Source organism: Canis aureus, chromosome 12 (genome assembly GCF_053574225.1).
Source record: "Canis aureus isolate CA01 chromosome 12, VMU_Caureus_v.1.0, whole genome shotgun sequence".
Taxonomy (NCBI): Eukaryota; Metazoa; Chordata; class Mammalia; order Carnivora; family Canidae; genus Canis; species Canis aureus.
Window position 1 is genome coordinate 61,124,398 of NC_135622.1, and position 72,089 is coordinate 61,196,486.

A 72,089-nucleotide genomic window follows, 5' to 3' on the forward strand; every position below is an offset into this window, starting at 1 on the left:
GAGCCAGAGGGGGTGAACACAGCAGGAATCACCGTCATGTGAGACCTTTCTCCACCTACATCAGAGACAGCAGCACGGTCTCCGAACAGGACTGTCTGTTCACGCCAGGTTGATCTTAAAAGAGGAAGATTCTTTTCTAGTAGAGATTTAGGTTTCATTGCTTTGGGAAATGTTGTTGAAATTAAATTTAAAAAAAAAAAAAAAAAGGAAGAAGACTGTTTGGAGTGGCATTTAATGTGCAAACATAAGGCCAGATCCACTCGTTGCTACTGGACCCCAGAAGGATAGGTTTCTCTCCGCTCTGCAGCTCGTTCTGCAGGGAAGGAGGCAACAGGATGTTAACTGGCACCTCTCGCTGCAGGGCCTGCCACACGCTCCTGAACAAAATCCCCAGACAGCAGAAATGTCCCACCACTGTCCATTTGCACTGATGTCATTTCCTGTGTCTCACATCTCCTGGACTTCCCTGCTAGATCTCAGGTGTCCAACCCCGATGTCCCTACCACAATCCTTCCACTCAGAGCCAAGTATGACTGCACAGATTCCCATGGGGCTTTAAGTATGCCTGAGTATTAAGACTCTCCACAACCACACAACACCTGACATGTCAAACCACGGCGTTCAGACACGCACCTCTGCTTCATCCCTGATGACTGCCCTCCTCTTCTATGGGATAGCAGAGGCTGACTGGGATCCAAACATTAAAAGAGATGTGTGTCTGTATGTATTTCTGATTCGTTTGTTTGCATTGCAGACACATAATGGAGAATTAAATCCCCAAAGTAGAGTACTGGCTTGGGTGCACTTGAATCTAATCACCTGTGCAGGTAAATATAAGAAAAGATCATATAAATTAAGAACTTCTTGAGAAGAGGTTTGCACTTGAGGTGCAGTCTCTATAGAGGACTCAACTCTTTGGTTCCCAGATCAATTCTAGTCTCTCTGGGGACATTGACAAGCGATACCTGCACACTTTCATCCTGAGTTTACAAATTTGAAGGTACAAAGAGCTTTGAGTGCTGGCTACACTTTGTTGCTGTTGACCATAAGTCTTGGTCTTCTGGGTAAAGTCAACACAGATCTATGAATAGAAGTCATCGGCATCTTTGTAATTATTAATTTTAATTTTACCATAAATACATCATGCATAAAAGAGTAAATATATAAAAATATCTACATATACTATTAAATTATATGTGTATACATATATGAATGGCTTCAAAAATAACAACAAAACCAAGTATCTGCATCCAAAACTTAAATTTAGAGTATTTAGAACACTATATTTTCCTCTGAAGCCTCCAGTGTGCTCTTTTCCAGTTATATCTTACTTTTTTCCCAACAGAAGCAACTAAAAACCTGTTATTTCATTGTTTATTTTGTATTTCCATATTGTATGTACATGTATGTCTCACTGTTTTGAATGTATCTACATGGGACAATCCCTGCTTTGATTTCCTGTAAATAAAATCAGACTGTATGTGATCTCCCATGACCTTCATTTTTCTCTCAATGTCATTGTGTTGAGAATCACTAATGTTTATGTGTATAGCTGTCATTGATTCTTTCCTTACTCATTTTTATAGTGCAATTGTGTACATATACCCCAGCATGTTAATCTAATTAATATTTGATGACCTGGGATGGCCCCTAGTTCTTTAACAGGATGTGAGAGTCCCTATGCACACGTGCCCAGAAGCATACAGACAAACGTACCCCCAGGTCTCTGTTAAGGACTGTGAGCTCTTCCACATACTTGAGAACACTTTGATTTCAATGAACTTAAAAATGTTTACCAGTAGGATGGTATAACATAGCATATGGTGGTGTTTTGTTTTTTTTCAAAGAATATTTATTTATTTATTTGTGAGAGAAGAGAGAGAGAGAGAGAGAGAGAGCATGAGCAGGCCCCTGGAGGGGCAGAGAAAGAAGCAGGCTCCCCCACTGAGCAGGGAGCCTGACAAGGGGCCCAATCCCAGGACCCTGGGATCATGACCTGAACAGGAGGGAGATGCTCAACCGACTGAGCTACCCGGGTACCCCTTTCAGATAATTTTTAATGTCTATATATAAGGTATAGATTAGACAATAGGGAAAAGCATTTTCCATAACATTAAGATGAATCATAGTCACACCATCCAGAGAGTCACACTACTAATATTTTGGTGCCTGTACTTCCAGAACTTTTTAAACTAAATGTGATTGTAACCTTTGTGCTGTTTTGTAAGCTGTTTTTCTAAAATAAGCATCTTGAAATTTTGATTTCAGTGTATTTACCCCCTTTTCCAAGCCCTAAAACTTTTGCAGATTCTCAAATAGGCTTATACATACTCTACAGTTGGCCTGTTGGAACTGTTTCCAATCTGAGACTATGCAATATACCCAGTGTTTACATTCATAACTTTTATTCTTGTGCAGTCTCTGTTTTAGAACATTAACTTACATAAGACATCTGCAAGATATCGTTCTTTGTAGATTTATACAGTTGCTTCCTCACGGTGCTATGTTGTCTGTTCATCTAGTCTCTGTAAATTAAAGTCCCTTGAAAGCTTAATGGGTCAAGTGTAGCAGTCTCTTGGCTGGCATACCCTACAGGTGTATTTCCTATTACAGGAGGTCAGAGAGCAAGATTTGTGCTTGAGCCACAATTAGCGTTGTTGCAACTGATCATTGTGTTGAGATGAAAATAGATTTTTTGAATGTATAGATATGGATTTTTTTCTTTGCACCAGAAAATAATTGGGGTGGTATTATTTTAGCATCGATGACTCAACTAACAATGTGAATCTCTATTTATCCTCTTTGTCTGAATTCATCTCACTGTGCCTTTAATTGCCAGATGCATATCCCTGCCTACAAAAGAGGCTGAACAACTCTTCATGTAGTCATTGGCTACTTGGTCTTCTTTTCCTTTGAAATATCTATTCACTGGCATCTTAGTCATTCTACTGGGCTATTTGTGTTTATTAATTGATCTGTAAGTGTTTTTTATATATTTTAGACACTAATCACTTGTTATTTATATGTGCCACAAATACTTTTTTAAGTTTTACTTTCTAAACTTTAGGTCATTTGGGGATTAAAATTTATATTTTTAGTGTAATCAGTTTAGGACAGTTTTATTTATACATTGTTCTTTTATATGTTTTACAGGAATCTGTCTCTCCAAGGTTACAAAGATATTTTTCTAACTTTTATTCCAATTTTGTTCTTTAAGTTTGCCCTTCACATTTAAGACTTTAAGCCATGTGGACTTTAGTTCCGTATGTTGGAGGAGAGGCGTTCCATTTAATTTTTATTTTGGCCATCAATTTTCTCAGTAGCATTTCCTGAATAACCTACTCATTCTTAGCACCTCTCAATATTAGTTTTATTTTGCAGCAAATGTCCTTAATTTCCCAAATTTGATTCTGGGCTCTTTGTTCTTCTCCTATTCCATACTATCTATACTTTTCCTTTGTTATCTGTACTGTTTTCATTATTAGAGTTATTTAGTAAGTTACCCTTCAGTGTGACAATTTTCTCCATCTAGATTTTCTTCCTCAGAGCCTTTGTGATTCTTACCGTTTTTTCTTTATACATTTTAGAATATAGGGTTTAAAAAAATATTTTATTTGTTTATTCATGAGAGGCAGAGACATAGGCAGAGAGAGAAGTAGGCTCCCTGTGGGGTTGATGCATGACTCCATCCCAGGACCCCGGGACCATGACCTGAGCCAAAGGCTGATGTTCAACCACTGAGCCACTCAGACGTCCCATAGAATATCATTTTTAAGTTCTAGGAAAAATCTTGTTTAATTTCTGTTCTCCATAGTCTTAAATTCTTCTGTTCAGCTACCAATTCAACAGACAACGCAACATTTGACTCAAAAAAACCTGGAACCATATTTTTCTGATTGACACTAGAATTGAAAGTCAGACCTCTACAGGGGAAAAAAAAAACTCATTTTTAAGGAGATTCAAAACAGTAGTGAAGATCCAGACATTTTTTAATGATTGATGGATTCTTCTGTAGCTTTGCTGGGGATGGCTAAAAAGGTGGCATAATGAATTAAAAAGAAAAAAAAAATCCTTAGCTTCCTAGAACTATTCTATAATTGTGGTAAATGAATAACTACCAGACCTGCTTTTAAACTGGTCTTAATAACTGATAAGCATTCCATAACACCATAACGAGCAATATCAGAATAGCTTTTAAGTCTATGTAACTATTCGATGGCAACATGCTTTACTGAAGATATCTCTGAAAGCCAACCAGCTTGTGGCACCCCGATAGTCAGCTAACAGATGGCTGACTCAGCCCAGTAATGTCAACCTACTCTTGCATCTGTAACCAACACAAAATATCATGCTAAGGCTGGAGTCAACCTATTCTTGATTCTTTTACTAAAATCATCTTTTTTTAAACTGATATCAACATGCTGTTGCCTCTGTAACTAACATAACTCGAACAAAACCTTTCCCAAAACCCTATATAAGAAAAACTATGCCTGTCCAGTATATTTCCACTTTCCTTAAGAAGCAATACATTCACCTTTGTTTTTGTTTCAAATTTTGAAAAAGGAGTCTCATTGTTTGACAATGGTAACTTTAAAAAAAAAAAGTTACATCTTTAACTCTTTGTTGATAAGAGTGAAATTGATTTTCTACACCAAATATATAACATTTATATGTGTGCATATGTGTATATACACAAAGATTACACTATGAAGCATAATGCTTTAAAGTATTGGATGTTCAAAGATGATCTATCTATTCTTTCAAAAATATTTTGAGCATCTACAATCTGCCCAGACAGAACTCTCAGTAGAGTGAGTATGATATGAATAAAACAAATAAGGCTCCTGGTGATACAGAGCTTAAATATAGATGCAGAAGACAAACAGTAAGCACAATTATTTCACAACGTGAAGATGGAGAAACAGGGCAATATGAGGGAATGCCCGGGACATTAGTGGTGAAGGTTATCCACTTTAGATGATGGGGTCAGAGACCGCATTAGTAGCTCAGTGAGTGACTTAGATTAAGACCTGAATCAGAAGAAGCAGCCAGCTAGACACAATATGGGGAAGAACTAGCCAGATGGAGGGCTATATACTATACTATATTGATGACCTCATGCTAACTTGACTACAACTATTCTACATGAGATGGATATTATTGGATCTGCTAGACAGATAGAACATGAGTCCATCATAGCATAGAAGTGGAATAACCAGGAGTGGGCCTGAGCAATTCCAGTAGCCATGAGTAGGTTGTATAGACAGGATGCCTAACTGTGTCCCTTGTACTTCTCATGTGACCTTCTCTGAACAGACGTCTCTCCCTCAACTAACTGCAGAGGAAGAAAAATTGGGTTCAGCTTGCAGATGAATCATCTGAAAATGAGAGACTGCCACAAAATAGTTCCATGCATACTGGACTTGAAAGTCGTAATAAAAGGACATCTTCCCTGTGAGCAGAACTTCCAATAGCATATTGCTGAATTACTTTATGTACAGGAAGAAAGGCATCAGGTCCAGATGCATATGGATTCCTTGCCAATGAAGAGTGGTTTGAGTGATTGATCAAAAGACAGAAAGACCAGAGGCGACTGACTGGCTCAGTTGGTGGAGTGTGTGACTCTTGATTTCAGGGTTATGAGTTCCAGCTCCATGTTAGATATAAAGATAACTTAAAAATAAAATCTTAAAAATAAAAAAAAAAAAGATCAAAAAAGACCAGAGAATTGAATGAAATGGATGCATCTATGGGCAAACCACTTGTTGGGAGACTTCATTCATCCTATAAAGGAAGTGGTTCATCCTTACCAAAGAGGACACATGTCAACTACAATAATGAGAACAGAGTCTGTGGCATTCTATATTAGTCCCCTCATATTGTATTTTGTAGATCTACCTGGCACCACTCTTAGCCTTTCTATCAGACTGGATTTAATGCAGGGGAGGAACAAGGGAGGAGAGCATATAATATATTGTTGGTGAACCTCCCCGCCTCGTGTCTCCCCACTTCGGCTCCATTTTGTCTCCATTTTTCATGTAGTCTCTGCTGCCATGACCAGCTCTGCACAGGTGTCACAGGATGGCACTTGGTCTCAACTCCACCACTATCTTCTGCTGTCTGAGCTTTCAGAGGGAAGATGCCTATAGCTAGGAGTGCACAGCCTGGAAGTGGAGGGAGTTAATAGCACATGGAGCAACAATGACCAATGGGAGAAGGGACCATCAAGAAATGCTTTCCCTCTCCCCACGTCTTCATTCCTTTTCCCTGAAATCACTCCTCACAAGTAACCATCTGGATCCAAGCCGTCTCTCAGTTCTGCTTTCCAAGAAAGCCCAAGCAAGACAACATCTATTATTACCCCACATGCAGATGAGGAATGTGAGAGTTTAACAGGTTAACAACTTTCCCAAGGCCTCAAAAGCAACATAGTACAGCCAGGATATGAACCCATATCAATGTGACACAAAAAAACCTCAAGTGTTTGGTACCATGTTTATGATTATTGCCAAAAAGTTGCTTTGGAAAAAATTTCTGTGTTATTTTTAAATATATACCTAAATTTCTACTACTCCTTCTATAAGAAATAATTTAAGGAAATGAAATCCTGAAATTGGAATCTAATTACACTAACAAAAAACTCTCAATGTGATAAAGACCTGTTAAAAACATAAGAAGTGACAAAACAAGAGAATGTATATTAATCAAGAAAATTGAGTTTGTATCTCAGTGTTTCAACTGGATTTTGAATAACCTTTCTGAAACATTTCTTTAGTAGAAAAGTGAGCATAATAATTTTACCAGAAGACTTTACAAAGATAAATTAATCTTAAAATACATACAGCATTTATCTCATTACCTCAAATACAAAAAGTGGCCAACAGATACTCATTTTCTTTCTCCTTTTATATAATCTACAACAGTTTATATGTTATGAGAAATTAAGGATATACTATACTTCTAGCATTATATGGTGCTAGAAGGAGGTAACTGGAATCAGAAAGAAGAGAGAAGTCAGTGGTGTACCTAAGAAATTTGTCAGTTGTGTGTATAATGTGATAACACATATGTGGAGGCTTGGTCCTGAGAACTAAGGTGAGGTTTGTCTAGACTAAAACTTTCTCTGGCCTAAAGACCCTGAAGATGGTGTTTCATTCTAGTTTGTATTGAACTTATTGGGGGGGAAGAGCCTTCGAGTATAATGAAACCCCAACTTCTTAGGTAGGAACCAGATCTGATAAAAGAGCCAAAGAAGATGTTTGAAGAGAAAGAAAAAGAAAGAAAGAAAGAAAGAAAGAAAGAAAGAAAGAAAGAAAGAAAGAAAGAAAAGAAAGAAGAAAGAAAGAAAGAAAGAAAGAAAGAAAGAGAGAGAGAGAAAGAAAGAAAGAAAGAAAGAAAGAAAGAAAGAAAGAAAGAAAGAAAGAAAGAAAGAAAGAAAGAAAGAAAGAAAGAAAGAAAGAAAGAAAGGCTGGAAAAAAGGAAGGAAAATCAATCCAAAGAGAAAGGGGTGCCTGAGAAGTGAAGACTCATAAAAGACCATCTCACACAGATTGAAGACCTAACACTCTGGGTCCTCACACTCAGGACTGAGGCTTGTCTTTGGCTCTGCTGCTGAACCATAATGGGATCTCCTACTGGTATCAACCGGGAATTTGAACCCTTGTTCAAATGGAGGCTGGATTTTATGACCATCCAGGTGGCCTGGGCCAGATAGCTGCCATGTTGATGACCATGGCATCTCTAAACCACACAGGCTTTAGAGTCTACTAGGAGAGAGTAGGTACAGAGATTTTTATGGAAAGGAGGTATATTCCTTCAGGGAAGAAATTGTTTTTTTTTTTTTAAGATTTTATTTATTTACTCATGAGGGACAGAGAGAGAGAGAGAGAGAGAGAGGCAGAGACACAGGCAGAGGGAGAAGCAGGCTCCACGCAGGGAGCCTGACGTGGGACTCAATCCCGGGTCTCCAGGATCAGACCCTGGGCTGAAGGCAGCACTAAACCACTGAGCCACCCGGGCTGCCCAAGAAATTGTTTTAAATAAATTAGATGCCTAGAAAGATAGATAGATAGATAGATGATAGATAGATAGATAGATAGATAGATAGATAGATAGATAGATAGTTAGATTAGATAGATAGATAGATAAATAGATAAATTATAATGCACCTTAGCCTCTACATATGTCCCATCCTCTCAAGACAGACACTTACAAAGAATAATGAAATAGACAATGGATTATTAGTTTCCAGCTGGGGGTGTGTTAGCTGCCAGGGTGATGGCTAAGATCCAGGAGTCACCTGCATCAGGCATTTACTTTGTGCTGGAAATTTTATCCACATTGTTTCATTCAAAACCCTATAATAAGATAAACTATTCATAGATGAATAAACTCCAGTTACGAAAAATAGAAAAGAGTTTCACCGAGCTTGTAGTTTGGAACGCAGGAGAACCACAACTTCCACACAACGTGGGCTCTATTTTTCCTACACCACTCTCATTCTTATGGATAGTTTTATGAGGACAGGGAGTCCAAGGTTCAACAGGAGGGGAGATCTCAGACCAAGAAACAATACTGAGTGGGCCCAGGAAAGAGGTAGAGAGCAGAGCAGATTTTGGAATGAGACTAAAACTAAGATGATGGTGGGAAATCTAGAATCCAAGGAGGGCGAAGAGCAGGTGCTCAGAATCCAGCCTGAAATGCAGGTGTGGAAGGAAGGGCACCTCTCTGCCTACACAGGAAACCTGTCCGTGCCTAGGACCCTGCCACTCCAGCCAGTGCCACTCACAACTCCAGGAATCGTTGTTCACTTCCTGTGTTCTCAGCTGATTTGAACATCTGCTTGCAAGGCACAGTTCCAATTAGTGTAAATATGCTGTGCTGGAATTAAATAAATATCAAACCACACTTCTGCTCCTGCCATCTCATTCTCCTCCCATTACTTTAGTTTGAATCATAATGGTTCAAGTGCAGTGAGGCTCTGTAGCTCTCTTAATTTTCTCTGTTAGAGCAACCAATATCCAAGCACCATAATCCAGTTTCTCTGCGTGTCATCGGATGCAAAAGACACAAACGGCTATGACTAAAGTGAAAAATGTTACAGAAACCACTCCTGCAGAACAAGAATACAACAGAAGCATCTTTATGTGATTGATTTCTACCTTGCTTTTGTTAATGTATCACTGATATTTAACATGCTTTAATTGAGCACCTATTTCCTGAAAACCCTTGCATTAATACAGTTTCTGGAATGCCAAATAAAACAAAATAGAACAAAATAATGACAAGAAAAGGAATATTGTCTCATGAAGTAGACAGAAGGAACTCAAAGTCATGTAGTTATAAGGAAAAGGAAGAAGCATGTGATGTTTTAAAATATTACAAAGGCCCACAGTCTAAGGCCTCACACTGGTGAGGTATGGAAAAAGCACTACCTGGATCTAGAGAAAAGATGATTCTCACTTGGAGAGTAATAGAAAGAGGGTTTTGGATTAAATTCTAAGATAAGAATTCTTCTAGAAGATTTGGATCAGAAGAGTGTCTGTGAGTTACCACTGTGCTTCACCAAGCCCGTAATAGCGCAACTTGAATTGTTTACCTGCGCCCCCCTAACCCACCACCCCTCCACCCCGTCACCAGATGTAGGCTGTGGTTACTTCCTCTTCTTGGCACTCATTCACCAAAGACCTTAATAGTTTATATATTTACTCACTTGTCTGCCTTCTATAATTAAAAGGTCATTTTTATGAGAACAAAGACTTTGCATTATCCCCCATGCATAGGATAATGCTTAGCACATCGTAGCCACTTGATAAATATTTACCGTTTATCAAGAGTCAGCTACGAAATGGAAACTTTCTCTATTTAAGCCCTGTATCAATCCTCAGGGGTCTGATTCTTGTCCCTAGCTTCTCAGTGAAGAAACGAAGCTTCAGTGGGGTTATGTAACTGGACCGGAGAACTTGGCCACAGCTGGGTGTGTGAATGCGTGCATTTAGAAATGAAAATTTGGCAGAAGGCAGCTTGGCTTTCTGACAATGAGAAGGGGAGTGAGTGTTAGCTGAACCCAGAAAGCCTGTAGATCGGAAGGTACCTGTGTCCTTGAGGGAGGCTGTGGGGTGTTGGCACCCAGAGAGGCAATGGAAGTCTAAGGCAGTGGTCTTAAACCTGTCTGCCACTGAGTTCACCAGGGCACCCACGGTGGGGAGGGGGGCTTATAAAGTACTCATCCCAGAGACCCTCCCGGGACAGCTGCCCTGGGCAGAGACATTAAGAGATCCTTGTAAAGATCTACATGTCTTTGTATAGCTTGAAAGCAGCCAAATGAAGTCTATGCGTCCGACATGTCATGCAGCAATGGGGATCCTCGTACCTGCCTGCCAGGTTGGAATCAGGGACTTCTCAGTGCAGTGTCCTGTGGGGTGTGAAGATCTCCGGATGCTGGGCATCTGAGCAGCATCCCACATGGAGAAAAGACCTGAGGACCCCAAGAGTGCCTGCACACATGATGTAAGCCTTACTGCGTCTGCCTCCGTGGTGCAATGGGACTCAAACCATAACTTACCTAGAGTTAAGAAATACCAAGGAAACTGGTTTTGTATCTACGATAAATCCTCTTGGGCATCCATCATTATAACGCATGTAAATACACAAAACATACACAGTGAAAGGAGGGACTTCTGGAGGCTAGTGGGCAACTGCTGCTGTGTGGGGGCTCTATTTTAAGGATGGCGTAAGGATGGAGTTTGAGGTCTTCGGAGATCCATGTCCATAAAGGGAGTGGGCTTCAGGTTGAGGAAGACTGACGGTCATGGCCTATGCTCCCTGTTAACATATCGCTGGCCACTCCACAAGTTATAAATGCTGAGAAAATCATTGTTGGGTCTTGATGGTGAGTGGAACAGCAGAGACACTGTCCTGAAGAAAGCATGATCATACCTGTAGAAATCCATGTGTGACCAAAACAATTAGAGAAAAATTATGAAATCATACCCATGGTTATTGCTGGGTGTTGGTGAAGTGCTGGTCCCTTCCTATTGGACTACAGTGTGGGGATTTCTAAGTTTTATGCAATAGAGTCCTTTAAAAACATATATTGCTTTCATATTTCTCTCTAATTTAAAAACAGTGTGGGGGTGCCTGGGTGGTTCAGTCAGTTAAGTATCTGACTCTTGATTTCGGCCTAGAGTCATGATCTCAGGGTTGTGAGATTGAACCCCTCGTTGGGATCCTTCATCAGCAGGGAGTCTGCTTGGGATTCTCTCTTTCCCTCTCCCTCTCCTGCTTGTTCTCTCTCTCTCTCTCCTCTCTCTAATAAACAAATCCTTAAAAAAAACTAAACGGCATGACTATGTTGTAGAAAATATCACAAAGAATATCTTGGATAAAAACCTTAAAACCCCAAAATTTTATCACTCAGAAATTGCCATTATTAACCATCACATTTGTTGCCAGTCTTTTAACTTACGTAAATATGCACATTCACACATGTATGGACAGATGTATATGTATTTTATATCACAAAGAAGGGATCATTCTCTATAAATCTTGCTGAATCTTACGGTTTTTATGCTGCTAATACATTATCATTAAATATGTCTAAGATATACTTCATAAAGTTTTCTCATGACGTTCTATTTTTAATTATTTCATGATGTAATGTTATAAGCATGTGTGAGAATAAGGGATTGTATCCAATTATTTCTATCAGGCAGTTAATTTATTTCTCTATTGCCCTTTCAAATGCATCACTATGATGTATTTCCAGTTACACATGTTGTTTTATACTTGTCAGATTAATTTCTTTTAAGACACATTCTCAGAAGGGAAATTGATGAATGAGAGATAACATGCATTTTTAAGGCTTTCTAATATTTTTTCAGATTGTCCTGAAGAAGGCTTGTACCAATAAAATCTTTACTGGCATTTTAGAGTTTCTGTTAAGCACACACCCATGCCGACCTCAGGCACTATCCTTTTTCATCTTCAACATATCACACCCCTGCTGGGCTCTCAGAATTTTGTACATATATTCTAGTTATGAGTCCTTTTCAGATTCAAGTTTTGCAAATATATTCTGGTTTGCAGCTTGCCTTTCCGTTCTTTTTTTTTGTTTTGCACAGCAAAATTTTCGATCTCATACAGTACAGTTAAATATTGTGCACATTCATGATCTATAAGCCTGAGAAGAGAGCTTTTGTAACTATGAATTTAGCATTAATCACACTGAGCACGATTGTCCAAAAAAATATATTGAATTAAGTAGTAGTGGTGGGATAACCGCCAAAGCTGGGGGGAAGCCAGAAAATTCTGGAAGGATCTAGACTGAAATAGTTTGAAAAGGATATTCAGAATCTTGCTTTTTGCTAAAGGAAGCTCAACTGAACACTGTAAAAGTTATATCAGGGTGTTTTCATGTGAATACTTACAATTCCTGTTATTTTTTATTTTTCCACCTCCAGTGTTTAATTAGTATTATTAATAGTAAAAGCTGTAAAGCTTTGTTTTATATTATGTGATCTCAGCCATCTTCCTCATCTCAGTAGCAATAATAAAGGGAGGGTTTTCCTGTTGCAGTCTCCGGACCTGTGGGTTCAGTGTTACGTCATCTCTTGAATGGGGAACATGCCTTTAAGAGTGGATTACGTCCCACTCTCAGTCTCTCTGATGGGACACAGGAGAATTATGCATTCCGTTTCTCATTCCACAGAGAGAAGGGTCCACTGTTAAAGAAAGAATGACATGTGGATGGAACTGGGGGGTTTTACACCGAGTGAAATAAGTCAATCAGAGAAAGACAATTATCCTATGATCTCACCCATATGTGAAATATAAGAAAGAGTACAAGAGACTGTAAGGGGAGGAGGGAAACTGAGTTGAGAAAAATTAGTGAGGGAGACAAACCACGAGAGACTCCTCACTGTGGGAAACACACAAAGGGCTGCAGAAGGGGAGGTGGGTGGGGGGATAGGGTAACTGGGGGATGGGCACCCAAGAGGGCATGGGATGGATGAGCACTGGGTATTATACTGTATGTTAGCAAATTGAATTTTAAAAAATTAATTTAATTTAAAAAGAAAGAATGACAAGCAGTGCCTGCTGCTGCCTCCAGAAGATTCTCCTCTACCTCTCAGATTTCTCTCAGATGTGCCCCCTCCATCCAAAAGTAGCCCTCTACAAACAAGCGAACAAACATGAGCTCCTTTTCCTTCCCCTTGTTCACAGATCTTGCTATGCATAGAAGCAGGCTCTCTGTATCTCATGGAGGTGACAAGCAAAGACAAGCCCAGACCCCTGAGATTTCAGTGTATACTCTGGCCACTTGCTAAAGCAAATGCTCCCTGCCGAAATAGTGTAAGGTGACAGAGGAAAATAAAACACATTTCCTCATAATGTCAGGATTTTCTCCTAGTGTGACCTGTGAGGTGAAAAGCCTTCAAATTCAAGATGAGATTAAAGTCATTGGAAATGGAGATCTACAGGCCAGAGGGAGAGAGAGGGGAAGGGAGAGGCTTAGATGGGGGTGAGGGGTAGATGCTGGGTGAGGAAGGAAACAGAGCAGGAGAAAGGAGGAAGGAGACAAATGCCGGGCTCTGAGTTCGCTCTTCCACTGGGATCAGTGATGCGGCTACTGGGCCATCCTGTTGACGCAGCTGCCTTTAGAGGTGAGGTGGATCCCTCACCTGTGACAGTACCTACTGCAGCCCCCTTCAGTGCTGGACTCCGGGGCAGCGCTGGGGCGACAGGTCACAGCAGAGGTAGCTGCACTCCCAACAGTCAGCAGAGTGTGACTGGACACACTCTTCGACTGAGGCTTCCGTGCAGGGTAGGGTTCCAGGCCAAGCTTAACACCCACACCCGCCTTCCCTTGAAGACATCACAACAGGTGTTTAATGAACTATGATATGTCAGGGCCTATTTTACGCAAAGCCCCCATTTGCAGAGGATGCAAACAAGATGTGAAAACTCTCGTTCTTGACCTTGGGAGAACTTGGTAAATGAGAACCGAAATGAGTGAGCAAATGAATGAAGGAGTGAATGAATGAGTGAATGGTTGGATGGAGCATTGGCACTTAGTGCCTTTTGTAAGAATTGATTTATTTATTTGAGAGAGAGAGAGAGAATGAGCACACATGCGCAGGAGGAGGGAGCAAAGGGAGAGGGAGAATATCAAGTGGACTCGACTGAGCACGGAGCCCACTCAGGATTCGAGCTCATGACCCTGAGATCACGACCCCAGCAGAAACCAAAAGTCTGACGCTTAACTGACTGAGCCACTCAGGCATCCGACGCTTAGTGCTTTTTAACCCACAAATGAATATTGGATTATGAGTTCCAGGTCAGGGTGGGGGGATCCTTGTCTCTCTTGCTTTATTTCCAGTATTGGCATGTAATTAGACGGATATTTTAGTAACAAAAGGGGGAATAATTGTGTGTTTGCACCTCTCTAATGTATGAGTCTTTAGCTCAGAGAGCATACCCTCACTAGGTATGAAGAGGACAAAGGCACCATTTTTAATGCACCTTTTTGGGTCCTCATCAGACTCACTAGAAGAAGAAAGTAGATCTCTGGCTCAATGTGGGGAAATGCTGCAAATTCTTAGCCCTTCTGATAAGGTTTAGTGCAGATTTCAGCAGTGGGGAGAGAAGCACTATTTCTGACATCTGCGCATCTGGGGTTGCCATGTCCAGAGAAGGAGTGACTCTGCCACCAGAGCCTAGCAGCACAGACGAGAGACCTTCCTGTAACCTCAAGACCCCCCGGAGACAGAGGGACAGGACTCTTTCTTTGGAACCTGACTGGCTAGAATCATGGCTGTTAGTGAATGGCCCTAAGTGTGCAGAGGCTGGGCGTCCCCTCATGCGTAAGTAACCAAGACGCTCTTCAAGGCTATACTGCTAAAGCCATTTCTGTTCTTACTCCCCAGCACTTCACTCTTCGCTTTTCACTTCAGTTGATGGTCAAATGGCTGCATTAAAAGCAGGGTGCATTTAGTCCACTTTTAACGTAGACTTTAGTAGCTTCAGATAATTTAAGGGATGATCCTGAGTAGTGATTTTCAAACTGAGGCCCAGTGTGAATCAGCTGGAATACTTAAAAAAAAAAAAAAAAATGACTGGTTTCTTCTCTGACCAACTGAATCAGAATGTGTTGAGGTATAGATGGAGGAATTAGCATTTTATAAAGCTCCCCAACTCATTGACATGTGGCCCAAGTATGAGAAGCACTGGTTATCAGCTTTCCTACTTAAAGCCACAGGGCACCTGGGTGGCTTGGTGGTTGAGCATCTGCCTTGGGCTCAGGGTGTGATCCCGGGTCCTGGGATCGAGTCTTGCATCGGGCTCCCTGCAGGGAGTCTGCTGCTTCCTCTGTCTGTCTGTCTGTCTATCTCTCTCTCTCTCTCTCTCTCTCGGGGTCTCTCATGAATAAATAAATAAAACTTTTAAAAATATAAAATAAAAATAAAGTGGGGTACACAGATGAACATCTGGGAGATAAGCATCTCTCAGAAGCTTATTAGAAATGCACAATATCAGGACTCACAAAAGACCTGTAGACCTAGAATCTGCATTTTTACAGCTTTCTCAGATAACAGTAACATTCACTAATGTCTCATGCTAAGGGAGAAACTCTCACAAAATGGCACACACAAAGGAGTTTGGCACGTGAAGAGGAGATCCAGAACCCCCACCAATACATTAATAAGAGTTGTCTATCAAGTATCTGTTGAATGAATAGATGATGTGAGGTATAAGGAATGTGAAAGAATGCCAATAAAAAAAATATCTTCTCTCCCCTGATCGATGGCTCTCTGGCCCAGGCCTGGCGTTGCTGCAGAGGAAAATGCACAACTGGAAAAATGCATTCACAGGAGAGGTGCGGAGGTCACTTACTTTCACACCTTGGGGTCAGGGCTGATGAAATTCCGTGCCGTCAGATTTTCACAGATGGGAAGCCAGAGCATAATAAGGAGTGGGGCGTCCTGTAGAAGAACAGGCCTTGCGGGCGGCCCAGAGGGAGGGCACAGACACTGCCTCCTTGGGCAGGGCCGATGCCCGATCTGGGTGTGGCTCACCCATGGCACTGCATGGGGTCCGCCCCTCGATTTGCAAAGATGAAATCACTGGTGGGCTCCTGATGGAGCCAGCATCATAGCCAACAAAGAATTTTGAATAAATAAACACGAGGGACTCCTGGGTGGTTCAGCGGTTGAGCCTTTGGCTCAGGATGTGATCCTGGTCCAGGGATTGAGTCCCACACTGGGCTTCCTGCGAGGAGCCTGTCTCTCCTATGTCTCTTCCTCTCTCTCTCTGAATTTCATGATTAAATAAATAAAATATTTTTTTAAAATTAAAAAAAATTAAACATACTTTCAAACATTTCACTTGGGGCATAGATTTATTTTTAATTTTAACCATGTTTTCCAAATGGTTGTGATCACCACAGGCCACTCTAAATGTCTACCGTGGACCATGCAATGGGCAAGATAGCCAGGGCCTCAGTTCCTGGCATGGGTGCCCTGAGAGACCTTCTCCTAATTCCTACCTGTCTGGGTGTTAACCCCAGGGAGGATCTCTTCCATAAATGAAAGCTTTTACTTTTTGCAGTACAGAGAAGCTCAACGTAAGTCTAAAAATGAGTTTTCTGCATGTGCTTAGAGTTGCCTGAAAAACTTCAAGCAAACAAACACCCCTAAAACCGAACCTTCTGGCTTTTGAAATCAATGATCTACTAGCAGGGCACCCCAAGCACGTGAAACAATGAGTTCAAAGACCGCCCCAACACTGGCCAAGGGGGAGGAAGCGTCTCCAAATGGCATGTAATAGTAAAAAACACATGGGTGGTTTAGATAATTACGCCGTCCCTTAAAGCCTGGGTCACGACTTTTGGTGCTACGTGATATGAGGTGAGAAATAAAACATCATTGAAGGATACACAGACATAACTCCTGCTCTCTCCTGTTCTCTGCAGAAGGAATGAAGTCACAGACAGACACATGTCCCTGACAGCACTGATCTAAACATCTACAGACGTGGCTGGTTCCTCCGATAGCATGCACAGAACCAGGCTCCCACGGAGTCCTTCTTCAGGGGCTTTCTTTCCACCACCCTGGAGCTGTCTTGTCAATCCTCTTTCATACATACATACATAATTCATACACACATAAAGTGTGTACACACACACACACACACATACACTCTCCTCAGTTTTAGAAACCTATACACACACACACACAAGTAAATCATGCATCCCAACAATAAGACGAGAGCCATGTGCTTTATTTATGGGTGGAATTTTCAAAGTGAATAGTAAATTTTCGCGCCTTATAGCCTGTTTGACAGTATAACTGATTGGATTCATCTCCAATATGCAGCATGACCTTTATGATTCTGGTGTTCAGAAGAGGTTTTAGACTTAGTCTATCGCCTCATGGATTCGCTCTGTGTGGTTACCTTCCATGGAATGTAATTTGCCCTTTTGAGCATACACTAACCTGCATTTCATTATCCTGTGTTCTCATGGCGTCTGCCGTGTTTACTTGTTGAGCACTCTAAATCACTGCAACTGTTTTTACCTTAAATGCTTTAAATGCCTTCTTGTTGCAGCGTGATCATTTATTCATCTTTTCAACGAATCCTTGTCCAATACTCAGCAGAAAGGAGAGAAAATGCTTTCTGCAGTTTATACAAATCACACTCACAGCAAATTGGCTCTGTCTTCAAGAAATTGGGCAGTCTTGGGAAAAATTTGTCCATATAAATAGAGTGAGGCCAGGCAAAGGGAGTAGGAGTAGTGCCGGAAGTGTGGGCACAGAGAAAAGAAAACCTCCCACTAATAGATAGGACCACAGAAGGCTTCCCAAAAGAGGCATATTGGACCCACTGTGGCTAGGACTGGAGCACACACAAAGGGAAGAAGAGTCCAGGTAGAAGATGCAGGATAATGTCAGGAGCTGTTGATGTCTTGTTTCTCCCTTAGGCCTCTTTCATCAGGCATGCCTTATTTCTTGAATCAGACCCCTAACCTTCAAGAGTCTCTATGACTTAATGGTGAAACTCACAAGTGCTAGATCCAGAGGCTTTGGTTTACATCCTGGCCCTCCCACTTTTCAGATGGGTGATCTTGAGCAAACACTCTGGGCCTCCGTTTCTCCATCTGTAAATCGAAGATGCTAGACATGCTACCTACCTCAGATGGTGTTTGTGAGCATAAGGTGTTCATATTCATAAAGGGATTGGGGCAGTACCTGACCCCTAGTCAGCCAAGAAAAGTGTCAGTTCTCTTTGCAAGAGTCTAGCAGATTTTCCAACATTCTGGTTAACAGAAATTCGACTCTCTTTCCTTTACTCTGAAGGTAATTTTTAGCATCTACCAAAAGGGCCAGATATTGTTTTCGAAACTTGAGATTCAGAAATGACCTCATGGCCCCAAGCCTCAAGTTGCTTACCATCTGCCAAAGGACACTGCTCCACACTCGGTCCATATTCAGTGTGGAAAATGAACATGTTGTAAGAGTATCATGCTGTGCAAGAATGAATCAGGGAGAACAGATAAAAGAAGAAAAGCTTCACAGGGAATGTAGTCAGAGATGCTGGCTTTGAAGGACAAGTACTAGTTTCCCAGGCAGACGAGACAGAGGGACTGAGTCCAGACCTAAGGAAAAAATCTACCAGAGGACAGAGGCATTAACTCATGTGCGGTCTTCATTCAGCCCAGGTTGACCAGAAGGCAGGAGAGAACATATCTGGTTTGAGGCTGTAGGAAAGGAGCTGGGGAGGATGAGGGTGAGCTGGCTTCTGATGGATTGTGAACAAGACAGAGAACAGAGAAATATCTGTCCATCGTTTATAACTCCTCTCCTCAATTTCCTAGGACAGCCTGGAACAAAACTCATTGTAAAATATCCGGTAACATCATGGAGCCAAAATCATTCCAATAATCAAGGTGAACTTCTGTTTAGCATACGCCAGCTCCTATCATTCCTTCTTACTTCTGTCCTCCACGGCACAGAGCGCTCAATGGAAGGATGTTTGTGATCAAAGTGATTGAAAAAAAGATAATTAAAGTGAGTAATTGTGACATCCATACCAAAACAGGAGATGATTTAGAAATTCAGAAGAGCTTCACAAGTATGTATGACTTCATTATTATACTTTTTCTAAAAAAAAAAAAATGAAATTCCACACTATATGAAATCTCTTCATAAATATAAATTGAAATCATGCAAAATTTTCAGAAGTGCACATTCTATCTTACAGATAGTCCTGTGTTCTCTGACCTCTGAAGGGATTGGATTTCCCTAATACTTTGTTTGATATATAAAACCTTCAATTTAGTGGCTAATAAACTCTCACATGACTCTGTGTGCTATCCTTTCATATCAACCCTCGAGGAAAGTGCTAAATATCAACTTTTGCTGCTGAAAAATGGATGCTCAGAAAGAATAACTAATTCCCTGAAGAGTAAGTAGCCCTTAATTGGATGATCTATATTTCACACTGCAGCACTCCGCTTGCATTTGCTTGCTGGATTCCATGATTCTTCACCTGAGTCATAGGTGAATGTCTTATCTCCTGGACTGGCTTGCTACGGCTGCTGTAACAAAGCACCACAGACTGTCTTAGAACAACTGAAATGTATTGTCCCACTGTCTGGGGGCTCAAAGTCCAAGATCTCGATGTCAACAGAATTGATTCCTTCTGAGGCCTGGGAGAGACAATTTGTCCCAGGCCCCTGGCCCAGCTTCTGGAGATCCACTGGCAATTTTTGGTGTTCCTTGGCTTTTGAAAACATCTCCTTGTATACATGGTATTCTCCCTGTGAGTCTCTGTTTCCAAATTCTCCCTTTTTTTTTCCTTGGGAATACCCAAGCTATAGTGAGAGAGGCAAGTTGTGGGCATCAGGAAAGGCTGCCAGGAGGTAGAGGCCTCTGCAGCTCATCGAAGAAACCACAGGCTTGAAGAGTCTGAGGAAGATCGGACACTTAGCAGGATCTGGGCCAAGATTCTTCCTCTAGACATGGCACTTGGCCCAGAGTAGACTCAGCAATATGGCCAAATGTTGGGTTTACAGTTCTGGCAAAGGTTAAACTCCTTCTCACTAAGAGAGATTGGATCCGGCATCCTAAGAGGATGATGTAACAAGAGTCGGGAGGGGCAGCTGCTCTGTGGAGGTTTATGAATTCACACCCTTGGGGCACAGGGAATGGATGGATCATAGATACAGAGGAGACATCAGAAATACTGAAATGGAAACACAAGCTGAGAGGAGGAAAGAGTAGGGGAAGAAAGAAATGAGATGCCAGCCCCTTGGAAAATCTCTAGCTGAAACATTGGGGGAAAATACATCTTCAGATCAACTGGAATTTGGATGAAATTAAAAAAAAAAATCTGAAGTGTTGAAAATACCTCAGAATATAGAACAGAAGCTAATTAGGAGAATGAGTGTTTGAAAGACACAAGTTGAACTTGAATCCCACCTTGGTCATTTATAGTTGGGGGATGTTAGGTGAGCCTTTCTCTATCTGTGTCTTCATCCCCTCATGAGTGAAGTTCAGACAGTAGTACCCCCTTCACGGTGCAATGCAAGGGCTAAGTGAGCTCAGGAATGTCCAAAGCGTATTTGTATAAAGAATGGAATGCCAGGTGAACAGTACAGACTCAAAAATACTGGTTTTCGTCCTTCTTTCTCATACTTTTGATTAGAACCTAACGTATAGTCTTCTGAACTTATTTACAAAACAGTTGTGTTTATGAAATGTAAGCTGATTCATGAAAAGCAGAACAGTTGCATTCATTCTAGATCTCAATATTTTGGACTGTCTAGTAAAGTCACACTAAGTGGAAAGATAAGGATTTGCAAGAGCAGCCCTCAGAAGGGGGACGAAGATTACTTCTTCCTTGGGAGTAAGATTGAAATGTGTAGACCTCAGACCAGTGAACGCACAAATGGACTGAGGGTAGAAAGCTGAGCCCAAGAAGATAGGGGTCCCCTGATTGTGGCTCCTCACCTGAGTCAAGTCTGAGGAGGGTACAACTCTCTGATGGGGGAGGAGTGGAGATGAAACATCAGGAATAAGAAACCTACTTACAGAACTTCAATTGAATTAGAATATTCCTTAATCTGCTCTTTCTTGAGATGTGTGCCTGTTCCATAAGGAAATCAATTTCTGTCTACCTTGAAATTTCCGGGTAAATCTAATCACCCATTAATTTGATGTTTCCAAATGTCCATGAACATTCTCATTGTTTTTCATTCTGTTGGGTAATCGGTTAAGATTCCATCCGTCATGAGTGTTCTTTACTTCTGGGCAGTGGTGTTGCTGTTTAAAAACCCAGCACATCAGCTCGGCACCCGTGGTCAGCTCCCTGGGGATGCTTGGGTTTGTAGCATTTGAAGGAGATCTGCATACTCAGTGAAAATTAATCTTTTCAAAAATAGTTCAGCGCACAAGCTCTGTACAAGTAAACATCAGAAATGTTAACCCTGTCTAATAAAAGGCATATGCAATCTCTTAGAGGAACATTTCCTCGGGTTGAAAATTGTATCAGGGAAGCAAATTCTAAAAGGAAACCCATAGAATTGCCTGTTGTTTCTCAGATGCATTCAGCTGCCTCTTGAAGACATAAGGGCCTCCCTGTGAACTGCTACATCGGAAATAAGACCAATTATTTTCCCCCAAGCCCTTATACGTGGACATCAGGAAAAAATATGTATAAACTGACTATATTGATTTTCAACTCTTTAAGCCAGAGAAGGTAATACTTTACATAAAGGTACTGAAAGTAAGTCATTTTGACTTCTTAAGACAAGAGGTGTCTGCCCCAATTACACAATTATGCCTTTGGGAGCAGCCACGGACCATAATTAAATGGTCAGGGTAAATCTGAAGTTTTTCTGACACCTAATAAACCATTTCCTAGGTAAGAGTCTCAGACATTTGTCTTCAATATTCTTTTCTATGAAATATTTTTGGGCATTGATAAGTAGTATATGCATTTTCATTAATTTTCAGCAGTAATTTATTGATCACTTCACATATACTATAAATATACTAAATAAGAATTAAGAAGCTAAGGTACAGATTAAATAATAATCCAACATAAGCACTTAATGTACGGTACTTGCATGTGGGAAATATGATTAAATGCCGTCTATTAAATTTGAAAATCTGGCTCAACACTTTGTGTTCCAACACTTGGAGTGTGTCAGTCTAAGATCAGCTTATTTTATTGTTTTTGTAATGATTACCATGGCTGAAAGAGACTCCTCGCAGCGATATGCAGGGAGAACCCATGTCTGTGCTTTCTAAATTATAATATTCAGTATTAAATCCCATCTGCCAATTAAGTAAAAATTTGTGCTAGAATTTGTCCCACAATTTTTCATCTTTTATAATGTCAATTAGTTGTTCTCCTAATTGGAAGGTATTCCATTTTTGTATTATTAACAGATGGGTTATAATCCCACTGAAACTCTTTATTTGAATTTTTATTAAAAATGAGAAATTATGTTTCCAAGATTTTAAAAAATATATGAATGAAGGTTTCATTTTTTCTTGTTTAAACAGATGAATTACTTATACTATTTTTGACAATGAAATCACATAAAGATGGAGATATTTCTCAGCACCTGTTTATAAAATGTTCTTACCAACTAAAAATGATTTCTTTAAAGAAAATGTTACTCCTGCACTCACCATTACACTGTCATGTTAACTTGAAGGAAGGAAGCATATTTGCTTTCATGACAGTATCTACTGGGCAGCATACATCTGGGAGTCACTGGCTCCCTCTGTGATCTGGCTTATGAAGGGCTCGGGTTAGGAGCAAAGGTTTTAACTCCACCATTTTCTTGAAGTGCATGTGTGCTTACACTACTGGGGTAATCCTAAATCTACTAGCTCTCTGCAATAATCTTCCAAAATAATTGTCCCGTTGATAAGGATGCTGAAATGACATTAGACAATATGGTCTGTCAATCCATAAACAAATAAATAGAGGTCAATAAATCTGAATTTGCTATATTGAGCAAATGAGTGAAAGTCCAGCTCTAACCCCTTGCACATAAAAGGAGTCCCTCTAAATCCTTCCTGGAGTATATGACATAAGTCTCAGGTAGTACATGGTATGTGATCCTCTGACAGGTGGAAGAATGAGGATAGGAATAGATATATAAAATGGATATATGATAGATGATGATAGATAGATGATAGATGATGATAGATAGATGATAGATAGATAGATAGATAGATAGATAGATAGATAGATAGATAGATAGATGATAGATAGATAGATGATATAATTAGCCATTTCACTACTTTCCTCTGGAACACCAGTGTACCACTTTGTGGATCCTCTGAATGCAGCATCTCACATTGCCACATTGCCATCACTGTTCTCTGACAATCGGGTTTCCCCAAGTATCTACAAAAGCTCCCTTTAGAAAAGGGCATGAGAATCAAAGTGGCCCATCAGAACTCCTCAGCTTTGAATAGAAAGAGGCTACTTTCTAAGGATATTTCTCTCTGGATTCCTGGACTCACATGCTTTCTGTGATACATTTCTTTACTTCACACACAACCTTCCAACAATTTGACTTTTTCTATAAATTGCCCAGACTCGGTTTCTCTCGCTTATGACCCCAGACCCTTCATGGAGACGATGGAATGAACCAGTCCTCACAGTACTGACGTGCATGCACAGCCCCTTCCCTTGTCATGTCCCCATACACGTTCTTTTCAGCAGCACCAACAAACACAGAACCTACGTATACGTTCTTACTCGCTGATGCTTTACAAATGCCTACTCCATTTCTGGACCCCTTCCAGGAGTCCAGGAGCCTCTAGCCCACCTAACCCTCTACATTGCCAGTTCTCAACCCAAAGATCTGTCTCTCCCTGATAGGATCTCCACCATCCCACCAGGCTGATTTTCCATTATGCAGGCTGATTTCAGTAATTTCCATACCACATATAAACTAGAGCTTTCACTCGGTCACCTTCACTGAACAGTGAGTTTGTGGAAGAAGGGACCCCACAGTAAACACATGTCTGAAAAGAGAGACCTAGAAGGTTGGATCATGTAGTAAGTAATCCTCCCTTTCTATTCAGGCATCATGAGGAAGAAGCTGATGCTGGTTAAATTTAATCGACACCGCTTCTGCTTCTACAGTTTTGGTATAAAACCAATTCCCTCCTTCAGGGGAAGATACCCACTGACATTACCAATGCCCAGACCTAGAAGCAGGCCATTCTCTGCAGATCATGCCTTCCACATTTCCTCCTTATGAGCTTCCCTCAACCATAGGTCATGGTGGCTTCAGGGTAATCTTCATTTTTGTTTATGAGGCTTTCTGTTGCAAGTTTATAAATTAAAAATTATATGCATTCTGTCCTCCTACTCCCTTTACTGGTTCCTTGATGGAATTTATGTCAGCTAATTGTTCCAACAATGCTTCAACACAGTAAAATATGTATTTACCCAACTGTACATGGGGATTTGCAACAGTTTTGACAATTAAAGCATTCCAGGCTTACTTAGAAACAGACACCTTAATTGAACGGTGATGAAGATCAAACTTCTACTACATTTTTATATACTTACCTCATCCATTTTTTTTTTCAGAAAAAAAAGGAATTACATTTAAAAAAATCATCATGTGTTTTTTGCTGTGAGGATGGTATCCGTCTTAGGGAGAATAGAAATCCATGATTCAAAGATAAAGTTGACAATAATGCCACTGAGAACCACTGCTTCTTGAACACGGACTGAAAAATTCCTGAAGCTCTCAAGCAAAGAAGTCATTTATTTTTCCATATATCCCTTCCAGGAGAGAACCTGGATGGTGTTTTCTAGGAGCCACTATGGATGCTTAACCAAAAGGAGAGTGGAGATAAGGAAGGAAACCAGTATTTAAAGCAAACAGAGTACTTTCTCTTTGTTGTGTGTCTGTGGCAGATGTGGGCAGAGGCAGGGACCTGGAAGCAGGATGAGCATGGGAGGACATTGTTGTCCTCTGGGCAAGACCAAACTGCCATACTTCTATCTTCTACTCACACAGAGATGGAGGGGGAAGCATGCAGACATCTACCACTTGCTCACTCACATCTACCAAACTACTTCCAGAGTCCATTTGGGGTATGAAACTCAGGTCATAGGGATGGTCTAGAAGGTGAAGAGCTAAGACAATGCTAAATAAATTACTTAATTCTCACTACTCATGGGTTAGGCATGCAGGCCACTATTATTTCATTATTAAAAATTAGAGGAACTCTGAAACCCTGAGAAATCTGGGAGCTCTGAGAAGCTAATCCTTAGACACCACATGGTATCTCAGCCAATCTTCTCAGCTATTCCAGGTGATAGACATTATTAGCTTAGTATCCCTGATTTTTAAATAAAATAAGATACTAAGGAAATATCTTGTCCAAGGTCTTTCTGCTAGTTACTGGGAGGAGCAGAATTTAAACATAGGCCTGTTGTATGTATGTGTTAACCAGCCATGATTCCTCAGCTGTGCAAAGCCTGGGGAGCATCTGGACCTAAGAGAACAAGAGACTCTTGGTAAAAGAGTAAGTGTGTGAGACAGAGATATAGTCTGTGAAATATACTCAAAATTATAATAAAATCACATATTTGCATGACAAAACAAAATGAATACCTTTTGTTTTTCAATGCCAAGCAAAGAAGTAAATTTTGCCAAAATATCATGTGGTAGTAGGATGTAGAGTTTCAAATTATGTGAAGTATTTCATTTATCATGTTGCTTTATAAATTCTGTTTGTATGTGTATTATTGCTACTTAACTGTGAGCTCCTTGAGGACAAAATTTTGATTATACTCATTTTTATGTCCCTAGTACCTTCCTCTCTGGAGTGAAACCATAAACATAATATATATATATATTTACCTCACTCTACAAGATATTAAGAACTCTCTTCAGTGTGAAGTAGTCTATCACAATAAAATTAATGTTAGATTTGTCTTTAAAGTGTAATCTTGACTTTGGACAATGAATCCCAGACCTTTTGAAAAATCTCATTATATCTTGGTTCGATGTTTTCCATCTGCTTGAAAAAGGAGTTATTAACAATACATAAATCACAGTTGTATTAGTGAAGATGTTTAGGTGGTTTACAAGATTCAGACACCAAAACTGAGCTTCAGGAAAATAGTAGAAATGTATTGGACTGCATCAACCACACTGAGGGAAGAACAATGTGCTGCACAGGACCAGGGATAAATGAAATGAGGACTCTAATATCAACAGATCCTTTTCTCCATTCCTCATTCATAGTTCTTTTTCCCAGGTGAGCCTCATTCCTCGGAATAGCACCATTACCTTATTGGAAAGGTCAGTGTGAGCAGGTCTCACACCTCATATCTCAAAGCTCTGTCACCAGCCAAGTGTGTTTCTCCCACCTCACCTTCCTCAATTCCAGAAAGGTCAGGGAAAGGGTCTGATGTGATTGGTTTGGGTTGAGACTGTTCTTAGATGAATCAACTTTTATGGAACCACCTTACATATGCAATTAACGTAAGATCTTTCTGTCATGCTAGGCGAGGGTGAAGAAGACAGGAGAGAGAGAATAGAAGAGAGAGACACTAACGCCAGTGTCTCTGGAATCTCATTGACCACAGAACACACCGGAGGGAGCATGCAAGAGCCCTGACTCTTCTCTCTGCCGTTCCTCTCAGTATATGTGTATCTTTCCAAGTTGAGTTTCTATCATATAACATCACTTATTTTTAAGATCACGATCCCTAAACACAAGCCAAGTAGTTCATTTCAAAGTCATGTGAATAAGAAGCCCTCTTTTCTGATCTTGGAGCCAAATTTGGCTATGTTGAATTTATTGAGAAATGCTATGCTGTTGTCCAGCTTGACTTACCGATGTGTCTATTTGAATTATATTTTAAGTACAATTCAAGGGAGTTTCAAGGATATCTTATACTATGCTTTTCCCTGTAAGTGGTCTTTAAAGCTTATTCCCTTTGAAATATACATGGTGAGAAAATAGATTAGTGGTTTTCCATAAGGTTTAGCTGGGTGGGAGGATAGAAAGGGGAAAACTAGAGGATGTGAAGGTTCTTTCTGAGGTGATGACAATGTTTTTAAATTGCCTGGTGATGGTTGCACATATCTATAGATATGCTAGAAACAAATGAATTATATAATTTAAGTATTTGAATTGTATGGTGTATTAACTATATCTCAGTAAAGCTCTTTAAAAAAAACTTACTCCCATAATTAAATTAAGTGGCACTTTAATACAGAAAGATGGAGCCAAGTGTTCAACCATGGTCTGTAAGCCATGGACAAGACAGTAGGGTAGTTAAAAATATGAAAATACAATTATGACAACTAAGAAAGAAAGACATAGTAAATCATTTTTTCATAGTAAATCATTTCTTCAACAGCACAGGAATAAGAATGGATCTTAATTCTTTGTTGATTGCAAATTTATGAACCATCTCTCATCTAAAGATAAACAAAGTCTCTAGGAACAAAAAGGCTCTGAGTCCAGTATCTGCCATTCCAGGTTCCCCCAAGACTCCTTGTTTCTACTTTTGTACAAGGCACATATGCTATAGGGGAAGTAAGAAGAAGGTAAGTAGGAAAGAAGAAATAAAGAGGCCTCAAATAAATATTTAAACCCCATGGGCACACAGAAGTGGGTGTAGTATAAACAAAGGAAGTTGAGGAATACTGTGGCACATACGGTACAAGCCCTCATGTTTAGTAAGTGCTGGTGGAAGATGATCTATGTGCAGAGTGGGATGGGGGGGTAGTGGGGACAAAATGAAGAGATCATACTAAAGGATGGAATATGGGAATGGAATTGGGATATGACTTGCAAACATGGATCTGGGAAGAATTCACAAGCTAAAAAAGTCAAGACAACACTGTCATGTATTAATGAAGAGAGTTCCTATGAGGGGAGGCTAGTGCAGACTCTACTTCAGTCCAGGGAGGGGTAGCTGCTATTAGGCCAGGGAAGGTGCTAGAAAGGAGTGAGGAGAGAGAAAAAGACAGCCAAAATTCATTTGGCTGATGGGAACTTCTGGCTGCCATCATTACAGTATGCTTAGGAGTCAGGGCACATCTTGCTTATAAAGGAATGTCAAAGAGGTCACAAGACCATCAAAGACTGAAGGAACATCTGGATATTCCAAAATAAATAAATAACAATAAATAAGCATATACAATCTAGAGGCTTTGTAAATTCTGGCCCTTGCATTATCTTCCCTGCTTTCTTACCATACCAAGATTATTGGAAAACTCTAATTCTTAAAAGGTTATTTTAAGATAAATTACTTTCCCTAGAGGGCATGCCCACTTGCAGATAGCTGGTATAACAGACAAACCAAATAGTTGCTACAGTTGGATGATTCAGAGACACAGCATTTTCAAGCCTAAGTCACAAGAAAGCTGGGAGTGAAGGTAGAGGTAAAGCCATTGCATTAATGGCCCTAATACATCTCCGTTCCCTTTCTCCATTCTCTGGGTTGTTTATCTTTGTGGTTCTTCTCACTGAAGAGTTGGGTCCTTTTCCAAATTCTGTGACTCTTAGTGGTCATGTGACTAGCTTTACCAATCTAATGCAATGGAAGTGACCATGCATCACCTCTGCCTTTGCTCATGTTTGCTCTTGTGGCAGAAGCTTGGGCTCACCAGGGAGGGAGGGAGACACATGGGACAGAGTCAGATTTCACAGTCATCCCAACTGGGGCTATCCTAGACTAATCAACACTCAGCTGACTACCAGACATGTAGCTGAGCCTAGTCAAGGCCAGAGGATCCCTCAAGAAGAGCCTAGTCAACATTTCTGATCCAAGGACTCTTGAGCTAAACAAATATGTATTGTGTCAACTCAGTAGGTGTTGTGATTGTTTGTGATGAAGAATTATGGCAGCAGGGGTAATTAATGAAGGGACTAATTGTGTGTATATCTCAGTTGTGTCTGGTGCCGTGCTTGGCATTTACACTAACATTAACTTAAAATATCAATATCATTATCCCCATTATATATTGCATAACCTCATAAAAATAAGTAATGTTTTTCAAAATCACTTAGCCAGTGATTAAAATAGGGTTCCAATCCCAGGTAAGTCTGACTACAAATGCATGGCTTATTTTTTTCTTACCTGTTTGTATTCTACTGTATTTACTTTTTCTACTCCATAAAATAAGACAATAATCATCTGAAAGCAAACACAGCTAAAACGTTGATGGTGTGTGTATATCTTAGGACTGAACATAGGCTCCTCAGTGACCTGAAAAACCATATCATCAGTAACTTAGTATAAGTGAAATAAAATGTGTCAGAGAGTTGGACAGCTAGTAGTCACAGTCTTTGTGGTCTACTTGTGTGCTGTCAATCTTAAACTCCAGTTGATCTCTACCTACCCAGCAGTGTGGACCCATAATTAAAAGTAAACCAGATATTCCACATGTACACTGCACTGAGTCTTAACAGACCTTGGCCAGAATCTGAGTCGCCCTGCCAGAGAACTGGGCCAGCCTGAACAGTGAATTCACCTGGATCTTGTATCAACCTATTGTGAACGCTGTATTAAGACAGAGATGTGACTTAGAATTATCCAAAGTTGTCAGATTCTTTCATATTACAGGAGATCATGAACTCTCCTTTAGAACAATGTGTCAACACCCTGTGCCATCTGCTTTCTGAGCATGTCTACAAGAGACCAGAGCACTTCATCCCCTATGTTCATTGCTAGATTTGCACACATCTGCAGCAAGTGTCTCATCTCCATCTATGACAATGGACAGAAGACCACAAGGTGTTTTGTTCTTCTTATCTGTAACAAGCTGTTTGATGCTTTTATAGGCTTTCTGCTGCCTCACATTTGCCTGGTGTGGCCCTTTCTGCTTCAATCTTGGGCTGAGCAGGACAGAATTTGGGCAGGGGTAGGTTGCCTTCTCTCTGAGTGTGATTTTTTTCTGCAGTCATAGGCCAGTCTTTTAACCTGAATCCTATCTTTCTGATATGATATCAACTACTTTTCTGGAAAAGAGTGTTCAAGGTTCCCATAATACATAATGAATCAAAATAGTGTCAAATACAAGTCTAATATAAAGGATATTTTTTCCTTGGTATCAAAAAATATCCAAGAGGGAAGGGACCTGGGAGACAAGCCTGTTCAACAACTTCTGGGGTGGAGAATCTGGGAGCCAGAAAGGGAAAGGACACCTCCAGTTAACAGGGCCAGGGGGACACTGGAAAGTGCAAGCCACACCTCATCTGGCTCTGATGTCAGTTTCTTTCTCTACACTATGGCACCTTCTTACCCTCCACTAAGATTTCTTTTTTTTAATGGTGAAAAAATTTATGTTTAGATTCATAACCAGCTGGACTCACTTTAGATGATCCCAATTTTGTTGGCAACATCCAAGGCATCATAGTCAGAAGCCAGTTGACCATATGCCTTCATCTCTCCATCGGGCCTGATCAAGGTGTTGATCTTAGCCACATCAATGTTGTAGAACTTCTTCACAGTCTGTTTGATCTGGTACTTATGGCCTTGACATCCACAATGAACACAAGTATGTTGTTGTCTTCTATATTCTTCAAGGTTGACTCGGTAGTCAGGGGGAACTTGATGATGGCATAGTGATCAAGCTTGTCTCTCCTGGGGGTGCTCTTTCAAGGATATTCGGGTTGCCTTGAGAGACACAGGGGCTTGGGTCATTGGAATGTAGGTGACATGTGAATCTTTTTTTGTGTGACTGTGCATGCCTTTTTACACTGTTTTTGGTTTTTAACCCAAAGCCTTTTCTTTGGCTTCATCTTTGGTGGGACAGGAGCTTCCTTCTTCATCTTTGGAGCTATCTTCATGAAAGGCTCCATTAAGATTTCTTGGTTCGGTACCTGTGATCTTTCACTCATGAATGAATCTGCTTCAGCTTCTATAATAAACACCACAAACCAGAGAGCTTAAACAGAAGAAATTTATTTTCTCATATGCTGGAGGCTGGAAGTCAGAGATCAAGAGCTGTCACAGTTGGGTGGGTTCTGGTCTAGGGATGCTCTTCCTACCTTGCAGATAACGTCTTTCTCTCTGTGTCCTCACATGGCAGAGAAGGAGAGCTCTGGTGTCTCCTCTTCTTCCTATGAAGACACTCATCCTACCATGACGGTCTCTCCTTTAGCAGTCTGTCTAATGCTAGCTTCTTCTCAAGGCTCTGCCTCTAGTACCATCATAATGAGGTCAGAGCTTCAGTGTATGAATTTCAGGGGGCACAAACATTCCATCCATAACAACTTGTTTGCACTATGACTACCTATAATCTCTTCATACTGTGTGTCTTAAATGGCTCTACTGGAGAGAAATAATCAAAGATAAGCGACAGTATATGTGAATAGGTGTATACTCCCCTACTTTATTTTCCACTGGTCAAGTGATCTCTATTGCCATAGTGAAAAGGTATTATCGAGAGGCCCAAAGCACAAGAAAGCTTATTGTAGTCTGGGGCCTAGACCAATAAATTTCTAATTTAATATTTTATTAACTTAATAAATAAGGATTTTCTTCTTCTGCAGTATGGTCAGAGAAACACTGCTGGAAAATTATTTATAATTATTTTTACACATGAGCTTGCTGGCTGGAAAGGGAAGTAATTGGAATGGAGACACAGAAATGCCAAAGAGTTTTCCTCTGGGCAGGTAGCCAGTCCTGGATCTAACATTGGTCTCAGAGGTTTCTGCCCATCCTAGATGACATGTTGCTGTTGTTTTGATGGACAGTAAGAGGAAATGAGGGGAAAAGTGAGATGCAGAGGTCCTAGTCGCCTTACAGAGCACACCAAACATACTCTCCAGGAAAAAACACTTACTACAGCACTTACTTGCTCCTTACAGATCACATTTCAGAAAACATGGGCTTATAATCAAGAATCTCTAAATATATGCAGAAAGGGAACATCATCAGAAAGGAGAAGTAACACACTTAGTGCTACAAATAGTGCTAGCTATCAGAATCATCATAGGTAGAATGTAAAATAAGTATATGTAATTTTGAAGAAAATAATGTTTTAAAAAATGATAAAAGCATAAGAAACTATCAAGGATTACTCAAAAGATTTCAAAAAAGGATGAAATAGAACCTGAAAATATAATATGTAATAACTGGCATTAGATATACAATGAGAAGTTTAAATGTGAGATTAGACTCAACTGAAAAGAGAATTTATAAACAGAAGGATAGATTTGAAGAAATTATAGATCAAAAGAAATCATAGAAAATGCTAAATCGAGATTTAAAGCAAGAAAAAAATAAAGAAAACAAAACAGCAAAAAGACAAAACAGAGCAAATGAGATTGAGATTAAAGTGGAAAAAAAAACACCCAAAAACCCACAATACATCTTCTAAGAGCACCAGAAGGAGATAATGTCTAGAATAAGAGAAAGGAAATATTGAGATGATGACTTGTTATTTTAAGGACAGATGAAAGACACTAATCTTCAGAGTTAAGATACCTATCATATTCCCCCAAAAAACTAAACAGAGTTCACATTTCCAAAAATTATACTGGGCATCTGGGCCAAAGAGTATTCATTACAGTAAGCTGGAACTTGAAATATAGGTTATCTGCAAAGGAATTATATTATATTGAATTCATACATAATATTTCAGTTATACTGAGGACTGACCTCTCAGTCGCAAAAATTATAGCCTGAAAGCTTCTAGAGCCAGCTAGGAGAAGAGTTTATTATTTCCTTAAAAAGCTGAACACAACGCCTAGTAAATTCTAGCCATTCCCTCAACAGGATTAGAAACATATGTCTTCACAAGGACTATACACAAATGCGCAAAGCAGCTTTGTTTGAAATAGTCACATTGGAATAACCCCAATGTCTATAAACAGGCAAAAGGATAAACAAAAGTGGTATATATATTACATAGAATGCTATTCAGGAAAAAAAAAATGATGCATCTATGGACAAGGATAAATCTTAAAATCATTATGGTAAGTGAAAAAAAAGGTTAAAAGAAATGATTACACTTTTTTGATATTCTAGAAATACGCAAACTAATCTATAGTTACAGCAAATAGAGGCAGTGGTTCCCTGACTGTGGGTCAGAGGATGTGTGCTGGAAAGAGGCAAAAGGAGTATTTGGGGTTGACGGAAATATTCAATATCTGAATTGTGGTGATGGTTTTACTGTACGCAGATGACAAAACTCATCGAGTTGCAGGCTTTAAATATCAGACTTAAATAAATTTGTATAAAAGACATGCGTACTTAAAAACTTACATTCACTGTGATGTAGATTTAGTACATCTGTGTATACAAGATAAGATGATTCATGTTCAAATAATGAAGGAGATGAATCTATATCATTGCAAGATTTCTAGAACTTATTCTCTACACTAGCAGCAAACAATGGGAAATAAAATTAATAAAAATTATGAAATACTTGGGGATAAATATAATGAAAATTGTTGACAGATTCAACAAAACATCATTGTGAGTTACTGGAAAGCACATAAACAGAACGAATAAATGTCATGGGCCTCACGGATTTTAATGTGTGTTTCTCTCAGGATACAGACACTGAGTGTCATTTCATGAGCTTCTTTGCCATTAGTGCATCTTCTCTGGTGAAGTTTCTGTACAAATGCTTTTGACTATTTTTAAATTAGGTTTTTGATCTTATTTATGACTTTTGAGAGACCTCACATAGTGCAGATGCAAATCTTTTGAGATACATGTTTTGCAATGTTTCCTCCCAGACTGTCTTATCTTTTTACTCTCTTAACAGTGTCTTTCTAAAGCAGATCTTTTTAACTAATGTATTTTGTATGTGTTCTGGTTTTCATGGCATATCTATGAAACTTCTGTCCAACCCAAAGTCTGTGTGTTTTTGGAGAAGTTTCGTGGTTTTATGTTTTACTTTTAAGTCTATGATCTATTTTGAGTCCATTTTAATTCATGGAGTGATACAGATATAGAGATGGTTTGCTTTTTTTTTTTTTTTTTTTTTTTTTTGTATTTTGGCACGTGAAGTCCAATTGTTCTGCACTATTTGTTGAAAAGACCATCCTCCATTGAATTAGCATTGTGCCTTTGTCAAAAATAAATTGTCCATGTATGTTTGGATCAATCTCTGGATTCTATTATTTTCCATTGATCTACATGTCATCTTTTTCATGTTTTTTTTTTCAATACCAAGCTGCCTTCATTACTCCAATAAGTTTTGAATCTGCTAATATGAGTTTACCAAATTTGACCTTTTCTTCCAAAATTTTGGTTTCTCTTATTTTGAATGTAAATTTTTGGGTGAGTTGCTTCTATGACTGCATTGTGAGAAAAGTCTAATGCCCTGACTAGAAAAAGCATTCCCTGTTTGAGGCAAGATGCTCTGTGTGCATTATCCAACGCACCTCAAATCTTGAGGGCTTCCTGTCTGGCTGGGGGGACAGGCACTATTTATTCTGGCCCTGTGTGAACACAGGAAATTGTTACCTTCAATGTTTTGGGGATTCGTTTTTCTGCCTCAAGAAGTTAGCTCAGGTACATGTGCTGCTTTGCACTCGTCATAAATGAAGGACCTTCTGGGGCAGATTCTGGGGCTCCTTCGGTGTTGCATGTCACCATCCAGCACTCATCCCTGAGACTCTGAGTAGCTTAGTGTCCTGGACCCTCAGATCTGTCCCCTCACTTTGGGGGAGGCTGTGGTGCTCTGTGTGGCATCCCCTCCCTGAACTCAGCCCTGAAAATCTCTCCAGGCTGTGAGCTAGGTGATCTGAGGGCTCACAGAGTGTGTTTCTCACCCCTCAGGGATCACTGCCCATTGCCCATTGCCTGATGTCCTGGAAAACCTTGTTTCTGAAAGAGTCTCCATTTCTGGTTATTCTGTATATCAGAAAGTAAGTCGGATTCCTGCTATTGCATCTTGGCCATGAGTGCAAGTCAAAAGTCACAAATTTTCAGATACTTCTTAAGTTTTTCATGTTGTTTCAGCAGTCAATAGATGACAGACCATACTTTTCGATCTATCCAAATGAACAACTGACAATGTTTTTGGTTCTATGTAAATGTTCTTTCTCTATGCCAGGAGCTTATAATAAAGCAAAACTATACTACAACCCACTGCAGACGGCTCCCAGGCTGTTAGAGGACACGAGTGTGTAAAGAGGTGATGCTAATATGGTCACTTTTCGCGTAGAGCTACCCCGGGAAATCTGTCCTAGCTTGGACCAGTCCTGGCACCAGTGAAGGGGGAGAGACATGGGGCTACTCTTGCTTCCTTACCCTGACAGATGAAGTTCTCTTACAGAAATTCGTGGATTCTAATGTTTTCTATTTTTTTGCATTCCAGGAGTCCTGACCTTGGATTGTGTGGTAAAATTGACAGTGTGTTAGAATTTAACTGAAAAGATTTCTTTTTCTTACTGGCCTCCCATAACCGTGGTGCTTATGATGGTAGGATTTCTTTTAAATTGTAATATATTATAGTATTATAAGCTCAGGTCAGATGTGACCTCCTCTGTGAAGACTTCTCTCTTTTCCCTGGTTACCCCAAAGTATGTAACAACTCATTTATATTTTAGAAAGAGTGGAGGGAGGAAAGGAGAGAAGGGAAAAAAAAGAAGCCAAAGGAGAGACAGAAGGAGGGAGGGACGGAACAAGCCTGGAAATCAAATATCCAAACTCTAGGTTCTCTTTCTAAGCAATTAGCATTGGCTCAGCCCAATCTGCAGTCTCTCGAGAGGCTCTCCTTGTCCTGCTGTCAACTCTTACCTCCAGCTTATAACCCTTCGCTAGAATTTCACTTCCTTGAACCAGCAGCTAATGTGGAAAAAAGGGTGAATTTGTGAAGTCTCCAGTCATTTGGAACCTGAGACCTTGTTTTCATTAGCTGTTTAAACTATTCCCAAAGCCTACTTGGGTGAATTTATCGTCAAAGTGAAAACTATTAAGAGATAATCAATTATTTGAAAAATCATTTTGAAGAATTTTTAGAACATCCATCTGCATCTATATTTTTTCAGTGCTCCCTAAAACATTAAGGAGGTCACGTGATGTGATGAGCACTGGGTGTTGAATAAGACTGATGAATCACTGGGATGCCTGGGTGGCTAAGTGGTTGAACATCTGCCTTCGGCTCAGGTCGTGATCCCAGGGTCCTGGGATCAAGTCCCTCATCGGGCTCCCCGCAGGGAGCCTCCTTTTCCCTCTGCTTATGTCTCTGCCTCTCTCTGTGTGTCTCTCATAAATAAATAAATAAAATATTTTTTAAAAGACTGATGGATCCCTGACCTCTACCTCTGAAAGTAATAATATGCTATATGTTAACTCATTGAATTTAAATTTAAAAATAAATAAATAGGGCACCTGGGTGGCTCAGCAGTTGAGCACCTGCCTTTGGCTCAGGGCATGATCCTGGGGTCCATCGAGCTCCCTGCGGGGAGCCTGCTTCTCCCTCTGCCTGTGTCTCTGCCTCTTTCTCTGTGTCTTTCATGAATAAATTAATAAAATCTTTAAAAAAATAAAAATAAACAAATAAAAATAAACAAAAAAATAATGCTCCCCGGATTAGCTTCATGCGGTAATATGTAAACTGTCAATCTAGGTCATTAAGTACATGTGGATATTTAAGTCCACATATTAATAATATACAAGTAAATCCAATTATATAAATATATGTATGTAAATATGCATTATGAACGTGAATTAATATAAAGGAATCATATAAATATGATTATAGATAATATCCCAACAAGTGTATAATATATACGTAGACATATAACGCTATGCAACCACAACCCTTTATAGATCAGCATTCTCACTTTCCCAGGCTTCTTCCCTCCATATTCCAGTGATTCAGGGAGGTTTTGCTGAATGTCTGACTATTTCTTGATAATTAAACAGTGATAATAAGAGCTAACATTCACCAAGCATAGACATCGAGTCAGGGAGCCTTCCTTGTGCAAACTCATCGCATCTGAGCGAGGAGCCTTCTGTCTGCTGAGAGGCCGGGAGCCCCGTCGCCACTGCAGGCCTGTGCCCGGCTGGAAGTGCCAAGCCAGGCTCTGGGCTTGGGCACCGTTTCCATGGCCACTCGTCGATTATAGGCCCTCTCAGGCTCCGTTTCAAGTTTCAAATGTAATTCAGAGGTTCCCGAAAGCTTTAAATACAAACAGAAAGTTATTCCCAAACAATGATGCTATTTTGAACGTCCACCTGTAATTCTCTTTAAGTCTAGTTGCACGAGCCCACAATTTGTGTATTTGTGGCTAAGATGAGTGAGAGACTGTGAAATACTAGTTGAAACATTTCACTGCACCCACTTCTCAATCTGCTCTTCCCTTCTTTCCTCCTTCTCTATCTTTTCTCTTTACCTCCCTTGCTTTCAACCTGTCCTGCCAATCTCATTCTCCAGCTAAGTGTCCAATTAGATGATTGTATGCAAAAAAAAAAGTAATCATAAAAAAATCAATACCGAGGTTGTGGCGTTGCTACTGATGTGATCAGAAGGAGGCTCTCATCTTCCCCCCAGACCCTCCCTCCCCCACCTGTCACAGGGCGTAATGCTCATGAATGCACATTCATATTCTTGGCTGGAGAAACATTGCCATGGCTCAGGTACCTACTGGGCTTTTCTTTGCTTTTGACAGAAGTTATATAGAGTTTATATTTAAAGAAAGAAAAATGAAAGGGTTTTCTGAATTTCTAACAGAAAATGGTGGGCTTTTTTTATGTTCCACTCATGCTGGAGCTTCATATAGGGGAACCTAGTGATATATCCTTTGCAAACAAAGGAAGCGTGTGGTCGGGCTCTTAATATGAAGGTCAGGGTTTTATTTATATTCACATTCAATTCAGAAAGAATAAAAAATCAATACAGATACGAAGCTGACATGCATTGTCCGCAAGCCCTAGTATTTCTAAATGCAACATAGAAATGCACACAAAAGGAACCTTCTGCAGAAGAATCTGGATCACCGACGTTCACACAAAATCCTACACTTTGCCCCCAGATCCTGAATACAGAAATTTGTTCTCCTTATGCTCTGCTATTTTTGATAACGTTCAAATTTATTGATTGGTCTGCCTGCTGGGTACGTCTTATTAACAGTGTTAGGAATGAGAGGGATTTGTGATACCACCTCTTGGTCTTCAGGAATGCCCTTGTTGCAGAGGGCAGAGGGTTTATGCTGCATGTATTTAGTGGGACCGGGAGCTGCAAGGGATCAGGGCGGCCCGGTGGGTGGGAAGCCGGCAATAATGCCGAGCGGTGGTGGATTTCGCCTCTCATCACAATGGCACAAAAAGACCAAGGCCCTGTCCCTGAACACATGCTCAGTGGCAGTGACATCTTTCCGCCTGTTACCTGAATGGTCCATTAACCATATTGAAAGTCAGATAGAACTCCTCCGCCATGCAGAGGTCTCCATCCTCTGTTTATCCTTGGATTTTTACAACTGTAAAGAAATCGTAAGGGTAAGAATTTTCCCTGGATCTATCTTTTCTCCCTTTTTCCTGCCACTAGCACTGAAGCAATGTGATTGACTTAAATCGGCCATGTTCTGTACCCAGGGCCACATACCCGTGTGGACATCTGAAGATATTTTGGCTTCATGTCCTGTATTCAAGCTGTTGGGATGGACATAGGCGTGTGTCCTTACACACATACGAAAGGTGGGAAGTGGGACTGCTCGACATCACCCCAGCCATTCAGAGCAAGAAGGGCAGTTCTTGTGGTTGTTGGGGTCAACACAGACAGACCTTGAAAGAGGTGCCTCACCAGGGCCAATGGCCATCGACAGCTACAGGGCCGGGGAGGGCTCCCTCCTTCCCTGGGGATGGCCCATGGGCCAGGGAGCAAGGCTCGCTCCCCTGACTCACCTCCCTGGGCTGTCCTCCCCTCTGCCCTGGACTCCCCACACCCACCCCTGATCAAAACAGGGCCCCACGGAGGACTTCCCGCTGCCTGGGTGCCTGTGGCACTTGGGGCAGCTGGACAGTCAAGTTCACAGAACATTCACACGAATGCTTGGAAAATGCGAATCAGGGTCATTTATCCACAGTGATCCCCAGTGGTAAATAAGCCAGAATCAGAGCAGCGGGTGACAGAATCAAGGAGCCATGTAATCGTCCACGTTTATGGGCACAGGTATTTCTTTTTTTTTTTTTTTTTAAGATCTTATTTATTTATTCCTGAGAGACAGAGAGAGAGAGAGAGAGAGAGAGAGGCAGAGACACAGGCAGAGGGGGAAGCAGGTCCATGCAGGGAGCCCGACGCGGGACTCGATCCCTGGACTCCAGGATCACGCCCTGGGCCGATGGCAGGTGCTCAACCTCTGAGCCATCCCAGTGCCCTGGGCAGAGGTATTAGTCGTGGGGTTCAAGAGAACCTCTGGCGCTGCTGGGTGTTCCCCCCACCCTTGGATGTTGCCAGACCTGGACCTTCAGCCACAGTCCATCCGAGGTACAGATTCAAAACTGAGGAATTCAGTTAAGGCCTATGAGCACATTCTAATCTAATACATGTTAAAATGATTATATTCTTACTAGACACATTTTATTCTTATTTTAAAATAGCGACTTTTTCTTATTATAAAAGTACATGGCAGAAATTTTGGAGACTAAAAACATAAACTGGGAAAGAAAAATTTTAAATTGCATAATTCCACTTCTCAGGAAAAAAAAATACTATTAACACTCTGGTAGAGTTCCACAGTCTTGTTCCTCTGCTCATATTAATATATATCTTATTATAATTTATATCATACTAAGCATACAACTTTGTGGTTTTCTCTTTATACACAGCATTGCATTATAAATAATTCCTAGTTTACAAATTTGTAATGAGCATCATTTTCAGAGGCTATATATCATTCCACCATTAGGCTAATTTTTTTAATCAACCCTTTGGGCCTTTAAATCGTTTTCTCTTTTATTATTATTATTTTTCTAATGACTATAATGATATCTATGTCTCAAGATTTGAAAAATGTGAACATTTTAAGGCTTTAAGCATTTAATACTGAATTCTTTCTAGAACACGTTTTCCAATTTCCAGCAGCAGGATGCTATCTTCACCATACTCACGAATACACTCAAACATGAATACTTAGGAAAAGTCATTTGAACCTACATATTATAGGTAAATGATATAATTTATGTTTTCGTCGATCTTCTAGAAATCCTTGGAGGTAAATGTTATTTATATAGATACGTACAGATATGTATTGTAAACTTATACAGTAAACTTTTTTTTTTTCATTTTAAATGTTTAATTTTCTTTTGGGGAAAAATAAAAGTGTGTAGTTTTAGAGCAATAGGGACTTTTAATGTGACACCTGCCATTATCACCACACTGTAATTTGTGGTTGCAAGAAAATTATTGCAAATTTCTGCGCCTCCTCTGTCTTTTATTTGTAACATGAATTACGTGTGGGGTTGCTGGGAGGGGATTCAATAGGCTATAAGGAGAAAGTGCTAAGAACAGCTCGGCCACATGGTAAGCCCCCTAGACCGCCTACAGATTTTTGTTTGTTTGTTTTCACACCTTAGAAGAGTGAGGCCCAGAGAGGTTAACCAACTTTCTTAGAAAAATAGAATCCATAAATAGAACCCTTTCTGAAGAGTATCCTGGAGTTTATCTGCCCAGTGGCATAAAATACCCAGCAGAATGGGGGTTGTTGATCTCAGGAGCATTGTGTCGATGCTAATTCCGTTAATGAAACATTGACTTAGGTCTTATCATTGCAGCCGTTCACTTGTGTTTTCAGACCACACAGTGCATGGGTCACAGGGCCATGGAAGCTGCTTGAGTTGGATCTAGACAGGCCTGGTTATGAATCTCAGCTGCTTCATTTACTGTGTTATAATAAGATACTTGACCTTTTTTGGCTTTTCTATTTTTAGCCTTAAATATGAATTGATGATGATTGATGATGATGATGATGATGATGATAGAACAATTCAAACATTTGTTGTGAGAGTTGAATGACTCAGCAAGCATTCAGCCAACAGGAGACCCCAGCACACGTCCCTTCCCACCAGGCCTGGTCTCCTCCTGTGGATGCAGTTGGTGCTGTGACATGGGCCAAGGACACAGCCTCACGCCAGGAAGAAGGCTGTCAGGTGGGTGGTGATCATGGAGCCAGGGAGAGAACCTGCATCTTATTGAAATCCTGACCCGGGAGCTTGTCCACGATCCTCTGGAAATCCCCCTCTGCCTTGTACTGCGGAGCATTACATTTTGTGAATCACTCATTTGTTTCCTGTATATCTATCCTCTCAATGGTTCTGGAGGGCATTGCTGCTTTAATTTTCACAGATGAACTCTGCAGGGAGCAGGGCATGCTCTGTGCTGGGCCTGACATCTCCTGATGCGTGTAGGGGGAGCCAACTTCTGCTCTCTGGTCCCCCAGGATCTACCATGCACCACACTGCTCCCCACCTGCTGCGGCCCCCATGCTAATGCCTCGTTTACACCCATGGTGCTAAGAAGAGAAGCTACACAGCAGTCATGGAGGGCGATCGTCTTCAAGGTCATGCTCTTAAGTCACCGTGGGCCTCCAAAGGACAGTTATTTGTAGTTACAGGTCTCAACATCCCTCATCCAAGAAGTTATAACATTGCTAAACCCTCCACCATGGAAGTCCTGTTTTGTTGCACAACTGGTAGCAGGAAGACTTTCCTTTGGATCAATTAATGGTGATGAGGGGTCCACTGCTATTGATTGAGCCTCCGGTATGGATTAGGGGCGTGAGTAAAAATCCCCATGCCTTCCTTGAGGGTCGGAAACACAGGCACACTCTTCCCACCCCACACCGCTTGCTCCCTGAACTCATTAAAATTCATGCCGAGGTGAGCAGGATGGTAGGGCACTCGCATCTTTGTGAGGTTTATGGACAATTTTTCCTGCTGTGCCTCTGATGGTAATTCCTCAGTTAAATAATTCATAGTGATATTAAGAAGCTTTTTCCTTTAACTATTATGAAGGAAGAAGGAACATTTTTTTTTAAGTAAAAGGTCAAGGGAAAGGCCCCCAATTCTTTTTTGTTTATTTGTTTTTTGAGGAAAGTCGTAGGTTTCATTGGAAATTATGAAATTTTTAAAAAGTTTAATTATTGGCTGCTAGACTGATACTTTTTTGTGTCAAATAAATGCATGAATCCATTGCAATCGTGTGAAGACACTATTGCCCGAAAGCCAAGATGCATAACAGTGCACATGAAATGTTAGTAGTTTGAAACAAAACAAAACAAAACAAAAAAAAAAACAAGAAAGGGGAAATATTTTATTTTGGGGGTGACATAAATCCGGCAAATCAGGGGAAAATGGGATCTGTGTGAGGTGTAGAAAAAAGAGAGATGGATTTTGTCTAAGATTCATGCTGTAGAATCTGAGTTGGGTCAATACATTTACTGAGTGTCTGCTATGGGCTAATCATTTTGAAAGGCACTTGCTAAAAAAAAAAAAAAGAAAAGAAAAGAAAGAAAGGCACTTGCTACACAGACTCATCCTTAGCTCGTACAGTGGTGCTGTGAGGTAGATAATGTTCCTATTAGCATCTCATTTTATAAACATGGAAACTGGGGCTCATCAAGGTTGCATAACTTTCCCAAATCATGAAGCTTTTGGCAAAACCCCGACTAGGTTGCCGGTAGTTCTGCTTCTGACTCCTGTGGCCTTGTCTGTCTATTATCCCTGGAAGACCATTGAGGAAGCTGAACCCTCGGAGGAAAGGTTTCTGGTCTAAGGGCACTCAGCTACTAAGGTGCCGGAGTGTCCCGGATGCCTGCAGCGGGGAGAGTCCTGGAAGCCTGCAACTGACTCTCACCCCTGTAATCAGCTAGTCCCAATTCCAGAAGCCCGCAGCTCCCACTCTAGGATGCCAGATCTGACTTTGTTTCCTGTTTCAGAAACCGTAGCCTTCTGGGACACCTGCTTGATCATTAGCCGAGTCCAAGACCTCAACGTCTACTTGGGACTTACCTTTTGATTTTATCATAATTGAAAGTCAGGTCTTCCCTGAGACTGTGGCCCTTCCCTGAGAGTACAAATGGGGGCTGCATGTCCACTGTCTTGCCGTGTGTCTTCCTACCATCCAGAGCCTTCATGGGATGCCCTGTGGCCCTTTCCAGGCACTCCACTCCCCCAACTGCTTCCCAGACTCTGGGACTACACAATGACCACACAGCGTATCTCTGGAACCATCGAAGTGGACCTGGCACCCCTCCAGGGCCTCATGGAGACTCGGGGCCAACAGAGCAAGAAGTTCCAGGATCTCTGGCACCCACAACTCAACCTAGGGAAGGATCATGCTGAGGCCAGGCATGTATGCTTGGCCTGCTGGTGAGGATCACATGCATCCATACTTGAAAATTCTGTAAATGTGACTCTGAAGAGAAGAAGCCTATGCCTGGGCAGTATTCAGATTCATTTAGTATCAGAAACTTCATTTGCAAAAAGCACCTTAAAAGACTTCTATCTTTAACTTGTTGGGGCTTTTCAAGATGTTAGTACTGACGTCGTTATCAAATGAGGGGATTTTCTTAGAAGTGGAGAGCTGTAATTGGAAAGTATTAGTCATGACCAGGAGCTTTGTGTTTGCCACATGGATCTGGGCACAGCCCTGCCCCTGGAGAGCGAGAGGGAAGTAGCTAAGGATTCCTGAGTCCAGACTTCCTCTGTAATCTGATTGTGCGGCTGCTTCTCCGCATTCCCAGTCTAAGTGGATGACAATCATCTGGCCCAGGTTACCTTGATCCTGCGTGGTGCAGATCTCAGTGGTTTTAATGACAGAGAGAAGGAGACAAGGCAGGCAGACAGGCTCCACAGTCTAGGACACGGCAAGGTAAAAGGATGGAAAGAAGACCCCTTTTAGCAGCAGGTCCCATTGCTTTTGTTTATTGCCCGATGCCGTCCTATAACTTTTGGAAGGAGGCACCGTGCGCAAAGCTTGCACAGTACAGCAGGTTGTCAGTTAGAATGTCTTCCAGAAGTCGGAGTCTGATCAAATCCACCCTGACACGTCTGTTACTTTATACTCTGTTCATTTTAATTCCCTTTGCCGTCAATACACACGAGAATTTCTGCAAGCTCCAGAAGGCCTCAGACGCTTCCCAGTAAGACACATCTGTTGAATTTCTCAGGAAAGATGCTGATTGCTATTATGAATATTCCATAGAAAACGTTTTTTATTAAAATGTCATTTAGGCAAGGAGGGTACTTTAATCAGCCACCAGAGTAGCATGTGTACAAATTTCTTATCTTCATCAGTTATACTCAGCTGTCCTTTTTTCTCTTAATTATTTTTATAATACATTTTATTGTTTAGAAGAATTTTTTATTCACAGAAACATTTCAAAGATAACACAGGGGGTTCCCATAGACTTCATACCCAGTATCCCTATTACCAGCATCTTATGTTAGCAAACAATACAGGGTGTTGCAATGAATGAACTGATATCGATGCAGTATCATTAACTAAGGCCCATACTTATTCAGATTTCCTTAATTTTCACTTAATACCCTTTTTCTGCCCCCCTGGGGTCATGGACAACATATCATATTATATTTATCATTTAAGTCCCCCCAGGCTCAGCTGATCTGTATGTATGAATGCACAGCATAGGTCTTTCTCCATCTCACTTAGTTTACTAAACAAAATGTCTTCAAGGTCCAACAATGTTTTCACAAATGGCAAAATTTCTTTCTTTCTCTCTCACTTTTTTTTTTTTAAATGACTGAATAGTATTTCCTTGGGTGTATATGTACCATAATTTCTTTATAGATCCATCCACCCACGGACACGTAGGTTGTTTCTATGTCTCGGCCATTGCATTGTATAATGCTACAATGGACACAGGGGTGCAGATATCTTTTCCAGTTAGTGTTTTCATTTTCTTTGGATAAATAAACACCCAGAAGGAGAGTTGCTGGATCACATGGCAGCTCTATTCTTATTTTTTAAGGACCCTCCATACTGTTTTCCACAGTGCCCACGCTAGCCTACATTCCCACCAACCATGCATGAGGGCTTCTTTTCACCACATCCTCGCCAACACTTAGTTATTGTCTGTTTGATGATAGACATTCTGACAGGTGTGACGTGGTATCTCACTGTGCTTTTGATTTGCATTTTTCTGATGCTGAGTGATGTCGAGCACCATTTCATATACTTGTTGGCCATCTTCATGCCTTCTTTGGAAAACTACCTATTCAGATCCTCTGCCCACTTTTTTCTTTAAAGATTTATTTATTCATGAGACACAGAGAGAGAGAGAGAGAGTAGAGACAGAGACAGAGACAGGCAGAGGGAGAAACAGAGAGCCTGACGTGGGACTTGATCCCAGGTCTCCAGGATCAGGCCATGGGCCGAAGGCAGGTGCTAAACTGCTGAGCCATGTGGGCTGCCTCTCTGCACACTTCTTAGGTCAAATTTTTTGCTATTGAGTTACATGAACTCTTTATATATTTGGATCTGAATCCCTTATCAGCTATAATTTCCTAATATTTTCTTCCACCCCGGAAGCTGCCTTTTCACTTTGTTGATGGTTTCCTTTGCTGTGCAGAGCGTCTTAATTTGAGGTGGTTCCACTTCCTTTTCACTTTGTTGTTTGTGCTTTAGGTGTCATACCCAAAACAATCACGGCAAAGACCAATGTCAGAGAGCTTCCCACGATCTTTTCTTCTAGGGGTTTTCATGGTTTCAGGTCTTGCATTCAAGTCTTTAACCCGTTTGAATTACTTTTTGAGTAGAATGTAAGCTAGTGCTGCAGTTTTGTCTTTTGCATGAGGCTGTCAGTTTGCACAATTTTCACGACATTGGCCAGCATGCAAGTGTATCATACTGGCTTTAATTAGCATGGCATTGATTAGTACTGACGCAGAACATTTTTATGACTTTATGCGTCATTTGTACTTTCTTATGTATGAGATACTTGTCTGTTCTTTTGGTTAACTTTTTTTCTATCGAGCTGCCCTGTCATCAGAACCAAACAAAAGAAAACCAAAACCAAAAAAACACAACAACTTCAGGATGTTGTTCATGTATAACTACACACTGATACTTCATTAGTTATATCCTTTGTAAATATCTGCTCGCAGCCAGAGTTTATACTTTCATAATTTTTGATATGAAAATTCTTAAATTTTAATGTGCTAATTTTTCAACTTTCTTCTTTTATGATTTTGCCTTCATAGTTCTTGCTCAAGAAAATTTTCTCTGCCCCAAGGTTATACATAGAGTGTTCTTGCAATTTTTTTTTCCTAAAATTTGTTTTTGGGTCCATGTGGAACTTATTTTTGATTATGGTGTGAAACAAAGGTTCAATGTTATGATTATTTTTTGATAACCATCTGTCTTACCAGAAATTTATTGAATAAATTATGCTTTCCCCACTAATCTGTAATATCACATCCATCATATATCATATTTTCATATTCTTGGGTCTAGTTCAGGTTAATTCCCACCGGCAAATGAACTGATTTTTTTTTTCACTTCCTGGGACTTACTATATAGGGAAATCTGTTTTAAAGTTTATTTTCACACATAATCAGCAATATATATTATATCAGGATAGTATAGTATCTTCCTCAAGTTGATGTTTGATGAAGGAATACACTTATATCATCTAAAAAAGCAACTTTTAAGTTTCCAAATGGGGCAAATACCATAGGAAAAAAAAAAGTGATTGGAAACCCATTGAAGGGCCCTTTTACATTTGGGATCCATGAAGAAGATGGAGAAGATGGCTAAATGCAACTTCGCTTCTTATCTTACACTGAAACTTTTTTGAAAAGACTGTATGTAAGTGGGATTCTCCACTAATTAGCTTGATAACTGGTAATAAAATGATCATAAAACAATAACTTAAAATCTGGTTATGGCAGAAAGAAGGGGAACTAACTGTTGCAGAGCGAAGAAGAAAGAAGGGAAGGCGGGAGTAGAAGACATAAAGAAGTTTTTGCTCAAATAAAATTATATTTTTGTGAAAACTTAACAAAGTGTAGAAGATTCTTGAGTAACCTCTATGGCCAAATTTATAAGTGGTAGCAAGCAGTTCCAGGTAATCAAGAAAACAGAGTGAAAAATCGAAATAATGTAGCCACCCTCTGACCACCATGCTCCTGCACACTCCATGCCACTAAGCCCTTTTACCACAATGTGAAAAGAAATGTTGAAACATAGCTGACTTGGGCTGGAAGCAAAGTACTCACTCTGCACTTAGAACTATTTTCTGCATTTTACCATTTACTCTTTGCTGGGAAGTGGCATCGTTTTTTTTGCTGTTTTTGTGGTTGTGGTCATATACAACCTAACCAGGGAGTCGATCTCCCTGGTGGGTGCCTGTCAGTCCTTGTCAGATTCACTTAATAGGCACTGTCTACTGGGTCAAGGCAACTTCAAACCGTCAGCCCTGCTCACACAGGGTGAGTCCCAAGCCTGAGTGTGGTCACGGAGAGAATTAATTCCATGGCATATATAACTAGTTCTAGCTCTGTACTCTTTAATCTACTAAGTGTGGGTGCCATGAAATGCAATCACACGGAAAAAAGAAGGTAAATAGGAAGCCAGTGGGAAAACCAGATACAGCAGTAGTAAACAGTAGTAGTAAACCACATGTGACAGGAGCATTTACTCACTAATAAGAAGGAGGGAACAGAGCATGGTAACACTATGTGCACTCATACACAGTGGTGAACACATCGAATATTAGAAGTCCTGAGCTATCATTCTGAGGGTTCTGACGTAGCGAACACATAGGCATCTGTGCACATACCGGAAAGAAATGAATGCGGGAGACATGGGAAGCTAGGGAACCTGTATAGGAGGACAAAGGAAGCTCTCAGTGCATCGTTGGGCTACTTGACTCTACCTAGAAAACACACAGGAAACCAGTCTACAAACCCTGGGAAGATGATCTCAAAGAGGAAGAGCACAGTTTAACTTAACGTAGTCACTAAATTTCACCACATATCACAGTGATTACGATAGGCATTGATGATTCATACTTATGCTCATCTCCAATGACAGTCCGTAGAGCTGGAGACAAACTAAAGAAAGAAAAAATTAACTCATAATAAAAGTAATTTTCAAAATAGCCTTGTAAGTTAGGCTCACAAGGGACTGGCATTATTATTAAATGTTAACGCCTGCTTCCCTTACTCAGCACTCACTATATTTGAATTTTTTAAATTTTTATTTATTTATGACAGGCACACAGTGAGAGAGAGAGAGAGGCAGAGACACAGGCAGAGGGAGAAGCAGGCTCCATGCACCGGGAGCCTGACGTGGGATTTGATCCTGGATCTCCAGGATCGCGCCCTGGGCCAAAGGCAGGCGCTAAACCGCTGCGCCACCCAGGGATCCCTATATTTGATAAGGTTTTGATCTTCTCGACATCTCCCCGGTGATGGGTGGATTGTAGGAAGTTGAGGTTGCAGAAAATCTTGAGTGATCTGTCTAAGACCCTTCATGTTCCTGGCACAAATTCAACTCCGGAATTTCTAGTTGGGCCTTCACATTCATGTCTGACACCTACTAATGCTGGTGTTCTTAAAGCATGATTTCGTGAAATCCCCAAAATACATGTAAAGTAATCACTCATGATCTATAAATAAAATCCAGAAAGAGTATTTGTACAGGTTCAAAAATATGAACGATGCTATGCTTCACAAAGAAAAAAGTAGATGGTTTTCTTCCTCTTCCTCATACTGAGTAGAAAGAAACATGAAATTTACCACATTCAACTGAAAATTAGCAGTAGGGTGTAGCAGAAAAGCACAAGCTTTACTCATGGATCTCTGGACTCGACCCTTGCTCTACTGCTTACAGAGTCTGGTTCTTCTATGAATAGATAGGTCTATGGTGAGTATAAAGTGAGTTGCTCTATGTGAAGTCTACTGGGATGCATGAGTGACATTGCTCCATTGTCCTCCTTTGTCCCAAATTCTATATGACATCATGAAGGTTTACCAGTCTCAGGTCACAGCCTAGTTTAGAACCAAATGAAGGATAGATGCAGGAATCAGATAGCCAGGAGATGTTTGTTTGTTTGTTTGTTTACAGGTGAAATCAAGGTGGAGGGATCTGGCTAACATATGGCCAGATGGGTTTGCCAACATTCCCTGCCTGATGCCTCTCCGCTGAGTCAAATCTAAATCTTAAAACAAGCAGCTGGATGAACTCAATAGGAAGATCGGTCTACAGAGCAGACCCCATATGGAGGAAGACTGTCCATCTAAAAGAAAAGGAAAAGTCCAAACTCTTCGGTGCTAAATGTTATAGTAGAGTGACCCTATCCATTTAAGAAAAGAGGATCCAATCTGTTAGAGCCAATCAGTCAAGACTGACTCACTTCTGCTTGATAGGGAAGAAAAGGTGTGGCGTGGGGAAGAGGCCAAGATGGTCACATGGCATCATTCTTCCTGGCAGAGTGCTCAGGAAGGGATGTGGAATTCGTCACAGCAAACCTCGCCATCCTTCCTGACACTCAAGCCAGACTGAAATTAGCTATAATGTGACCTTTCTGTACACCCTGCATCTAGACTCAACTCAACTCGACTCGTTTGTCCTTTTACCATCGTCATGCTCCATGTGGGCTAATGAGATTCCATGAGCACCCTCACACATGCGCACCCTCACACTTGCCATTTTTATAGTCATTCTTCACTCTGTATCCAATCCCAACCCTTACCCGTGCCTTTCCATAGTAGTCCAGGTTCAGAAAGTATATTTCCACCTCCTGTTTTCCTTTGATTCTCCATGAAAAGTACTTACAACTTAAAATACATCACAAGGACTCATGCATAATAACAGAAACGGTAGTAGCTTACATTTATTAAGAATCACTGCATCAGAGCAACTGATGGCACAGTCAGTTAAGCATCAGACTCTAGATTTCAGCTCAGGTTATGATCTCAGTGTTGTGATATTGAGCCCTGTGTCTACTCTGAGCTCAGAGGGGAGTCTGCTTAAGACTCTCACTCTCTCACCCTCTGCCCATCCTTTTCCTCCCCCCCCAAAAAAAAATATATATATATATAAATTTTTTATTGGTGTTCAACTTGCCAACATATAGAATAACACCCAGTGCTCATCCCATCAAGTGCCCCCTCAGTGCCCATCACCCAGTCACCCCCACCCCCCCACCCACCACCTCTGCCTTCCACCACCCCTTGTTTGTTTCCCAGGGTTAGAAGTCTCTCTAAATAAATATATCTTAAAAAAAAAAAAAAAAGAATCACCATGTACTAAGCTCTGGACCAAGTTTTTTTTTTTTTTTTTTTTTTTTTTAAGATTTTATTTATTTATTCATGAGAGATACAAAGAGAGAGGCAGAGACACAGGCAGAGGGAGAAGCAGGCTCCATGCAGGGAGCCTGACATGGGACTCAATCCTGGGTCTCCAGGATCACACCCTGGGCTGAAGGCGGTGCTAAACCGCTGGGCCACCTGGGCTGCCCAGGACCAAGTATTTTTACACAAATTTTGGTTCATTTACTCTCCGCAACCTCCTAGGATTTCAAGCTACACTTTTCGGCATGTGTGGAGTTAGCTGAGGCTGAGAAGTATTAACAGACCCAAGTCTTTGAGGAAGGACCTTGAGGACGATGACAAGCATGCCTTCAGGATCTTGGTGGGCTTCTGCTCCATGCCCCGCTGGAACCCGTGAGGGTCGGTATTCCAGTGGACCTCAGGGATACTACATGTCAAGGCTGGGGTGACAAGAGCTTGTGCTGTTGCCACATCAGAACCGGACCTCCCAGTTCTTTTATCTTTGGGGCATGCTTTGACATCAGAGATCCACGGGACAGAGGCTACAACCAGAACAAGAAATGACACAGACACATACATCACAGTCACCAAGCTCACGTGTGTGTGTGTGTACTTATCGTCTGTCCAGGGCTCTAACACGTTTTGAGAGTCAAGGAGGAGAGAGGACGGCAGGCAGGTGGTAATCATGCTTCTGTGCGTCTCCACACAGTGTGATGCCTATAAGGGAAGACTACATGAGGCATCTTTAAAGACAGGTTCTGGGAAGCAGCAAGATATCTTTCCTGTACCCTAATTTAGGTAGCTGAGAGATAAGTAAATTAATCTTCATTATCAATCCGCCAGATAGCAGGAGTTACCCTGAAGCACCCACTCTGTCAGTGCAGCCAGGTATGGTCCACATGGCCGATCACTTGCCTTCTCGTGGATCCAGGTGCGTCCCTGACAAACTTGGCAACGAGAACGATCTTCAGTCCCGAACAAGCTTGCCCATTGCTTCTGCTTGCTCTGGCTCCTGCCTCTTGATGAGGCCGTTGCAATTAGACAAATCACAGCGTCTGCAGTGGGGCCCCCTTTCAGTAGCCATGCATGACTCATTGTGACGAGGGAAGTGTAAAAGCAGCAGGTAAAAAATGATGAACAACATCCATCATTACACAGGGGTCTGGCTAAAAGCTTTCTGTCACTATCAAGAGTGTGTAGTTTCCAGCCTTGACAGTGGTGGAAGCAACATGCTGTGAGCAGCGCAGTTTCCACACACACCACCTGCCTTGATCCAGGCTTGGGCTGAAACTACCCCACCTGCAGCCCCTAGAGCGGCCATGAGGTTAGATGGGCTGTGGGGCTGTGAGCCGGTGCGGGCACCCAGGGCCCCACTCCTGTCTCCTCACTCAGCTCTGCCTTGCCTTACCACTGGGCTCCTCACTCTTGTTTCTGAAAAGCTGACCCAAGTCTTCCTCGGGCCCCCCTGTGTGGGGGAGGGGGTTTCCCCAGAGCTCTGACATTGGCCTCTATCTTCAGATGTTGTCTCTTCCTTCTCCTCAGATTCTTAGGGTCCCAGACACTTGGAGATGGATCTTTCCACCTGGCCCCGCAAAGGTTCACCTCTGCCTCCAGAAACGTGACCCACATGGCTACATCAGTTAATCACTCCTTGAAAAAAAGAATCATACAGCACACAAGGTTTGCATGACCAGCATGGACCTTAGGAGCTCTTTTTTGGAGGCTTTCACAAAACTTCTACTTACCCAGAATTATTACCATGAAGTGTCTGGCACTTGCCTGTCCATTTTTCACTCCTTCAGGGAGCAGAATTTCACATCTCAACCCCAACTGGTATTTCTATTCTTTTTGGTTCAGTTCAGTCGCACACAGGTTCCTCTTCTTGCAAAGTGATTGCCATGTATTTTACTTGGTTCTCAGGGCCAAAGAGTGAGGCATCACATCCCGGGAATGGAGCCCAGAGTCAGTACTTGAGTCCACGGTGAAGGACATACTGAGGGTCTCGGTCCTGTCTCAGAGCGATTCTTCATAGGTGATAAAACAGAATGATAAAGGGATCCTTGGGTGACTAAGCAGTTTAGCATCTGCCTTCAGCCCGGGGCATGATACTGGAGTCCTAGCATCGAGTCCTGCATCAGGCTCCTTGGATGGAGCCTGCTTCTCCCTCTGCCTGTGTCTCTGCCTCTCTCTCTCTCTCTCTCTCTCTGTGTGTGTCTCTCATGAATAAAGAAATAAAATCTTTAAAAAAAAAAACCCAGAATGATAAGAAGATGGTATTAGAAGACAGTATTTTCTAATATATTTCCTTATTTTGCTGATGAGGTGGTGAAGGTTTAAGGATGCTGAAAGACTCATTAGTGTGCCAACCTCAGACAACCGTAGGCAAATTTGGTGCTGAATCACTTACAATCTGATTCCAATCTGCAGGTCTTTCAAGATGTCATAGAAATATGTTGAGCTTTCAAAACATTGGTTATTCTGTGAAGACTTCACTTATTTATAAAACAGACAATACCTGTCCTGCCTACAGATTTGCTGTGATGATATCAAATGAGCTAATATACATGATAATGCTTTGTAAATTGTATGTCCTTATTCATGTATGTGAAACTGTTATTGATTGATGTAGTAGGAATAGAAATAGTTGCTGTCTTAGGAATATTATAACCACCCTACACTTTTCAATACTGCTTCCATATGGAAACTTCCATTGTTTATAAAAAATTATATATTTTACCAATACAAATATTTCATTGGAAAAAAATGGAAATATGATCACTTTTATTAAAATTTGCTTGGAACTAATTTTTTCATGCCAATGTATATAAATAAGATTTTTTTTTCCTGATAGACTCGGTTAATAGGAACCTTAACTTGCAACTGTCTCCTGCATTTCATGGTAAGAGTTACTTGATTTCTGTACCAATGGGTTTGTGCTGACTAGCAAACCACCCCAACTCTCAACAGCTAAAACAACAAACCATCATGTCTCATACTTCTGTGGTCTGCTGGGTGATTCCTCGCATCTTGGCCACTTGAGTGATCTCTGCGGGCAGCTGGAAGCTGGGCTGGGCTACCTGGTGCAGCCTGAGACTGCTCACATACTTGGTGTTTTTAGGCTTTTTGGTCCAGAGATTTCTGAGTAACAGTTGTGGTCAATGGGTCACTCATCCCCTGGAATCTAGGCTGACCTGTTTCACAAAGTGCTCTCAGCAATCCAAATGCAGCAAGAGAAGGAGAGACTTATTGGCAAGTATCCTCAAGTATGCCATTTACTAATGTTCTACTGGCCATCGTGAGTCTCAGGCCAAGCCCAGATTCAAGAGGTAGACAGTGACGTGGCCATGTTTGCAAATACTCCACCACACTTGCTCATATCCCTGATGCCTCAGGACTAGTTGAAAGCAGCTGTTGAGCATTTTTCTTGTGGTCAACCAAAGGCAGGGCAATGCGGGATGTACAAAGAAACATCACATGTGGAACCTGACCTTGTAAAGACAAGGAATGCAGAAAATAATGAGAGATTGAAGAAAAAAAACAAATAGAGTCAAATAGAGGATATTCTGGAGCAGATTAATATGCAGTGAAGGAATTGCAAGAAGCCAGACTCACTGGGAGAACAAAGGAATTTGTTTCCTTCAGTATTCATATTAGACTTTTTTCATATTTTTGCATGCCTCTAGCTTGACTGGCTAGTTTGTTAAAGGAAACTGTGTACGTGTGTTTCTGTGCCTACACAGTATTTATTTCAGGAGAGGCACCATCACTCTCTGCTCCATGATACCTGTATCACCCATAAGTGTTTCTTTAGAAAAAAAAAAAAAAGATTTTATTTTATTTATTTATTTTTTATTTGAGAGAGACAGAGCATGAGCAAGAGGGGCAGAGAGTCTCAAGCCAACTCTCCATTGAGCACGGAGCCCGATCAGGGCTCGATGTCAAAACCCTGAGATCATGACCTGAGCTGAAACCAAAAGTCTGACACCCAACCAACTAAGCCACCCAGGCACCCCTCACCTGTAAGTGTTTCCAGCCACTTCTGTGTTCATTATCTCTAGCCCCTCCAGAGGCATATGAGGAAAGACAGGCTGTCATTATGTAGAAGATGAGTGAGAAGAGGGAGGATGGAAGGAGCCAGCTGGGGGGCCTGCAAAGAGCCAGAAAGGGCAGGGACTTCACTCCCTTGGGGGTAAGGGCTACAGTCATAATGTCACATTAGGAAGTCCCCCTAAAGTAAAGATCATGGTGATTAAGTCATGCACTTACTCAGCAACTAGTTATAGAATGTCTACTGTATGCCACCATCTTTCATAACAGAACATTCTAGGTAAGAGTGAGACAAAAGATTTTTTTAAAAACTTCCTGGAAAATAATAAGAACTATCAAAAAATTAATCATAATGATGTGATTAGATGAAGAAGTACAAGGCAAAGTCCGTGTCCCAAAGGAGAAGCAGAAACAATGACTTGCTAATGCCACATAATCAAAAAACCTGGCTTAGCAGTTACTAATTTTGTGGTTTTAAACAACTTACTTAAGTTTGATTAAGTCTCTCCATCTATAAAACGGAGATGCATGTAATTGGCCTAGTTTCTTCTCAAGACTTTTTATGAAACAAATGAGATAAGGTACATGAATGCAATCCGTGCGAGGTAGGTCATGATCTGTTGCCATTGTTAATGTGCCATCCTTGCCGTGATGACAGTTATTGAAATAGATGTGGAAGGCACATTCTAGATATATCTCAGAGGCTGAGCTAAGAGCAGGTGAGGGCAGTTAAACTTCAGAGGGAGGCAACATGGCAGGCCGTGGGCTCTTAGCAACAATCCGCTAAGTTACACTGATTTCAGTGCTGAGAATATGGAGCAAAGCAATCCACAGGTGATGCAGGCTAGAAAAGCAGGTAGGCCCGTCCCCAACCCTTCCCTGGCCTGCCATCTACTCAAAACCCAGAAGTTTGTGTTCTCTGGAAGAATATATGTTGCTTTTGGGAGGTGGGGTCAGTTTGAATACTGCCAGCCAAGAAAGGTTGGGACTTCAGCTCATTCGGGGTTTCTCAGCATGTCCTGCATTAGATGCTGTTGCACAAGTAACATCTCAAAATGTCTTTGAAGTGATAACGTACAAAAAATGTCTAAAATAAGATCTTTGTATTATGGTTGGTACCCTATTTATGCAGAAGCCCAGGGATTTCTCATAACATGATAGTAAAGCAGAATAACCACTGACTCTTTCCTATAAATCTTGGGCCTTGTCCACTTTCTTCAGCCCCTCTGAGCTTTACCATCTATGGCCATAAAGCATCGTCAGTGACACCAACCCTCTAGGATAGGAAGGATGTATGAAATAGCACACGGATGGCGTGTGGCACCAGGTAGGGACTAAAGAAGAGGCGGTTGTTTTCATCATTTTTATTTCCTGTTACTGTTTCAAAGTCAGTCTCGTGTGCTTCTGCCTCTCTGGGAGATCTTGAGGGAGTTCTCCTGAGGCCGTCACCCCCTTCCAACCAAACCAACACCTGCTGCCACAGGGGCTCTTTGATGTATTGAGGAGGTGTGCTATACCTGCCTCTTACCAGCTCCTGGATATCCTACCAAGAGGTCTCATTCCACATCAGCATGCAGGCAGCATGGCTCAAGCCACATGTTTCTGATACCAATAATATTATCAGCTCCAAAAGTGTATCAATGAAGTCAATATTGGGGCTGGCTTTTACCTCACTTTGGTCCTTTGCAATCATCAAAGGCAATTTCTGTTGTGCAAAGTTTATGTTCTAGAGGCTTGGGGGTTATTATAGTGCAATTTGAATGTAAAGCAAATATAAAGCAAAAGAGAGAACTAGGGGATCTTATAAAATATATTCCCTCGGTTAAATCATTTCTTCTTTACACAGGGATAGCCCAATAAAGCAAAAGACCCTTACAAATAGAATCGGGGCTTGAAGTCATTCCTCAGCCCACTCTTCAGAAGATGTGCCTGCCTGGGTCCCCATATCTTGCTAGGAGCGTAATTGGGAACTATAGTTCTCAGACCACCTACCTAAAGTGCATTAGATTAAATACTAAACCTGGTTATTATCACACTGTAACTCAGTTCTTTTCACACACACACACATACACACACACAAATACACACACCAGATTTGTGTTCACTGTCAACAGCAGCAAGACTTAATAGATTTGACAGGAAGCCGAGAGAATACCTAAGCCCAGCCCACAGTCATGTAGATGCATGGAGGTCTCAGTAATCTGTTGCTGAAAACCAGAAGAGGGTTTGTTCTGTGATCCCCAAATGAGTCAGATTTTCTAGTCGGAGATGACACTGCATCAGGTGTTGAAGGATGAGCATAAAACTGTGGGCATAGGAAAGACAAGGAGGAGGGCAATTAATTCCAGCAGAGAAAATAGTGTGCATAGGATCAGGGTGTGCAAATTAATAGCTCCTTCAGGAGAGAGTAGGTCTCTGTGCCCTTGACCAAGGTTCCTGGGGCACCAAATAGGAAAGGAAGCAGGGAGAAGCAGAAAAGCAAGAAGAAACCTATGCTGCAGATCAGAATAACCACTGGAAAGGGCCAATTCTGGCATGTAGGTGATGGTTGAAGGACAAGTAGAGGATTTCTAACAAGACTAATTTTATTTTGAGGTCAATTCTCATGAGAAGGGTTTGCTTTGATTTGTAGAATCTGATCATGTATGCTGATCTAGATTGATCTACACATTTCTGGGAATTTATTGAACAGCTTCCAGACAGCAGATTTAAGTGGGGCTGAGATCCATCGGTGAAAAATAAAATCCCATAGTAAATTATCTTCCTTTCAAATACCATCTTGAGTTTATATATCATTTTTTTTCTTACAAGTTACTCAAATCACTTCACATATATCATTGCATTTTCTCTAATGTTTTTGAGACATAATTAGGTACATGCATTGCCGTGCTTATTTTATAAATATTGACATCTGACATATTGGTTACAGAATCTGCTTAAGAGAACATGGCATCAAAACTGTCATCAAACTACACATTATTATCAGCTATTTTGCATATAAGTCACATGTAAATAAAAATGTTATAAGCATTTTTCTATAATTAATTGCATACATTTAATATTTTTACATTGACTTCACAGTTTCAAAATAAATTGTACCAGCTTATTATACAAATCTCCAGCACTACAGGAAAAAAAATGTCTAACAAGGAAAAAATAGGGGGGAAAAGTAGAAATATACATCTCATTACTGAGATTACAATAACTGTCCCCACAGCGGTCGTAGGATCATATTACTTGGGGGCCCAATATGGTGAAATGAATACTGAGTTAACGAAGGGAAAGGCATGCAGGGATGGGTGCCTGAACAGCAGCAGAAATATCAGACCCTTGTAAAGTACTCTGAGATTTAAGTTAAAACAACAGAAGCTTGTATGAGTCAAACAATTTTCATCTGTAGGTAAATTTGGTCAAGGATGGTGAGCTTACAACTCCTGCTCAAGTCTGTGTATTTATATGGCTATGGGATTAGATAAACAGTCAAACAGATAAACAAATACACGGACACAATAATTCCATAAAAATAAGATTGTGCTGCCATTCTATGACAATTATTAGTTTCACTTTAAACTGAAGAATAAACAATTTTAAATTTCACAAAAATTAACTCAAAATGGATCATGGACCTAATGTAAAATATAAAGGTACAAAATGATGGGCACCTGGGTAGCTCAGTGGTTGAGGGCCCCTGCCTTCGGCTCAGGGCGTGATCACGGGGTCCCAGGATGGAGTCCCACATTGGGCTTCCCGCAGGGAGCCTGCTTCTCCCTCTGCCTGTGTCTCTGCCTCTCTCTCTGTCTCTCATGAATAAATAAATAAAATTAAAAAAAATAAAGCTATAAAATGAGAAGACAGCACAGGAGAAAACCTAGATGACCTTGGGCATGGCAATGACTTCTTTGAAAAAACACCAGAGACAAGATCCACAAAAGAAAGAATTGATATGCTGGCCTTCAGGAGAACTACAAACACTGCTCTGCGAAAGACAATATCAAGAAAATTACAAGATAAGCCACAGACTGGAGGAAATATTTGTGAAAGGCATATCTGATAAAGGGCTGTTATCCAAAACATACAAAGAACACTTAAAATCAAACAATAGGAGAACAAACAATTGGGTTACAAGGCTAGCCAAAGACCCTAATAGATATCTCACCAAAGAAGGTATAGAGACAGCAAATATGCATGTGAAAATATGTTCTATGTTGTGTGTCATTAGGGAAATACAAATTAAAACAACCCTGAGATGCCACTACACACCTATCAGAATGGACAAAATCCAGAACACTGACAACACCCAATGCTGGCGAGGCTATGGAGCAGCAGGGACTCCCATTCACTGCTGGTGGGAATGCAAAATGGTACAGCCATTTTGGAGGACTGTTTGGTGGTTTCTTACAAAACTAAACATATTCTTACCATAGGATCAGCAATCATACTTTTTGGTATTTACCCAAAGGCAATGAAAACTTATGTCTATGCCAACCTGTGGGCATAAACCAATTGATTCATAATTGCCAAGACTTGGAAGCAGCCTAGATGTTCTTCAGTAGGTGCATAAACAAACTTGAAACCTTCAGACAGTGGAATATTATTCAGGTCTAAAAAGAAATGAATCGTGAAGCTGTGAAAAGACAGGGGAGAAACTTCAATGCGTATCACGAAGTGAAGGAAGCCAATCTAAAAAGAATACATCCTGTGTGATTCAACTATATGGCATTCTGGAGAAGGCACAACTGCATAGGCAGCAAAAAAGATCAATAGTTGTCAGAGGTGGGAATGGAGAAAATGAATAAGCAAAGCACAGAGCATTCTTAGGAAGATGAAAATACTCTGTGTGATATTACGATGATGGATTATGTCCTTACATGTTTGTCCAAGCCCACGGAGTACACAATTTCAGGAATGGACTCTAATGTAAACCTTGGGCCTCATGGGATTATGAAGTGTCAGTGGTGGTTCACCTTTGGTAAAAAGTATGCCATTCTGGTGAATATGTTGGGGGAGGCCACGCACATTTGTGAGCAGAACGTATATAGGAAATCTCTGCACCTTTCTCTCAATTTTGTAGTAAACCTTAAACTGCTCTAGAAAATAAAGTCTTTAAAACTGTTTAGCTGAAGGAATTACTGACTCCCATCTTTTCTAAACATTTGATCCTCCCCCCCCCAAAAAAAGACTCTAAATGTAGAAAACCGATTACGTAAAACATTCCAAATTTCCACAGTTAAACTTCAATTGAATCTTTGTTTCAATTTTATACAGTATTGGGTTTCATTTTCTTAAATGAAAAAAAAAAATCATTCTTCCTTTTCTCCTTCCTCATCTCCTGGTTTTTAAGATTGCATTTTGTTTGCATTGTATCAGAGTTACATTCAGTCCCATAAACGTAACTCTCATGACCTCAAGTCCTGTGTTTAAATAGATTCTCAATCATGATGGATTTTCCCCAAAAAATATCTTCATTCCACTGATTTCTCTGTTGATTTCTTGTTTGATTGAGTTTCATCTTCGCTTAGAGCAAACAGTTCTCTTCATATTCTGTTTGAATGACATCTTAGTAGATGTAGAAACATTGGATAATGCACCCGGCTCTCCGAATTTCATAAAACGTGCTCTATTTTCTGGCATTGAGTACAGCATACATTCTTTAATATATTGAAAGATTAGTTATTTCATTAGGTAGACGTTTTCAGAAGAACATATGGGAGTTAGATTTCTTGGGATTTTTTTTTCAGGTTTGAGGATGTCTTCCTATTTCCTTTTTTACAGTTAAAAAAAAAAAAAAAGAAGTTAACTGGGCATGTAATATTCTTGGCTCACATTTTCTTTCCCTAAGAAATTAGTAGATATTACTCCACTGCCAGATTTCTGTTATTGACTATTGGTGCTGAAAAGTCTGAGACAAGACTAATTTTACCACTTTAGGGAGATTAATTTTTCTACTGGTTTATAAAACTTTTACTTCTTCTTCCCTTCCCTCCCTACCTCCCGTCCTCTCTTCCTTCTCAGTTTCTGGATGTCAAGTGCATATAATTAGACTATGGATTTAATCATTTAGTTTCATGAAAAACACATTAGTCCACATATGGATCACAATGATTTATTTAGCAAATTATTTATTTGGTATTTTTTAGTAAGTATTCATGAGTCTGATGTGAAAAAGAAAAGCCAGGACCTTGAATATAAACTACATTTTGCCATGTACTTGTCTCCGTCCCATCACCGGATAATCTATGGGATGCAGTCCTCTGTGTACCGTACATCTCTCCTCATCTTGTGTGCCTTCTTATAGGGCTTTATTGCATACATATTTTTGTATATTTTTTATCCCAGTTGCTTCAATGTTAAAAAAATGTTTTATGGTGTATGTAATCTTTTAAAAAATGGCTCATTTAAAATTATATTGCTAAAATTCATTATATCATCATGTGTCACTGTTATTAATTTGTTTTCAGTGCTGTAGTGTATCTTATATTCAGCTCCTTTCTTCTGATATATTTTCAGATTGTTTCCAGATTTTTGTATTTGTGGAATCTTGATATGAACATTCTTATTCAGATTTATTTTTCTCCAACAAAATAAGTGTAAAGTTCTTTCATGCTGGTCTCAAATTGTATTGCCTTGTCCACTATGAGTTGTGACAGTATCTCTTTGAATGATTGGCAAATAGGTGATAGATACATAGACAGACAGATAGAAAGATGATAGATGATAGACAGATAAAAGGTAGATTATCTTTTGCTATTTGCATTTCCTCCTCTGGAGAAGATCTGTTCATATTTTCTCACTGTTCTGGTGAATTTGATGCTTTTCTTATTGATTTGCTGAAGTATTTATGTGACTTTTGTAGTAGTTTTTGTCACTTATATGAGTTGAAAATATCTTCCTCCATTCTATAACTTGTCTTTGCACTTTTTTAAACCCTATGGCTCCAGTAAAAAGTTTTTGGAAGGAATTAGTATATTGATTGCATCCTTTGCTGTTAGCTGAATTTAGCAAGGTGTAGTAAGAGGCAGATAAGCTCAAGAAAAAAAATATATAACTAGTTCATAAGCAGAAATAACAGAAAATAAAGGAAGTAACTGAAATAAAAGCCTTGCAGTTTGGAAAATCCAATTACTTACATAAAGCCCTGACATAGTAAAAGACACTTAAAATTACTTTGTGATATTAATACCCAGTCCTGTGAAGACAAGTGAGTTAGAGCAATCTATCTCTGTTAAAAATAAGTCTCACATTGATCCTTCACCAGAAGAGACACGGAACAACCAGGTCAATAGAATGCCAGGTGGTATTAGCCAGCCTGCATCATCTTCTGTGCCAGAGGGAGAAATGGGCACATGAGCAAAGTGACCATGGTGGCTGCCTGTGGCCCTGTAAGCCCTGTGTCTGCAGTGCAGGTCAGAAGGGGCCAGCAGAGTGCCCGGATCCCCACCCAGCTGGGATGACTATGCCGAACTCTGGTGCTGTGTGGTGAGCAGTATCAGATAATGCAGGTCGTGAAACCACTGAGATCTTTGTCATAGCAGCTGACATGACTTACCCTGACTCATCGGAACTATTTCCAAACTCTTTGGCATATGCTATTATGCAGCACAAATATCCATGATTCCTAGTCAGCAAAAAGATGTCACAACTCTGGAGCTTTGCTCTAGACAGAGAACTCGTTGTATTCCAAAGGAACACACGGTTGCTGCTTTGTTCTTTTTCTCTCAAGATATTAATTAGCCCCTCAGGAATACAACCATAAAGTGGCTTATCGCTTAGCTCTGCAGGGCTTTGCTCTCATGTTGGGCAGAGCACTGATTAATTTTTTAATTAGTCTTATGACTTCTTTCTTAGAATATACATTACCAAATAGTAACTACTGATCATGGACAAGCGTCTATTTACTTGGATGGAGGTTAAGAGGGCTTGAGAGTTAAGACAAAGCTGCTGTGCATGGCATGCGAGGCCCACCTGCTTGGCTTGCCCCAGCCACCAGAGCCTCATCTTGGGCTACTCTGCTTTCCAATTCCACTCTGGCAGTAGAGATGTGGTAACCATTTCTACATGGCACATGCCTTATTTTCACATGGCCATGCCTCCCACCTAGACTGGATCTTCTTCTGGAACAACCTTCTTCCCACCAGTAGCAGCCTTTACATGACTCTTACATAAAGAAGTGATATATGTAAACCACTGGCTTGTAATCTTTGACAGTACAGATTAGTTATTATTTTGTCATCATTTTCTGTGATTAAAACTTATTACAAATCTTATAGCCAGCCTGCCTACTTTTATGTTATAACTCTCCTGGAAGCACATTAAAAATCATATTTACTATTAATATTTTAGTATTATCAGATCACTCTGTACTGTTCATGGCATAGTGTAAATACACACACACACACACACACAGAGGAAAAAAGAGAGCACTAGTTTCAGAAAGAACTAATTCAGCTTACCGATTATAGGTTACAGGCCTTGAAAATGTAACTTATACCATTTCCAAGGCTGGTTCTTCACTGCAAAATTATCTTTAGTAAGACTAGGTACCTGTACGAGTGACAAACGGCAGGCACCTAATCAGCATGCATGTCTTGTCCCCTCACTTTTTCTTCTTATGAAAAAACCTCTGTGAATGTCACTTCTCTACTTAAAAACCTCCCTTGCTTTTATGTCACCCATTGAATATGCATGAAATCATCGGTTCTTGGGGCATGCCAGTTGTTTTCACCATGGCCCTATCCATCCCCTTTACTCCAGGCACAGAACGCCGCTACACTGCAATCCCAACAGGTGTGGTCCACCCCTTTGCAGCTGAAGCCACTGTGTCTACTAATTCCCAAACCTTCAAAGTTCACATCTGACCTTTTCTTCATGGCCTAACTTAACAGCGGTCTTCCCATGCTGCCTCTCCAGATTCCCTGCCACCAACCCCCTAAAAAAACTACTCAAGTGTAATCTCTCTCATGAATAGGGAAATGAATTTAGTGGGACTTGCTGTTCACATCTTATATGAATTTAAACATCTGTCTTGACATTGGGATACCAAGACATGGGAAGCCGAGATCTCAATCCTGCTCATTTCCACATCAAGCCCGTATGCAAGATCAAGCCCATATGCAGCAGCCACTCAAAGAATGCTGCTGGATGACAAATGAACAAAATAGATAGAAGCTGAGAGTGTAGTTTTATTTATTTTGTTGCAGTTTTTGTTTACTTGCCCAGTGCCAGAAAACAGTTTAAAAGTGAACTTCACCTGGGAGTAAAGGGCATTTGGGGCAGAGCAATTCTTACCCACCTGAACTTCTTTCAAAGCTTCCCCTCAGCTCAGATCCCTCTGCAGGTGGTTGCCTGTCAACACATGCAGGAGGTGGAGGCTAATCCTAGGAGAGTGAGGTTTCCTTCCCTGGGGGGAGCAGAGTAGGATGCTGAACTGTGTAAGCATCCAAACCCCTTTTATGATGATGATGGTGATGATGATGATGATGATGATTACACAAAGTTTCACCAAGGTATTTCATATCATTTGGATTATTTCTTTGAAAAATTTTGTGTTTTGGCTCTGCTGTTTTCTACTCCTTTATGTCATTTACTTTTATTATTTTATCCACACTTTATACATTGGAGATTAGACTGTAGCAATAATAAGGAAAACCATTTATTTGGACCTGGAGGCAATATTCTGAATATATATTCTTCTCTAGTAGACCCTAACCATATAGGCTTTTCCTAGAACTGGTTTTATTAGATTTCTTGGAAGAAAGCAGAAAAGATTTGCTGAATTACATCTCTAACTCATAATCAGACAGAGGGCAGTCACGGGTGCTTTCAAATGATGCATGCATGCAGAGAGCTTGCTTAATGCCTTTCCTGAGACTGATATATATACATATTCTGGGTGTTGTCCAACTGATCTCTGCAATGACAATTCTTTTTATTCAAACAGGAAACCTTTGATTATTTTAGCCACTTGTTTCTATCTCTAAAATAATAATAACAAATATTAGTAGTGTCTGTTTATACATAGATTTCACTCGTGTGCATGAAAACATCCATCTCCTGCCACAATCCAGTGAAAGAGGTGCCATCCTATTATTTCTCCAGATTGACAAGGGCTCAGAAGTGTTGCATGACTTCTCCCAAATTATGGCTGCTTAAGGATGTACTACAAGTAGACCATGACTTTGCGAACCTTAACTCATAGTTCTTTTAATGACAGGCTAAAAAAAAAAAAAAAAGCCATTTTTAGAATCCAGAAAACTGGATACTGTCTTACACCATATTGTCCCAAGAGCCTCTCAAAGAATTTGATCCAATAATAAGAGATAGACTTCTGTTTCTGAGGTGTTAATTATGTAGGAGTGGCCTTTATGTTTTTAAGCACAGTCTATTTATAATGTGGTATTACACAATTACCAGTATTCCTTAGATTGCAAGATGTGTTGGTCACTCTCTAATACCAATGCATTGAAGATTCAAACTTCTTGATCTCTTTAGTAAGGGACTCCAAACTTCCCGGGGTTGGCTGAGCCTTCAGGTTTACTCTCCCTCACTGCCCTCTCCAGCACACACTACTCAGACTGCAGCCACACCTAACCTCTTGTGGTACCCAGTCTGGGATCTTAGCATCCTTGTGACTCATCAAGGAATGAAGCCTAGAATAGGAGCACTGAAGCTGGCATATGTTGGAGTATTGCAATCCCTAATTCTAATTCCTGGGCCCCCTTTACTGTCTTGGGGTAAAGAGGAAGATATAAGAAAGAAAAAGACCAGTGGCATTAGGATGTTTCTGAAGCTGCTATCAACTTTTCTTTTTTGGTTCAGTTGCTAAAATATACTCGATAGACCGTGTTCAGACACAAGAGAGTCTGAGGAATGTCTTTATCCCCATTGTCTGTGTGCCTTCCTCTTATTTCTAGAGAAAACTTGAAAACGCACACTGGGAACTCGCCAGCACTGTCCTCACTCAACTCTGGAGAGGCTGAAGCAGTGCAGAGACACATTTACACACTGGCTTGTGTGTATTCGAGTTTAAGATTAAGGGTTTCTGCCAACAACATGGAAAGAACATCGGAGGATACACAGCCATGGGAAGATGACAGTGGGCCAGCTGAGAGTGATGTGAAGGAGATGGAAGACACAGGGCTTGGTGACAATGAGGGCAGAGATCCATGTAGGAGGACACTTAGGCTCCAGCTTTGGTGATTCTCTTTCTCAATTTTATCTCTTAATAAATAATCTTTTGGAAAATGGCAGCAGGTAGCGACTGTCCTTAAGAGGATCAAAGGGAGTCACCCTCTGGCTCCTTGGTGAAGACTGCACCATTGCCACCATGGTTATGCAGTATCTGCCGTGCGTGCCCAATCAGCCTAGAATACTTTCATTCTAACCATAACTCACTAGCTCACTCACCAAATACTTATTGATTACCCACTTTGCATCATACGCTGTAAGGTTTTCTATTGAGAAGTCTACACAAAACATTCAGTCCCTAACTTTCTCTAGTATTAATCTTGATCCTCAGACCATGAGTTGGACTATCTCAGGTACCAACTTCCTTCACCCTGTCACCTCCCAAAGCTGCCTCCACCTCGCTCCTGGACCAGGGCTGACTCTGACTCTCCAGATGCTATGATGGGCTGATGGGTTGGCAACTTATGCCTGCAGTGCCTCACCCCACCCCATGCACCATTCCAATGGGTTGCATCTGTTTACCCCAATTGCTCCACATTATCATGAACGCCTAGCACGGGAAATCCAGCAGGACCAATCTCAAAACCTAGATGAGAACAACCCTGATAGATGATCCCTGATAGCAGTAGAACTTAAAATGGGAACATTTTGGAGTGAGTAACACTCAGGATGCTGGAGTCAGAGACTGGTTATGGAACTCGTTTTCCTCCCTGCTTCCTGTGCTCCTTTTCTTTCCATGTATCTAACATATATTTTTCTTCTGGAAGTCTCTTCACACAAAACGGCAGCATTTTGTGTTTATTCAGGATGCCTCACCTATATAAGGGTTTTTAGGTTGGAAATCCTGCCAAGGAACAGATAAACTAATTTATATTTAAATTTTAGTGTCTGCAAACATAGTAGCTTGGTACCCATCTGAAGATAGCTGTGTTTTAGCCAAAGGAATGAACCTCTAATGATGGATTTCCTGGGTGTCCTAGGGAGAGCAGTGTGGAAGATGTCTTATAACAATACAGATTAGTTGTTTTAACTGCTACCCCTTATTCTTATCTTTGCATGCTTCTGACCCCTTATTTCAACTCCAAACAGTTCATGGATCTAAATGTAAAATTTTCAATTATTAAATTTTTAGAAGAACGCATAAGAGAAAGTCTTCACAGTCTTAAGGTAAACAGAGATTTCATAAAAATCCTAGAAGACAGTATAGGCAGTAATATCTATGACATCAGCCATAGCAACATTTTTCTAGATATGTCTCCTGAGGGAAGAGAGAAAAAAACATAAATAAACTACTGGGACTACATCAAAATAAAAAGCTTCTGCACAGCAAAGGAAACAATAAACAAAACCAAAAGGCAACCAGCTGAATAGGAGAAGATATTTGCAAATGACATATCCAATAAAGGGTTAGTATCCAAAATATATAAAGAACTGATACAACTCAATACCCCCAAAATAAGTAATCCAATTAAAAATGGGCAGAAGGCATGAGCAAACATTTCTCCAAAGACCTGCAGATGGCCCACAGACACAGAAAATGATGCTCAACCTCACTGATCATCAGGAAAATGCAAATCAAAACTACAATGAGATATCACCTCACACCTGTCAGAATGGCTAACATCAACAACACAAGGAACAACAGGTGTTGGCGAGGATGTAGACAAAGGGAAACCCTTGTGCACTATTGGTGGGAATGTAAATTGATATAGTCATTGTGGAAAAGTGTAGAGGTTCCCTAAAAAATTAAAAATAGAACTATCCTTTGATCCCCGAATCACATTACTGGGCATTTACCCAAAAAATACAAAAGCACTAATTCAAAGAAACACATGCCCTCCAATATTTATAGCAGCATTAGCTACACTAGCCAGATTATGGAAATAGCCTGTGTCCATTGATTGATGAATGGAAAAAGAAGATGTGATATTTTATATATATAACAGAATATTACTCAGCCACAAAAAATAATGAAATCTTGCCATTTGCAGTGATGTGGATGGAGCTAGAGTATATTATGCTAAGTGAAATAAATCAGAGAAAAGCAAATACCATATGATTTTATTCAGATGTTGATATTAAAAAACAAAACAAATGAGCAAAGGGGGGAAAAAAAGACAGAGAGACAAACCAAGAAACAGACTCTTCACGAAGAATAAACTGGTGGTTACCAGAAGGGAAGTGGATGGGAGGAGAGGGGAAGTTGGTGATGAGGATTAAAGAGGACACTGCTCATGATGAAAAAAAATAATATAAAATGATTTAAAAAAAAGGTATGCAAAGATTTTATAGACAGAAAACAAGCACATTAACTATAAAAGACGAGGTGTTTACCTTTGCCAAAACTCATCAAATTATACATATGGGAAAACCGTGTATTTTCTTTGTAGGTAAATAATACCACAAAAATAATTGCTGAAAAAGAGGAAAACAGTACAGCTACTGTTGCATAGGGATTTACAAAGTATTTCCATATGCACTGAAATATGCATTTATATTTCTTAGAAATCTCTTAAGGAGAAATTCAAGAACTTCGCTCATTAGGTCACTGCACACTGGGGCCCCCGCTGAGCCCCATTCAAGCCCCTGGACCTGCCCTTTGTTGCATTATTGCTTCCAATCTGTCTTTCCCAACAGCTATCATCTTACTTATGGTTCATTTCTGTATCCAAAGCATCTTGTACAAGGACTGTTCACAGTAAGTGCTCAATACATGCTGAAGGGATGAATTATTAAGTATTCAAATAGCAGAATTCCATTCCAGAAGAACTTTAAAGATACAGACAAGTCTAATATTTGTGTAGGCTCAACTGGGTGGGTGATTATGGCTTAGATAAGATACCATTTACACAAAAAGAACAAAAAGAGAGAATAGAGGAGAAAATATGGGCTTTAATTGAGAAGAATTAATCACCGAGACTTTGGTTTCCGTATATTCAGGACTAGCGTATATGCTCAGCAGTGTAGGACGTTGAGGATTGGAGTTGGGTGTAAGAAACAGTGGCATTTCCTCCTATTGAAATCTACGCATTGTTGGTTGTATATCGTAATCACAAAACCGATGGTTAGCAGAATGTGGGGATTATTTCTATTTGTCACGTGGATTGGAATCTAAGAATTTTGTGATCTCTGCCCATCAGTATGTGAGGAACACTTACTGAAGGCCGGCTGTGTGAGGAGCACACTATTAGCTGCGGGAAATTGATTCATTTACATATTTATCACAAATTGAGAGTACCATGCCCTTTTCTGTTAGTCAGATGAATTATTTAATTCACAGCCTCACAGAGCCACTACTTCAAACCCTGAATATGGGAAGTCAATTTGTATTTACTCAATAAATATTCTGTGTGGGAACAGAATGTGAAAGAACAAGAAAATGTTCTGCCTCAATAGGCCTAGGAGGCAAATTTCCTCGAAACAACTGGAGAAAATATGACAATATGACATACCTAGTGGACGTTCTGAGTTGTTTGGCACAGATACATGCTGTCACTCTTTGAAGAATGACAAAGGCTTCCACCAGCAGTGAGTCATCCAACTGATTCATGGAGGAGGGGAGAAATTGTCTTCACTTACTTTTCAAAGATTTATTTATATATTTGGCAGAGAGAGAGAGTGAGAGCAAGGAGATGGGGGAAGGACAGAGAGAGAGAGAGAATCTTAAGCAGACCCCCAGGTGAACACAGAACCTGACGAGCATCTGGATCCCAGGACCTGAGCTGAAGTCAAGAGTCTGACACTCAACCAACTGAGCCACCCAGGCACCCCTGTGCTAACTTGTGTTGTGCTCCTACTGTGTGCCAAGTATTATGGTGGACAGCTCATCTACGATTGGTTAATTGCATATTTAAACTAAAAATTGAGATTATCTCTTGAGATGAATATTCTATTTTTTTTACAGGAAATAAAAATGAGGGGCAGAGAGTTTTAAATACCTTTTCTATCATGATTTAGCTAGTAAGGAACAGAACTAAGATTTAAATGTAGACCTATTTTCCATTTGATGATTATTTTCAATTCACTGACTAAACAGTCATTGGATTGAAAAATAGGACCTCATATGTGGGGAGGCTGGAGGAGCTTGATTTTTCTTTAATCAACAAGGGAAGAAGCTGTAATAATGACTGGGTTTGAATCGTGTTGAAAATGGGACTAGAAAGAGTTTCCGTGGGAAGGAGAGGAGGTCTAGGGTTCCAGAGTGAAAAAAAGAAAAATCAGTTGGGATGTTATAAACATTAGAAGACTGGAAGTTCTTAATCCAGGAAAATGATAAACTGACCCAACCAAAGTGATCAGACTTAGTTGAGTCAGCAGGACGGATTGCTTCTGTATATAATTGAGAGGAAATAAAACTATTTAAGCCATCAGCTAAGTGTTTCCCACTATAAGTTACAGGAGCCTAATTGGAAAAGATCACTGGTGTCATTGGTTTATGGTTCCTCCTATAGTTTCCTGATAATAGGAGTTTCACGTTCTCTTTTCCTGGAAAGGGGGATTTAATCTTTGATGGGAAAGATCCAGAGGACCTTTGACTTCCAATTTAAATAGCCCCCAATTGGCGCCCATTCATTGTTGGTGGAAGCGTAGCTGCCTTCACAATGGGGCATTTCAGCCCCTCTCAATGGGGAATTGAGCTTTCTCAGGTCGGGAGAGGATGAGTCAGATTGCACAGTGCTCAGCAGGCTGCGCACAGCATCATGGCCCAGCTGTCATCCCTCAAGAAGACTGGGGTGAGGCCCCAATATGTACCCGGAGAGCGAGTTCTCCATTAGCCAGATGGAACTTCAAGCTGTTGCCAGAACTTGCTGTCTTAAACCTCCGCTGTGAGATGATGCACGGCTAGACAGAGAAATATGGATCATCAGCCCAGCCCCGGAGAGTTGAACAGGCCTCGTTGATATTGACGTGCCTCCATTCTCCGGGGAATGATGAACTTCTGCTGACTGCTTGGGAGGCCACGACTAGCCATCGTCATCACGTGTGTGTCCCCCTCAGTGTCCTCGGAGCAGCTCCTGAGCGGCGAGGCACGTTCCCAGCTCCGAGACCCTGGATGGCAGCCAGGAAATGGAAACGCACTTCTTGGATCTGGCATTAGAGGCACGTTGACAACAGTAGGGGACAGAAGCAGCTTCTATAGACATGAAACGAGGGATGTGCACTGGCGAAGTGGGCAAGAGGGCAGAGGGACAGAGTCAGGGAGCAGAGGAGGAGCAGCACACTTCTGGGGAGCATCGCAGCAGAAGGTCAGTCGAGCCCTGCCCCTTGGAGCGACACATGCATCGTATGAGGACGGGGGCTGAGCTGTAGGGCAGTTCTGATTGTACCAAGCCTCCCTCTCCTTCACGGTCTGTCTCTCCTTCACACACACACCCCCACTTACATATTTTTATGAATCATTTAAAAATAAGTTACAGAGAAGATGTCCTTTACCCCTACTACAGTAGCATGAGTTTTCAAAAATAATTCTCATCGACGCTGCACCATGATCAGCATCAAGAGATTCACGATACAATTCTCTTAAGTGATCATAACCTTATTCGGATTTCAGCAATCGAAGAGCGCAGGGCAGTTATTCAGTAGAACATGTTTTAATGTGGGTCTGCTGAATGCTTTCTTACAACCACTCCGAATATTCGGGTTTTGGCAGGAGTCCACCCCAAATGATGTGGAGTTCTTCCGGGCCCAGGCTGTCAGGGGCACATCCTGGCAACAGAGCCATCATTGTCAATGGTGATGAGAACTCCAGTCTGGATTCCTTTTGCCTGTGAACATCAGACCTAGAGCCCAGCTGACAGCCGGGAAGCTGCACCGCAAACCCAAGTCCTCAGAGAACATTCCTTGAAAGCCCACTGGAGCTGGGACTTTCATTCGCATCGCACAGATGTTATCCACGGTGGTAGAATACTTCATCTATTTGGAGTGCTCATCACTATCTGGAGTTCTCCATTTGTTCATCAAGTGCTGGGGTCACGGCGTCCGGCTAACTCTTGTACCCAGAGTACCCAACACAAGGCATCATTTTCACCAGGCACTTCATACGTCAGTCTGGAGTGAACAGCGTGGCCACCCAGCCCAGAAGATCACACATCCAGGCTGTGTTCCCCTTCCTCTCTGTACCCCAAACCCTACCAGCGTAGGTTTATACTCATTCTGAGAACATGACATGAAATTCCATGCCACCCCTGAGTTTGAGGTTATTCAGCTGCTTAGAGTGATATTTCTCATTGAACTGCTTGGCAAAGCCCCACTCACTTTTCAAGTTACACTGCAAATGTCACGTCCTCTGTGAAGTCATCCCTAACTCCACAAGGGAGAATTAATTTTCCTTCATCTGTAATCCCGGAACAGTTTATCTGTAATTACAGACACGTGTGGCACACAACACACCGTTGAACAGCTAGATGCCTTCTGAGTTCCTGAAGGTCAACTCTGGGCAAAATAGAGTAAATGGGTCATTTTTTTCTTTCTCTCTCTCTCTCTCTCTCTCTCTTTTTTTTTCCAAAAGAAAGCTTCCACCTAGATAATCAGCAAGAAGCCGTTCCAGATTTTGTGTGTTTTTCACAGCAGCCACACCAACT

At 40.8% G+C, this 72,089-nt stretch overlaps 1 pseudogene; it reads right to left on the minus strand.

The window, feature by feature from the left end:
* Positions 1–30,387: 30,387 nt before the first annotated feature.
* On the minus strand, positions 30,388–30,863 carry LOC144324734 (large ribosomal subunit protein uL23 pseudogene; annotated as a pseudogene).
* Between the last annotated feature and the right edge of the window lie 41,226 nt (positions 30,864–72,089).